At 47.4% G+C, this 72,089-nt stretch overlaps 2 protein-coding genes across 2 annotated transcripts; one reads left to right on the top strand and one right to left on the bottom strand.

Moving 5' to 3' along the window:
* The first annotated feature begins 29,883 nt into the window (after positions 1–29,883).
* On the top strand, positions 29,884–33,428 carry LOC123182628 (O-methyltransferase ZRP4). Its single transcript, XM_044595261.1, has 2 exons — positions 29,884–30,813; positions 32,871–33,428. The coding sequence occupies exons 1-2, from the start codon at positions 29,992–29,994 to the stop codon at positions 33,168–33,170; spliced, it is 1,122 nt and encodes a 373-aa protein (XP_044451196.1). The 5' UTR covers positions 29,884–29,991; the 3' UTR covers positions 33,171–33,428.
* Positions 33,429–35,050: 1,622 nt separating this feature from the next.
* On the bottom strand, positions 35,051–40,456 carry LOC123182627 (auxin response factor 14). Its single transcript, XM_044595259.1, has 10 exons — positions 39,741–40,456; positions 39,577–39,633; positions 38,772–38,957; positions 38,592–38,676; positions 37,857–37,947; positions 37,606–37,770; positions 37,301–37,417; positions 37,153–37,228; positions 36,281–36,446; positions 35,051–36,189 (listed from the first exon to the last, which is right to left on the bottom strand). Exons 1-10 carry the CDS (start codon positions 39,981–39,983, stop codon positions 35,279–35,281), a joined length of 2,097 nt encoding a protein of 698 aa, XP_044451194.1. The 5' UTR covers positions 39,984–40,456; the 3' UTR covers positions 35,051–35,278.
* Positions 40,457–72,089: the final 31,633 nt, after the last annotated feature.

Here is a 72,089-nt window from a genome sequence, read left to right as displayed (position 1 = left end):
TTGAGCTATTCTCCTCCATCTTGTAGTCAAAGTACTGTCAGAGGTCTCATACCTCTCGACACGGGCATGAGTATGAGATACCAATTTCAACTCTTGGAACATCTTATATGCTTCGTGGCGTTCAAAATATTTTTGAAGTCCCGGTTCTAAGCCGTAAAGGATGGTGCACTAAACTATCAAGTAGTCATCATACCGAGCTTGTCAAATGTTCATAACATCTGCATCTGCTCCTGCAATAAGTCCGTCATCTAGCAGTGCATCAAGGACATAATTCTTCTATGCAGCAATGAGGATAATCCTCAGATCACGGACCTAGTTCACATCATTGCTACTATCATCTTTCAACATAGTTTTTCTCTAGGAACATATAAAAAATAAACGGAGAGCTACATCGCGATCTATTGATCTACAACATAGTTATGCAAATACTACCAGGACTAAGTTCATGATAAATGAAAGTTCAATTAATCATATTACTTAAGAATTCCCACTTAGATAGACATCCCTCTAATCATCTAAGTGATCACGTGATCCAAATCAACTAAGCCATGTCCGATCATCACGTGAGATGGAGTAGTTTTCAATGGTGAACATCACTATGTTGATCATATCTACTATATGATTCACGTTCGACCTTTCGGTCTCCAATGTTCCGAGGCCATATCTGCATATGCTAGGCTCGTCAAGTTTAACCCGAGTATTCTGCGTGTGCAAAACTGGCATGCACCCGTTGTATGTGAACGTAGAGCTTATCACACCCGATCATCACGTGGTGTCTCAGCACGAAGAACTGTCGCAACAATGCATACTCAGGGATAACACTTATACCTTGAAACTTTAGTAAGGGATCATCTTATAAAGCTACCGCTGAACTAAGCAATATAAGATGTATAAAAGATAAACATCACATGCAATCAAAATATGTGACATGATATGGCCATCATCATCTTGTGCCTTTGATCTCCATCTCCAAAGTACTGTCATGATCTTCATCGTCACCGGCATGACACTATGATCTCCATCATCTTGATCTCTATCAATGTGTCGTCACATGGTCGTCGCGCCAACTATTGCTTTTGCAACTATTGCTATCACATAGCGATAAAGTAAAGCAATTATATGGTGCTTGCATCATATGCAATAAAGAGACAACCATAAGGCTCCTACCAGTTGCTGATAACTTTAGCAAAACATGATCATCTCATACAACAATTTATATCTCATCACGTCATGACCATATCACATCACAACATGCTCTGCAAAAACAAGTTAGACGTCCTCTACTTTGTTGTTGCAAGTTTTACGTGGCTGCTACGGGCTTAGCAAGAACCGTTCTTACCTACGCATCAAAACCACAATGATTTTTCGTCAAGTATGTGATGTTTTAACCTTCAACATGGACCGGGCGTAGCCACACTCGATTCAACTAAAGTTGGAGAAACTGACACCCGCCGGCCACCTGTGTGCGAAGCACGTCGGTAGAACCAGTCTCGCGTAAGCGTACGCGTAATGTCGGTCCGGGCCGCTTCATCCAACAATACCGCCGAATCAAAGTATGACATGCTGGTAAGCAGTATGACTATTATCGCCCACAACTCTTTGTGTTCTACTCGTGCATATAACATCTACGCATAGACCTGGCTCGGATGCCACTGTTGGGGAACACAGTAATTTCAAAAAAAATCCTACGTACACGCAAGATCATGGTGATGCATAGCAACGAGAGGGGAGAGTGTAGTCCACGTACCCTCGTAGACCGTAAGCGGAAGCGTTATGACAACACGGAGTCGTACGTCTTCACGATCCGACCGATCCTAGTACCGAAAGTATGGCACCTCCGCGATCTGCACACGTTCAGCTCGGTGACGTCCCACGAACTCTCGATCCAGCTGAGTGTCGAGGGAGAGCTTCATCGGCACGACGGCATGATGACGGTGATGATGAAGCTACCGGCGCAGGGCTTCGCCTAAGCACTGCAACGATATGACCGAGGTGGATTATGGTGGAGGGGCACCGCACACAGCTAAGAGATCAATGATCAACTTGTGTGTCTATGGGGTGCCCCCCTCCCCCGTATATAAAGGAGTGGAGGAGGGGGAGGGGCCGGCCCTCCTAGGCGCGCCCCAAGGGGAGTCCCTTTACTCGTTGTTCCCTTTGTCATCGGTATGTTACTTGTCCGAGTTTCGATCGTCGGTATCTCAATACCTAGTTCAATCTCGTTACCGGCAAGTCTCTTTACTCGTTCCGTAATGCATCATCGCGCAACTAACTCATTAGTCACATTGCTTGCAAGGCTTATAGTGATGTGCATTACCGAGAGGGCCCAGAGATACCTCTCCGACAATCGGAGTGACAAATCCTAATCTCGATCTATGCCAACTCAACAAGTACCATCGGAGACACCTATAGAGCACCTTTATAATCACCCAGTTACGTTGTGACATTTGGTAGCACACAAAGTGTTCCTCCGGTATTCGGGAGATGCATAATCTCATAGTCATACACTACAGGAATCAGCTATTTTGCCGTCTTCCACGGCGGACGGCAAAGGCATGAACGGCGGACGGCAAAGGCCTTTGCCGTCAGCCGCGGACGGCAAAAGGCTCCGGCAAAGTAGGCTACAGTAAAGAGCTACTTTGCCGTCTGCTTCCGGGCGGCTGACGACAAAGGGCCTTCGCCGTCTGCAGCGGACGGCAAAGAGAGCAGACGGCAATAATTGCGCTGGCAGTCCGTTAAGTGGCTAACGGCAGGCCTTTGCCGTCCGCCGCTGACGGCAAACTTTCTAGTGTCTTTGCCGTCTGCCACTGTAGGCAAACTTTTTCCACGTAATTCATCAAACTTTTTCCACGCAACACCATCCGATGTGTGTATGATCATCAGATTCCCATCTGCATCTAGTTCGGTTCTTTTGCCCGTTTTGTGCCATGTCATCTGTCTGGCCGTCTCTTCGACCATGAAAAAACGTTGAAGTCTTGGTACGATTGGCATATACCGAAGAACACTAACGGGGATTTTGGTCTGTGTCTTCTCACCCATACCGTTGTCTACCACAACATACCTGGAAGACTTGCAAATGGGACAATAGTTCAAGTCCGCATAGTCAAGCCTAAACAAGACACATCCTTTCTCACAGGCATGTATCTTCTCATAGGGCATCTTCAGTGCACGGAGGATTTTGTCCGACTGGTATAGGTTTGCAGGCATTACATGGCCTTTGGGTAGAAAGCGTCCAAATACTGTCATCATTGCATCGTAGCATTCTCTGCCCAAGTTGAACTGAGCCTTCAGAGCCATTACTTGTGAGATGGCATCCAACTGACAAAGCTCAGTGTGCTCATGGAGCGGACGTTTTGAAGACTCCAACATTTCATTGAAGGCCTTTGCAGATTCCTCCATCTCCTCGTCCGAATCCCGAGCATCATCGAAGTCTTGCACCATGTTTTCCATCCCGGTACCATGCTCGTCGGTGCGACGACGATCCACCTCAGCTCGGTCACGTTGGGCAGACTCACCATGAAATGTCCACATCGTATAATCGGGCGTAAAACCACTCTTCTGCAGGTGTTTGCCCATTTCAGCCTCTGTCCTCTTTTCCCAATTGCCGCACCGTAAACAGGGGCACCAGGTTTTCCTCTGGCCATTTGCAAATGCGGCTTGCACAAACCCCTTGGTTTTTGTGAACCATTCAGTGCTCCATTTGTTCTGACCAGTGTGACCGGTGTACATCCACGCACGATCACTCATCTTGACTTTCAGAGCTACTAGACACACAACAAATATATATATATATATATATATATAATTCACCATGTATATATTCATCAGTTGATCTACTTTGTCAATTTTATTACGTCCATGCAACCTACACTCTAATAGGTAATGATAGGTCCTAATCCCACCCGAGTATGTTTAGATTGGGTTCATTTTCCCATGCTATGCTCCGGATCCTACGCAAAATTTCGGCAGCACCTCCCCGCTGTTCTCCTGATACACGTCTCTGCAATAAACAGAGAGGATGTGTACCCGGAGAACAACAAGGGAGGCACTGACGAAACTTATGCGTCAGATCCGGAGCAAAGCATATGGGAAAACGAACCCAATCTAAACATACTCGGGCTGTCCATGGATAGCGTTGGACAATTCGAAAGAATCAAGGTTATAAATATGCAAATGCATGCATATTTATAACTATGACGCTTTCGAACGGGAGACACATATTGGTTACGCATACTGATGATTCAAGACACATATATAGCTAGCTATCAAGTTTCATCGGCACGAACACCGGAACAGAGCAAATAATTAACGGGGGAGGAGGACATGTCATTTGTGCTCACTCACGAACGAAGGGGCAGAGCTCGTCAAACGCACGGCGAGGTCGTCGACCACCAAACCTCGCAGCGATGAAACAACTGCACATTTAAATCTACCCGATCAACACAATTATATATGATGTTTTCATAACAAAATCGAAAAATATATGACCTAACTAATAATTCACAAATATATGACCCCATCGGCCTCTGCAAGGCCAAAGAACACCTTTTCGGGAGGTGTCGGGGGTCGGGGTGTCGTGTCGGTGTCGGGGTGCCGTGTCGGGGTCGGGGTGCTGTTTCGGGGTCGGGGGGTCGGGGTGTCGTGTCGGGGTCAGGGGGTTAGGGGGTCGGGTGTCGGGGTGGAGTCGGGGTCGGGTGTCGGGGTTGGGGGGTCAGGGGGTCGGGTGTCGGGGTGTCGTGTCGGGGTTGGGGTGTCGGGGTGTGGTGTCGGAGTCGGGGTGTCGGGGTCAGGGGGTCGGGTGTCGGGGTGTCGTGTCGGGGTCGGGGTGTCGTGTCGGGGTCGGGGTGTCGTGTCGGGGTCGGGGTGTCGGGGTGTGGTGTCGGAGTCGGGGTGTCGGGGTCAGGGGGTCAGGGGGTCGGGGTGTCGTGTCGGGGTCGGGGTGTCGTGTCGGTGTCGGGGTCGGGGTGTCGGGGTCAGGGGTCAGGGGGTCGGGGTGTCGGGGTCAAGGGGTCGGGGTGTTTCCTTCTATCCTTCTTCTTCTTTCTTTCTCTTCTTCTTCTTCTTGTTCTTTCCTTTCTTCTTCTTCTTCTTTCATCTTTTTTCTACTTCTTTACTTCTTTTCGTTTCTTCCTTTCTTCTTCTTCTACTTCTTCTACTTCTTTTCTTCTTCTTCTTTTTACATCTTTTTTGTACTTCTTTTCTTTTCTTCCTTTCTTCTTCTTCTACTTCTTTTCTTCTTTTTCTTTTTTCATCTTTTTCTACTTCTTCTCTTTTCTTCTTCTTCTACTTCTTCTACTACTTCTACTTCTTCTCATTCCTTTCTAACACTAACACTAACACAATCTAGCACTAACAAATAAACAGAAAAAAATGAAAAAACAGAAGAAAAAAAGAAGTAGTCCCTCACCGGAGCAATGGGACGGTCGGCGGGGGCGGGGGGGGGCGCCGGGCGGCGGGGGCGGTGCCGGGGGCGGCGCCGGGCGGTGGGGGCACGGCCGGGCGGCGGGGGTGGCGGCGGGTGGCGGGGCGACGGGGCGTCGGGGGCGGTGCCGGGGACGGCGCCGGGCGGCGGGTGGCGGGGCGACGGGGCGTCGGCGGGTGGGGTGGGGGCGGAGGGGTGGGGGGCGACGGGGCGGAGGGGGCGACGGGGCGGCGCCGGGCGGCAGGTGGCGGGGCAACGGGGCGGCGGCGGCGGCGGTGGGGTGGGATGTGGTGGCGGGGCGCGTCGGGGAGGAGAGAGGGAGAGAAGAGAGAGTAACGGGCGGGGGGGGGGTAGGGGCCGTTAGTTAGTCTCCTCTTTGCCGTCCGCCAATCTTTGCCGTCCGCCTTTATGTCTCTTTGCCATCTGCTAAGAGACGGCAAAGAGGTGGGGCGTTAAGTTTTTCTAAACGGGGGGGGGGGGGGGGGGGGGGGCCACCTCTCTCTTTGTCGTCTGCTGGCTGACGGCAAAGAGCCGGCAGATGGCAAAGACCTGTTTTGTCGTCTGCCATTTCTTTGCCGTCTGCTTTTGGGTAGCTGATGGCAAAGAGCTTCTTTGCCGTCAGCTAGCAGACGGCAAAGAGCTGGCAGATGGCAAATTAGCTGATTCCAGTAGTGATAGGAACATGTATAAGTCATGAAGAAAGCAATAGCAATATACTAAACGATCAAGTGCTAAGCTAACGGAATGGGTCAAGTCAATCACATCATTCTGTAATGATGTGATCCCGTTGATCAAATGACAACTCATGTCTATGGCTAGGAAACTTAACCATCTTTGATCCAACGAGCTAGTCAAGTAGAGGCATACTAGTAACACTTTGTTTGTCTATGTATTCACACATGTACTAAGTTTCCGGTTAATACAATTCTAGCATGAATAATAAACATTTATCATGATATAAGGAAATATAAATAACAACTTTATTATTGCCTCTAGGGCATATTTCCTTCGGTCTCCATATTAATTTGTACCTCTTGGTGTTGTGTTCCCGAAAGGAGTGTGTGCTTCTCGGTTAATAAACTATGCTATGATACCCTCATTGTGGGATGTCTAAATTGTTGCCTTCTCTTGAAATACTCAAGAATATAAGTAAAACTGAGCCTTTTGAGACAGAAAGTATGTGTTTACCTTGAGCTTGGCCTGCCCAATCAGTTTTCGGTAGCTCCGCCACTACTGCACGTGTGGCCATGAAGTTTCCTTCAACATGCTTCTTTTGATGCAAACTTTGTGTAGATCCTACCATGTGAGTCGGGCTGATAGTGGGAAAGGTGACATTATGGTATCGCATGCCCTCACCTCTTACTCATCGAGCTCACATCAGATCGCAGATGTCTCGGATGTGTTAAAGTGATTGAGGGGTCAAAATAACTAGTTCTAGTTTTTGGTAGAGCTTGATGGGATTATACACGAGGGCTCGTAATGAAATCGAGTCAATCTATACCAAGAAAATATTTATAAATAAGTATTGATCTTTGCACCACAATTGAGAAGTACACTACATCCATGAAATTCTAAAAACTATATATGAAGCTGAAAGGTATTGGATCTAACTTGCATAACACTTTGTTTCTTTCTCTGATTTCTTTTTTCACTTCTTTTATTTTATTTTATTTTATTCCTAAACACAATGACCAGATCTCAAAGCAACTATGAAGATGAAATTGATGCAAAGTAAACCAAAAAGGTAAGTAGATGAAAGAGCAAGCAAGAAATGCAAACAACAAGTTTCAACACCAAACAAAGGCTCGGGTTTTTTGTTTGGCCTTTGGCGCTCTAGGGCGGGGCGGAAAGTATAAAAAAACTAGATTTAGAGGGTTGGTAGAAAGATAAACAAGGACAACAAATCCTATCGTGTCAATGAATGCTCTGATGCCAAGATGTGATAGGCGTGAGCCTGATGGATGAGTTAATTCCATGTGTGGCCCGATCTTCACGTTGTAGGATCAAATCAGGGAGGGTAACTAGTTGTAATCAGTGGCAACCCGCCAAGGTTGGATGCGAAGAATGTGTTGGGTAAGGAGATCTAAAGCTACAAGAAATTCGACCGAATGTCTGTACAATCCCAAAACCACAAACAAGTACTACTAAACACAAAATAGTCAGAACCATATATCACGAGTTGTGGGAACCATAGGCTCATTCTAAGTAATATGGATGAACTCACAAGAGTGGCAGTGGTAAGGTACACTCAATACCTTGATTGGGGGGCGGGGGTATAACTAGGGATACCCCCACCCACCGGGGGTGAAAGCGGTAAAAAATTACTCGGCATTTGCATGGTTTCCTTGGGGGAGTAAGAAGCCAACTCGGAGTTATTGAAGAGCCTCCTGAATTCTCACAAGGCCTTTAACATCCTGACACCTTTCACCAAAGCGATCATTATGTTTGCTGAACCAACTTCAAATGATACAAGGTTTGTCGGGATGGAAAGCATAATTATGGAGCTTCTGGTGATCTGCCCCCATTGCCACATTTATCTTCCAAAATGTTGGTGAAACACCAAAAGAACATAGGCAATAACTGAAAGCATGTGATTCACTCAGAACTTGCTTCAATGACTTTGTTTCTTTGTGACCTTAGAGATTGTTGTCCTCCTTAAATGATGCACCTGATTCCATGTACGAGCATAAGTTGAAAGCATAGTAATGTCACTGATCTAATAATAGTGACCTAGATAGAGTTCATCTCAAAATGTGTTTGCTTGGTTCACCTTAGTAACTATTTCCAACTAATTTGTGCATCTAGCTGAAATGTGACGTTTGCGTAACCATGTGCATATAAAAAATGTGGATATGTGTCATAGCCCTCATGGTTGTCTGCCTCAGGCTGGAAAGGAGTGAGGTACAACAAACCCTATTAGGTAGAGTTGTAGAGTTACTTGGTTCTACCCATGTATAGGTTGCTTGGTCATTGTAGTTGCTTGCATGTGGGTGCCCTGGATTCATTATAAAATTGTCTTATTGGACATGGCAAAAACTCTAGATTTTAGGTTTTTTATTGTTCGAATTGAATGTGTTGAAGGCCTAAAACTATTCCTAGGTAGATAAAAATATGCAATCCATGTTTGATTAATCTTTTTCCTAGATTGTCCTTATTAGCTTGTTGGAGCTTGAGAGACTACCCCTACTTGACGTGAACTTCACTTGATAACCCATTTCATTAGTGGCACTTCAAAGCATTTGTGTGAAGCCTCCAATATAATGATATTTTAACATTATGGATGGACAATTTAAATGGTTTTACCTTCCAATCCAAAAGCCAATACATAGCATTAGCATACTAGCTCTTTCCGTACTGGGATCACAATACTAGTTCGCAATTAGGAACTCTTTAAGCACAGAAAAGTTCGGCAAATGGATGAGAAAAAGGGTGCGCCAAAAAGAAATGGGCATCGTCGAAACATTTTGTCATTAGGTCTTTACGTGTTACATACAACCAGTGCACCACCAATAGGATCATCCCAAATACGTACATCTTGACCAATATAAAAATAATGAGTTGCGGAGATCCAACAAATCTCACCCGTTCAACTGCATCTATCCAACGGTCTATGTCGCTCTGATGTTTAGCGTTAAACATGTTTGGCACGAAACACATTTATTACCATCAACTAATTAATATAAGTACTAATATCAACTTGAGCATTCCAGCTAATATTCCAGCTATTCTTGACCCCTACAAAGAAAACACTTGGACAATTCATTTTTTGTGTTTCAAAGGTGTATGTCAACTGCCATCCTCTGAACTGGTTACAAAGAATGTTGTGGCTCACCGGATCTAGATCTCCACTAGATCAGATGAATTGTTGTTTAGGTGGTACTTTTCGACGCACATGAGGCTTTTCTACATCATAGATCATATTTTTTACATCATCTATTGTCTCGGTTTCTTCCATCCTGCATTTTATGGGTCAAGGCCGGGGTCAAGGTGCTAAAGGTACTTGTTGGTACTTTGCCATCTCTCTAATGCTGCAATTTGGTCTGGTCCTTTACAGACCATATAGGAATGATGGATCGTATAGGCATAATGGAACAATTGTTGGAGGACCCTGGTGGTGGAGTGCAACAATTATTTTTCCCTATGTTCCATAAATAGAAGCGTCGAGGAAGACGATGTTTTGTTCTATATTTCGAGTGTATTATTTTTTTACTTCTAAAAACTTTGAAAGAAAGCTCAAATGTTCAAAAATTAGATAATCAAAGACATATAAACAACGAAATAAGGAAAAATCAGTTACCAAAATAAGTGATGACCAGCAATCTTCTATTAGCTCATAGGCATTGAACCACTAGTGAGAGGGAACGTACCAAAATTGTATTTTGTTACCGGAATTATTCCATAGTTCATATCAATGGTGAACATTATTCTCACTGCCAGAATTGATCTATATTTCCTCTCAGTGATGTGACTCGTCACAAGCCGTTTGAGCACTGGCCATGCCTAGCAATAACTCGGGCCATTTGACAGATGGTAATACAGTTAGGCATGATAGTTTTTATCCTTCAGATCGAGATGACGTATCATGTACGTAATAGTATCAGCAAAATTAATTATCCCGTAATGTTGAACCACTATTGTGGCATCTATGTCACACCGGCCATCATCTAATAATTTAGTCCCTCCATTTCAAAATAATTGAAGTTCTCGATTCTCCTCAAGTCAAACATGTTCGATTTTATTTGAAACTTGAAGTTCTCCATTTAACCACATGTTATGTGTGGTAAGCAACTTAATATTTGAAATTAAGTTATGATGCTTTACGTCGTTGGATCAAAAATGAAATCCAAAAAAATGTGTTTAATTTTGACCAACTTTATAGAGACGAGTGTATAAATCTACAACACAACATGTAGATAGTAACATAGTTCAAAAATATATATTATAAATAATATTATATGAATAATTTGGTGTTCTAGATGTTAATATAGTTTCCTATAGACTTGGTCAAATTTAGCAAAGTTTGGCCTAGGACAACTTAAAGCTTCAATTATTTTAGAGCGGAGGTTGTACAAGCTTCCTATTAATATATAGCTATAGGTAAATTAATTGGCTGGTTTCGCTGGATAAGCACGACCGCCACTTGCAACTCTAGGTTTTACCTCATTGTAAAGTTAATACAACTGTTGGGTCCCTATGCAGGAGTGTATGTTTTGTAATTTTCCTTTGAGAAAGTCCTAGTGTAAGAGCATCTACATCCGAAAACCCCGACCTAGACGGGCTCCTCATACTGGCCCTAAATGTTTGGGCTGACTGGCACCCCTCATATCCAGCCAAAATCTAGAGCCGGTATGGACAGGCCGGGCGCGTCTGTCATGTTGGACCCGACAGGCAGGACTCACTAAAAATTGCACCCCCCCCCCCACACACACACACACCCACACACACACACTGACCTGCCGGACTAGCCATTTTCCTCTCTTCTCTTCTCCCTAATCCGTGTCGGCCCTCCCCTAGCTCCACCGCCATACGGAGCCTCGGCGCCGCCAGCACTGGCACAACGCATCTCACCTCCACTCTCGCCTCCACGGACACTCTCGTTGGCCCGGACGCTGTCACAGTATGTTTGGCTCCTCTCGAACTGCATCTTCCCCTCTATGTGTTCAATACATTGTCCGACTAGTTTTTATAATTGTTTTGTAGGCAATACAATGGATTCGGATGGTTCGTCAGATGAGGAATATGAACCCACAGAGGTTGATGAATTAATTCAAAAGGAGTTCTTCGGTTCGTCAAATTGTTACGAAAAAGCGGAGATGATATTGATCATGAGCATCGGATAGGAAATGGACCGAGAGGGAGCACATTCTAAGCTTCAAAGCTTCGATCTAAGGGAAAAGAGTTCTGAACTGGGATCGGATCTCCGACCACAGCTGCTTGACAAGGATTACTTTGATGGAGGGAGTGGAGGCACACGATCCCTACTTGAAGCTTGATGCGGCTTGAACTACGTCGGTATTTCCCCAAAGAGGAAGGGATGATGCAGCACAGCTACGGTAGGTATTTACCTCAGTGATGAGACCAAGGTTATCGAACCAGTAGGAGAACCACGCAACACCACGTGAACGGCTCCTGCACACAAAGAACAAATACTTGCAACCCGACGTAAGAGAGGGGTTGTCAATCTCTCACGGGTAAAAAGATAGGTAAAATTGTAGTAGATTGGATAAATTGATCTCGCGGGAACACGAGATAAAATAAATAACAATAAATTGCAGCAAGGTATTTTGTGTTTTTGGATTAATAGATCTAAAAATAAAAGCAAATAAAAATATATCTCGAAGGCAAATAATAAAGAAGAGACCCAGGGGCCGTAGATTTCACTAGTGGCTTCTCTCGAGGAAAATAGTATACGATGGGTAAACAAATTACTGTTGGGCAATTGATAGAACTTCAAATAATCATGACGATATCCAGGCAATGATCATTATATAGGCATCACGTCCAAGATTAGTAGACTAACTCCTTCCTGCATCTACTACTATTACTCCACACATCGACCGCTATCCAGCATGCATCTAGTGTATTAAGTTCATGGAGAAATGGAGTAATGCAATAAGAATGATGACATGATGTAGGCAAGATCTATTTATGTAGAAATAGACCCCATCTTGTTATCGTTAATAGCAATGATACATACATGTCGGTTCCCCTTCTTTCACTGGGATCAAGCACCGTAAGATCGAACCCATCACAAAGCACCTCTTCCCATGGCAAGAAAAAATCGATCTAGTTGGCCTAACTAAACCAAAGATTCAAAGAAGAAATACGAGGCTATAAGTAATCATGCATATAAGAGATCAAACGACTCAAACAACTTTCATGGATAAAAACATAGATCTGATCATAAACTCAAAGTTCATTGGATCCCAACAAACACACTGCAAAAAGTGTTACATCAAATAGAACTCCAAGAGACCATTGTATTGAGAATCAAAAGAGAGAGAGAGAGAGAGAGAGAGAGAGAGAGAGAGAGGAAGCCATCTAGCAACTAACTACGGACCCGTAGGTCTACAATGAACTACTCATGCATCATTGAAGAGGCGCCAATGAGGATGGTGAACCCCTCCGTGATGGTGTCTAGATTGGATCTAGTGGTTCTGGAACTTGCGGCAGTTGGAATTGATTTTTATCGACTCTCCTAGGGTTTCTGGAATATTGGGGTATTTATAGAGCTAAGAGGCGGTGCGGGAGGCAACCGAGGTGGGCACAACCCACCTGGGCACGCCTGGGCCCCTAGGCGCGCCCTGGTGGTTTGTGCTCTCCTGGGAGCCCCCCTCTGGTACTTCTTTGGCCCAACAGGTGACTTCTGGTCCAGACAAAATCTCTAAAAAGTTTCGCTACCTTTGGACTCCGTTTGGTATTGATTTTCTGCGAAGTAAAAACAAGCAAAAAAACAGCAACTAGGCACTGGGCACTGGATTGGGGCTTGGATGCGATTGTCACTGAGACGACTTTGGTCGAGGGGGGGAGGATCCTGGGCAGGTGGCCCCTTGTTCTCCCACTCGGACTGTTGTTTCTCCTCGGGTGATCTCGGCTGCGGCAATGGGAGGGGGTCCCGGGCAGGTGGCCTCGACTCCTTCCTCTCTGGTGGTGACCAAAGTGGCCGCGCCTTCGGCTTCTGTGGGTCCCGGGAGCGCGCCGACGTGCACTGAGTGGCAGGTGCCGCTCCAGGCGACGCCGGACATGAGGCCCGCGTCTCCCTTCTGCCAGAGGGCCGAGTCGGGTGGGGAGTGTGGGCAGGCGGCCCAAGTACTCACCCCACCCAGCGCGCCTTTGGTGGGGCACCCTTCGTTGCGGCCCAGGACGCCGGATGTCAGCTAACATCGACGAGGTCGAGGGGGTCCTCGCTGACGCGTGGTGCTACTCCGCTATCTGTTGGGGTGGGGCTGGATGCCGCACCCCAAACAGGGCTACTCGGGAGGAGATCATCGCTTTTGGAGGGATTCCGAATCCTGTTTCCGAGGGGCGACGGATGAGCTGCCGCCTCCAGGATCAGCCGGAGGTTGATGACATACAGCAGCGGTGCGCTATGCGGGCGGCCAAACTTCATGACATTGAGGTCACTACTGGTATGTCGGTCAACACTTCCAATTCCATTTTGCATTTTACCAATGATGAGATAATTCATAATGCAAATCAGTTAGGAGTTTCACTTGGTAGTAATGCTAGCGAAATTTCAAATTCCGTGAATGATATCCTGGATCTTGAAGTGGAGCGCGCTTTAGAGATGATTCGAAACTTAGCAGTGGTCAAACCCATGAATGATTCTGACATAGATGCGTTGGGAGTCAGGGTTCTCGATAACTTTTGTGCGGATCTTGCACCATCACTTCCTGAGATAGAAGAAGAGGATGATCATGTCGAGGCTGAGGTAGTTAGGTCCACGGAGCCCGGTTGTGCGGACCGGGTGGAGGATCAAAACAAACCTAAACGCAAGTGGAAGCGGAAGATTTATCCCTCTTCGGCGGTACGTAGAAGTGCTAGGATCCGTACCACTAAAAAATTTCATGATGAAATATGAGAGGAATCTTTTGGAATAGCCGAGGTCTGAAATACTTGGCTAAAAGAAGGTTTCTTGCATATGCTTCTATCGAACATAGGTTGGATTTTATCGCCCTCTCAGAAACTGGCAGAGACAATTTCTCTCCCCAGTTTCTAAATACTTTATCGAGAGGTGTCGATTTCGATTGGCACTGCCTACCTCTGAGAGGAAGATCAGGTGGGATCTTACTTGGGGTTAGATGTGAGTCGCTGGAAGTCCGAAGCGTGGTCATGGGAGACTTCGCAGTTAAGTTTTGGGTCAGATCAAAGGTCGGTGGGTTTAATTGGGCATTGGTGGCGGTATATGGTGCCGCGCAACCCGAACTCAAACCAGAGTTTTTGGCAGATCTTGTCTAAATCTGCGGCTCTGAGCAGCTTCCAATCTTGGTTGGGGTGACTTTAACATTATTAGAAGGAGAAAGGATAAGAACAATGTTAAGTTTGGCGGCAGGTGGTCGTTTATGTTCAATACTATCATTGAAAGCTTGGATCTGAGAGAGATAGAGCTTTCGGGTAGAAAATTTACTTGGGCTAATACTTTGCCAAACCTGACGTTTGAGAAACTGGATCGAGTCCTAGCGAGCGTCGAATGGGAGCAGAAATTCCCCTGGTAACAGTCCAAGCGTTATCGCGCGGAATCTCTGACCACACCCCCCTACTGGTTGACTCCGGTGAGGCAACGCATATGGGGAACAAAAATACTTTTTCTTTCGAATTGGCGTGGTTCGAAAGAGAAGGCTTCTTGGATCTGATAGCCAGGGAATGGGCTAAAGATGCAGGAGGTCGGACTTCCGTTGAGCGATGGCGGAATAAGATTAGGCACTTGAGAAGCTTCTTACGTGGGTGGGCTAAACATCTTAGTGGGATTTATAATGATGAAAAGGAAAGGCTCCTTACACTTATTCAGTCCCTAGATTTAAAAGCCGAGTCCACAATTCTAGAAACCACGGAGCTTCATGCTAAAATTGATGCGGAGATGAGATTGAAATGACTTCTCCGTGAAGAGGAATTGAAGTGGGCGCTGCGAGCTAAGGTTCGCAAAGTAGTCCAGGGGGACGCGAACACTCAATTCTGTCACATGATCGCTAATGGCAAGCACAGAAACAAAAGAATCTTTCAGCTGGAGCAAGACGAAGGAACAATTTTAGGACAGGAAAACCTAAAATTATACATAACCGAATACTACAAGCAGTTGTTTGGGCCTCCGGAGGATAATTGTGTATCCCTGGATGAGTCTAGGATTGAGGATGTTCCTCAGCTTGCTGCAGATGAGAATGATATTTTGACTGCCCCATTTTCGGAGAAAGAAGTGCTTGAAGCCATTTCACAGATGAAAAATAATAAGGCTCCAGGGCCGGATGGATTTCCGGCGGAGTTTTATAAAAAGTGCTGGCATATTATTAAGGGGGGTTTGATACCGATGTTCCATGATCTATTCTCTGGACAGCTTCAGTTGTTTCACCTGAATTTTGGACGATAACTCTACTTCCTAAGAAAACAGAGGCTTTGAGAATTGAGCAGTTCAGGCCGATCTGTCTTCTTAACGTTAGTTTCAAAAAAATTACCAAGGTAGGGACTAATAGGCTCACACAGATTGCGCATTCTGTGGTGCAGCATTCCGAAACTACTTTCATGCCGGACAGAAACATCCTAGAAGGGGTTGTGGTCCTTCATGAAACGCTCCATGAAATTCACACGAAAAAACTAGATGGAGTTGTTTTCAAGGTGGATTTCGAGAAAGTGTACGATATAGTCAAATGGCCTTTTCTTCAATAGGCCTTGCGTATGAAAGGTTTTGATCAAGCCTGGCGATGTCAGGTAGAATCTTTGACACAAAAAGGGAGTGTTGGAATTAAAGTGAATGACGACATAGGTCATTATTTCCAGACACATAAGGGCCTGAGACAAGGTGATCCGATGTCTCCTATCTTGTTCAACATTGTAGTCGATATGTTGGCAATTCTAATAGGAAGGGCTAAGGAGGCTGGTCAGGTAGGTGGCCTGGTGCCTCATCTAGTTGATGGAGGTGTGTCTATCCTACAGTACGCCGATGATACTATCATCTTTATGTAGCATGACTTGGCAAAAGCGAGAAACATGAAGCTGGTGTTATGCTTATTTGAACAATTGACCGGGTTAAAGATTAACTTTCATAAAAGCAAATTGTTCTGTTTTGGAAGAGCCAATGAGGAACAAGAGGCTTATAGGCAATTGTTTGGGTGCGAATTGGGGGCTTTACCTTTTACGTATTTAGGTATACCAATTCACCATCGTAAGCTAACAACCAGAGAATGGAAGTGCATCGAGGATCCATTTGAGAAGAAACTGAGCTGCTGGAAGGGCAAGCTCATGTCATACGGAGGCCGATTAATTCTTATTAATTCGGTTCTCACAAGTATGCCTATGTTTCTCTTGTCTTTTTTTGAGGTTCCAGTTGGAGTTAGGAAAAGGCTGGACTTCTATCGATCCCGATTCTTCTGGCAGAGTGATGAACTAAAGAGAAAATACAGACTAGCCAAATGGGACATTATTTGTAGACCAAAAGACCAAGGGGGTCTTGGCATTGAGAATCTTGAAGTGAAGAACAGATGCCTTCTCAGTAAGTGGTTGTATAAGTTATCTGTTGTAACGGAGGCCACTTGAGCGTACACTAGTAGAAAAAGGGCCATTTGTCCCGGTTCATAAGGCCCATCTGTCCCGGTTGTGGAACCGGGACTAAAGGGTCGTTACTAATGCCCTAGGCCTTTAGTCCCGGTTCTAATACCAACCGGGACAGATGGGCCTCCACGTGGCCGCTCCGGCGAGCCCAGGTAGGAGGGCCTTTGGTCTCGGTTGGTAGCACCAACCGGGACCAATAAGCTTCCACGCGTCAGCATTTCAGGGGCTGGTTTTTTTTTTGAAAGGAGGTGGTTTAGGGGTTTTGGGGGTTAATTTAGGTTGTTATAGGTAGCTAATAGAGAGATGTGTCCTCTCTTATCTCCGTGCTACTGCTATACTGCTATTTCTAAACATGACTTAGATTGAAGTGAGGCAACATGTGGTGCATGTCGAAAGTAATACTAATCCTAACTTGATCAAGTTTGGCTTGTACTACTTTCGACATGCACCACATGCATGTTGCCTTCACTTCAATCCAATCCATGTTCATTTCACCCACAGATATATAATAACTCTTCATGCTCGCATCATGCATCATCATAATAACAAGTCCTACTAATCATCATCATACAACTTCTACTCGTTATTAATAACAAGTCATACGATCATCATCCTGATAGTCATCGAACCAACCCTACTTAATTGTTCTTAGCACATGATCATCAGTATTAGGCAGGACCTAAATACCCTATTTAAGGTAAAATAGCATAAAACAATATAGACCCTGACTCTCCATTATGGAGAATGGAGATCATCCTGTCTCCAATTCTTGCGCGGCGCTTCCTTTTGCTTCCAAGAACCTCCTTACGACTGTCCATACATTTTTTCCATTCTCTGATTAGCATGTCTCCACTTCTTTTAGAAATCCGGTATGGACAGTTGAGATTCGTAGGATGACCTGGATATATGTTCAAAACACGAAGGCTGCCATTCTGATACATCAAATGAGGCACACAATCCTCTGGGATTCTCTGTTGAAAAACATAGTAATAACTTCATAGTTAGCAATGATGTACTAGTTTTAGAAGTATGCAAAAGATGCACGGATGTCGTAATAGTAAAAAATCTTACCAGGGTATCTCCATGGTAGTTACCGTAGTTCAACACGTGCACTAGTGGCACGTATTGACCATAATGTTGAGGAGTTTGATTGTAGATATTGTAATTCTCAAGATCAGTACAAAATCCGACCAGATGATTTTTCTCCTGATAAGTTAACTCGGAGCCATCGGTGTAGTGGGTTTTGTCTACCATGTTCCGCACATTGTTTGAACAATCAAAATAAGCTGTCAATGGAAATAAGCTGTCAACTATTTTGAAATAAACAATATAAATTAGTTAATAATTAACTATGTTTGAGAAACTCACATAGCGGTAGAACTGGAGGCGTATCAACAAGGACCCAAATGTCCATATTGTCTTGGTCGATGTCAGGATCACCAAGATCCATGGTGACAAGCATACCCTCATCAAAACCATACATCTTGCAAAATGCTTCCCAATTTTTGCAACCAAAATGGGTTACGCTCTCAGCATTATACAGATTTACTTCAAAATCCACATCATGATGGGTCCTTAGGTGAATTTTCTTCGTTTCAAAATTTTCATGGTCTTCAAAATCCATCCTCTCCAAGACATAGCGTCTTGCATGGCATGGGATAAGCTATACTCGAATTGTAAAAGATGAAAATTACACGTTGAAATAGTTGAAGTCATGCTTAATTACGAAAAAAACACTTGTCGCCGTTGCGTACCGTTTCAACATCGAAGGTCTCCTCGAGCTTAATGCTGAAGCGCCGATCATCGTCCAGGTGAGGCCTGTCGCACAAACCTCGATCGTCGTGGCACCAGCCGCACTCCCCCGGGAGACTTTCGTCGTCCGATGACGACATTTCCTACGTTCATAATTCAAAGATTAAACTTGTACAATTAAATATATGTACTACAAAAACTAAATTAGATCATTATTATTCATCACGGGTTGACTATCGGTTTGTCGAGTCTTTTCTTGAAAACTCTCAGCTCACGTGGTGTATACATTCGACCGTTGATGATGGTCGCTCCTCCATTTGTCCCCGAGTGCATTACACCAAAATGTCTAGCACACGGGAACGAAGGAGAAGCGACCCCCACGACAACAGTCGGGATTCTTCGTCCTCTCATATATATATGGTGGAACTCTCCCTCACTGATTCCTCTCTGACATTTGCGACCGTCGGTGATGGTAGCTCCTCCTTTCGTTCCCGAGTGCATTACACCAAATTGTCTAGCACACGGGAACGAAGGAGAAGCTACCCCCACGACAACAGTCGGGATTCTTCGTCCTCTCATATATGGTGGAGACTCGACAGACTTAAAGTCAACCCGAAATATCGTTTAATTATCTTTCTAAAAGAGGATTTGGCTGGTCTCACCTCGAGGTCGGAGGGGGTCGGTGACGGGGACGACGGCGGGGATGATGGAGGGGCCGGGGGCTCCTAGATTTCTGCGAAAACAAAAACCCTATAAGCTATCAACTAATCATATGCATACGCCTTGCATAGTGCTCTCCAATTTTAGCATTCAAAGTAGGAGTAGTTTTCCAATTTGAGCATTCAATAAGCAAAATCAAATCGCAAAATAAAGTAGTATTCAAATAAGGATGCATTCAATTATAAGCAAAACTACATCATCTCCATGCGTCCGTACATCGTCGAATATTATCACTAATACACCTCGAATACTATCATACATATAGCATCGCCAGTACAGCTAGAACCGTAGCGCCCGACGGGTATCGGCGCGGGCGGTGGACACCCAAAGAGAAGGAACCATCACAGGATCGCTCCAGTGAGATCCCTGAAGAACCTGCCAGGTATTGTCGAACCTGCCCTCCAACGCAACCATGTAGCGACGGACGTGCTCGTCCTCCTCGCTGACACGGTGACGTACCACCTCCGCGGTGTCCGGAAGCCTCGGCACCGTCACTGGCCCACGCGACCGCCACCAAACAAGGATCGGGTCAACGACGGGCTGGCTCCTCACCAACCTACGCCCCCCGGAAGGTAGCACCTCCCAAAACCAGCCCGGCGGAGCCCAGTCCCGGACATGGCCCCTCTGATCAAGCCGGCCTCCTCCGCCGAGTCGACGGCGAGGATGCGGGATAGGCATCATCGACGTCGATGCGGGAATAATTGCTTTAACTAAAAAATAAACTAGTTCTATTAATTTCCTTGCTAAAAATAAACTACTTCTATAGTAAAATAAAGTAGTTTTATTAAATCAACTAGTTCAACTACTAATTAAGCACTTACTATAAATAAAATAAAGTAGTACTTACTAAAAATAAACTACTTCTATATATAGTAAAATAAAGTAGTTTTATTAATTAATCAACTAGTTCAACTAAAAATAAACTAACTTTAAATGCACTAACAGTAGAACTAATAACCTAAAATAAAACTATACAGCCTAAAAATGCTATGAACAAAAAACTATGAAAAAAAGACTATGAACAAAAAACTATGAAAAAAAGACTATGAACAAAAAACTATGAACAAAAAAAATGCTAAAAATGCACTAACGGATCGGGATGGGAAGGGGCTCACTGGGGGCTCGAGGCAGGACGGTGACGAGGACGACGACGAGGCCGGCGACAATGACGGCGACGAGGACGACGGGCTCGTGGGGGAGGGGTTACGCGCGCGCGCGGCGATGCCTCGGGGAGGAGCGGCTCGGGGCGGGGACGGCGACGGCGAGGACGACGTCGACGGCGGGTCAGGGGCGCGGCGACGGCGCCGGGGCAGGGGCTCGAGGCGGCGACGGCGACGACGACGAGGAACGGCCTGGGGGCGTCGGGGGAAATGGGAGCAGTTGGCGAAATTTTCACAAGTGCTACCTTATATAGCAAAACCAATGGTACCGGTTCGTGCCACCAACCGGTACCAATGCCCACCTATGGTCCCGCTTGGTGCCACGAACCGGGACCAAAGGTCTCTTTTCGGCAGCCCAAAGGGCGGGAAACTGAGGCCTATGGTCCCGGTTGGTGCCACCAACCGGGACCATAGGTGGGCATTGGTACCGGTTGGTGCCACGAACCGGTACCAATGCCCACCTATGGTCCCGGTTGGTGGCACGAACCGGGACCATAGGCCTTGTGCTGGCACGGTGCGGTGGGAAGTTTAGTCCCACCTCGCTAGTTGGGAGGGGCTCGGAGTGGTTTATAAGCTTCGCTGCCGCCACCCACTCGAGCTCCTCTCTATTGCAGGCTTTCGGGCCTAATCTCTACTTTGCCATGCCTGTTGGGCCTATTGGGCCTTCTGCGGGCCTGAATCCTGGCCCATTGTAGGGTTTCTAGTCGTATTCAGGCCGTGGATGTCCAGTAGGTGGCATTTTTTCCTTTTTTTCTTTTTATTTTTTTATTTCTACTTAAAACTAAATACTTATAGTTTTTTAGTGATTTCTTTTTGCTTTTAGGTCACAAAAATTATAAACTTTCTGTTAGTGCCATTAGTTTTAAATTTTGAATTTTTTAAATGTATGTGAATCACTAGTTTTATGAATAAATTTACTATAAAAATAAATGCTATTAATGTTTTGAACAAAAAATACTTTGTTAATATAAGTTGCATAAATTTTATATAATTTTAGTTTCAAAACTACTAGAGGTATATATAAGCTTTTTAGTTGATTCCTTTTGCTATTATAGTTTTATAAAAGCTTTTTAGTTGATTCTTTTTGCTATTGAAGAATATTATAGTTTTATTTTAGTTCATCATAACGAATATTTTAATTGATTTTAGTTTTTTAGTTGATCATAACAAATATTATAGTTTTATGCATTTTATTATTTTTCATGCATTTACTGCTTTTTGAGCTATAAGACCCGGAAATTGAAAAGCATTTCAAATGAACTCCGAAAAGGTTGAAAATTGGCATGGTATCATCATTTCACCCACATAGCATGTGCAAGAAAGTTGAGAGGGTTACGGCAAAAACTAGATGCACTTCATGTACAAAACGGACAATCTCTTTCGAAGTATCAGGGTTTCGGACGAAAGCTCATCTGTTACAAAGGGATTTCATTTTTTTTAACTTATTTGAACTCCATAGTTTTTCTGTATTCAAAATGCACCATTCAAAGCCACATCATCAATTTTCAACCCTTTCTGGCTTCATTTGTTATTTTCCATGCATTTACTGATTATTTTGAGCTATAAGACCATGAAATTGAAAAGCACTACAAATGAACTCTGAAAAGGTTGAAAGTTGGCATGGTATCATCATTTCACCCACATAGCATGCCCGGTATCAGGATTTCATACGGACATGGATGCACTTCGTGTACAAAACGGACAATCTGTTTCGAAGTATCAGGATTTCATACGGAAACTCGTCTGTTACAACAGGCATTTCAAATGAACTACGGAAAGGTTGAGAGTTGGCATGGTATCATCATAATAGTTGTGGAGAGAAAGTCTTCACTTTTTCGCTTGTGTGCTTTGCTTATTGCGCCGTAACCATGGATAATCTTCATCGTTTATCAGGATGCTTGGGTCAGCCTTGACTTTGAAGGGAGGAATTTCATGAAACTTTTCATAATCTTCAGACATGTCTGTCTTGCCCTCCACTCCCACTATGTCCCTTTTTCCTGAAAGAACTATGTGGCGCTTTGACTCATCATATGATGTATTCGCTTCCTTATCTTTTCTTTTTCTCGGTTTGGTAGACATGTCTTCACATAGATAACCTGTGCCACATCATTGGCTAGGACGAACGGTTCGTCAGTGTACCCAAGATTGTTCAGATCCACTGTTGTCATTCCGTACTGTGGGTCTACCTGTACCCCGCCTCCTGACAGATTGACCCATTTGCACTTAAACAAAGGGACCTTAAAATCATGTCCGTAGTCAAGTTCCCATATGTCCATTATGTAACCATAATATGTGTCCTTTCCCCTCTCGGTTGCTGCATCAAAGCGGACACCGCTGTTTTGGTTGGTGCTCTTTTGATCTTGGGCGATCGTGTAAAATGTATTCCCATTTATCTCGTATCCTTTGTAAGTCAATACAGTCGAAGATGGTCCCCTGGACAACGAGTACAGCTCATCACAAACAGTGGTGTCACCTCTGAGACGTGTTTCCAACCAACTGCTGAAAGTCCTGATGTGTTCACATGTAATCCAGTCGTCACACTGCTCCGGGTGTTTGGAGCGCAGACTGTTCTTGTGTTCATCGACATACGGGGTCACCAAGGTAGAGTTCTGTAGAACTGTGTAGTGTGCTTGAGACCAAGAATGCCCGTCCCTGCATATTATTGAGTCCGCTCCTAGCGTGCCTTTTCCAGTCAGTCTCCCATCATACCGCGATTTAGGGAGACCTATCTTCTTAAGGCCAGGAATGAAGTCAACACAAAACCCAATGACATCCTCTGTTTGATGGCCCATGGAGATGCTTCCTTCTGGCCTAGCACGGTTACGGACATATTTCTTTAGGACTCCCATGAACCTCTCAAAGGGGAACATATTGTGTAGAAATACGGGGCCCAGAATGACAATCTCGTCGACTAGATGAACTAGGACGTGCGTCATGATATTGAAGAAGGATGGTGGGAACACCAGCTCGAAACTGACAAGACATTGCGCCACATCACTCCTTAGCCTTGGTATGATTTCTGGATCGATCACCTTCTGAGAGATTGCATTGAGGAATGCACATAGCTTCACAATGGCTAATCGGACGTTTTCCGGTAGAAGCCCCCTCAATGCAACCGGAAGCAGTTGCGTCATAATCACGTGGCAGTCATGAGACTTTAGGTTCTGGAACTTTTTCTCTGGAATATTTATTATTCCCTTTATATTCGACGAGAAGCCAGTCGGGACCTTCATACTGAGCAGGCATTCAAAAAAGATTTCCTTCTCTTCTTTGGTAAGAGCGTAGCTGGCAGGACCTTCGTACTGCTTTGGAGGCATGCCGTCTTTTTCGTGCAAACGTTGCAGGTCCTCCCTTGCCTCAGGTGTATCTTTTGTCTTCCCATACACGCCCAAGAAGCCTAACAGGTTCACGCAAAGGTTCTTCGTCACGTGCATCACGTCGATTGAAGAGCGTACCTCTAGCTCTTTCCAGTAGGGTAGGTCCCAAAATATAGATTTCTTCTTCCACATGGGTGCGCGTCCCTCAGCGTCATTCGGAACAGCTAGTCCGCCGGGACCCTTTCCAAATATTACGTGTAAATTAGAGACCATAGCAAGTACGTGATCACCGGTACGCATGGCGGGCTTCTTCCGGTGATCTGCCTCGCCTTTGAAATGCTTGCCTTTCTTTCGACATTGATGGTTGGTCGGGAGAAATCGACGATGGCCCAGGTACACATTCTTCCTGCATCTGTCCAGGTATATACTTTCGGTGTCAGCTAAACAGTGCGTGCATGCGTGGTATCCCTTGTTTGTCTGTCCTGAAAGGTTACTGAGAGCGGGCCAATCATTGATGGTCACGAACAGCAACGCCTTTAGGTCAAATTCTTCCCCCATGTGCTCATCCCACGCACGTACACCTGTTCCATTCCACAGCTGTAAGAGTTCTTCAACTAATGGCCTTAGGTACACATCAATGTCGTTGCCGGGTTGCTTAGGGCCTTGGATGAGAATTGGCATCATAATGAACTTCCGCTTCATGCACATCCAAGGAGGAAGGTTATACATACATAGAGTCACGGGCCAGGTGCTGTGATTGCTGCTCTGCTCCCCGAAAGGATTAATGCCATCCGCGCTTAAAGCAAACCATACGTTCCTTGGGTCACTTGCAAACTCAGCCCAGAACTTTCTCTCGATTTTTCTCCACTGCGACCCGTCAGCGGGTGCTCTCAACTTCCCGTCTTTCTTACGGTCCTCACTGTGCCATCGCATCAACTTGGCATGCTCTTTGTTTCTGAACAGTCGTTTCAACCGTGGTATTATAGGAGCATACCACATCACCTTCGCAGGAACCCTCTTCCTGCGGGGCTCGCCCTCAACATCACCAGGGTCATCTCGTCTGATCTTATACCGCAATGCACCGCATACCGGGCATGCGTTCAAATCCTTGTACGCACCGCGGTAGAGGATGCAGTCATTAGGGCATGCATGTATCTTCTCCACCTCCAATCCTAGAGGGCATACGACCTTCTTTGCTGCGTACGTACTGTCGGGCAATTCGTTATCCTTTGGAAGCTTCTTCTTCAATATTTTCAGTAGCTTCTCAAATCCTTTGTCAGGCACAGCATTCTCTGCCTTCCACTGCAGCAATTCCAGTACGGTACCGAGCTTTGTGTTGCCATCTTCGCAATTGGGGTACAACCCTTTTTTGTGATCCTCTAACATGCGATCGAACTTCAGCTTCTCCTTTTCACTTTCGCACTTTTCCCTTGCATCAACAATGACCCGGCGGAGATCATCATCGGGCACATCGTCTGGTTCCTCTGGATCTTCAGCTTCCTCTTGATCTTCAGCTTCCCCCGTTGCAGCATCACCGTATTCAGGGGGCACATAGTTGTCATCGTCCTCTTCTTCTTCGCTGTCTTCCATCATAACCCCTATTTCTCCGTGCTTCGTCCAAACATTATAGTGTGGCATGAAACCCTTATAAAGCAGGTGGGTGTGAAGGATTTTCTTGTCAGAGTAAGACCTCGTATTCCCACAATTAGGGCATGGACAACACATAAAACCATTCTGCTTGTTTGCCTCAGCCACTTCGAGAAAATTATGCACGCCCTTAATGTACTCAGAGGTGTGTCTGTCACCGTACATCCATTGCCGGTTCATCTGCGTGCATTATATATAATTATGTGTGTCAAAAGTAAGAAAATTAGACAAGTATCTATCTAAAGTAAGATTTTTTTTCTTTCAGAAAGAAGATAAGAACAAGAGGCTCACCACGGTGGTGCCGGCGACGAGATCGGCGCGGACGATCGACGGCGGTGAAGACGAGGACGGGGCGTGACGGACCGCTAAATCTAGACAAATCTCGGAAAAAATGGAGCTCGGAGGTCGAGCTTCGAGAGGAGAAAGCTTAACTAGTGTGGCTCGGGCATTTCATCGAACACCTCACATGCATAAGAGGTGAGCTAGAGCACCCAAATGCCCTTCCTCGCCGGCCAGCAAAAAACAGAGCACTGTGGAGTGCTCTGCTCACCGGCGATGGGGTATATATAGGCAACTCATTTGTCCCGGTTCGTGGCTGGAACTAGGACTAAAGGCCTTCCTTCTGTCCCGGTTCATGACACGAACCGGGACCAATGGTTGTGGGCCAGGAGCGAGGCCCATTGGTCTCGGTTCGTGCCAAGAGCCGGGACAAATGGGCCTAGACGAACCGGGACCAATGCCCACGAGGCCCCGGCCGGCCCCCTGGGCTCACGAACCGGGACAAATGCCTCCATTGGTCCCGGTTCGTGGCAGAACCGGGACTAATGGGCTGGCCAGGCCCGAACGAAAGCCCCTTTTTCTACTAGTGGTAGATTCTCCGTAGTAAGTACCTTCACTCCAAAACTTTGTCCCAGGTAACAGTGAGGCCGACGGATTCGCCTTTCTGGAAAGGACTGATGAGAGTTAAATCGGTTTTTTTCAATAGGACAAAGTTTATAGTCGGAAATGGTACCACCACGAGATTCTGGGAGGATACGTGGCTAGGGGAAACACCCCTAGCGCTTCAATATCCGTCCATGTATCGCATTGTTCAACGACGGGACGATTTCGTTGCATCAGTGCTTCGTCCATCCCTCTCCATATTCACTTCAGGAGGACGCTTGCCGGAAACCGTTGGGAAATCTGGATCCATCTTGTGAGTAGACTGATGGAGGTTCAGCTTTCTCAACAGCCCGATCAGTTGCGCTGGAAGCTTACTAGGAATGGAGAGTTTTTGGTTAAATCCATGTATATGGATGTTATCAATCTAACTCTATTCATAGTTCCAAACATGTTTGGAAAGTCAATGTTCCTCTGGAAATTAAAGTGTTTATGTGGTTTGTGCATAAACAAGTCATTTTAACTGAGGACAACCTGGTAAAATGCAACTGGACAGGACCTACAAGATGTAGTTTTTGTAATATGGATGAATCCATCAAACACCTCTTTCTTGACTGCCCGTTAGCAAAAAAATTATGGCGGTAGGTTCACATAGCGTTTAACATTACTCCTCCGAATTCTGTTAGCACGTTATTTGGGACGTGGCTTAACGGGATAGATCCCGAAACAGCGAGACACATTCGCGTAGGAGTATGTGCTTTATTGTGGGCAGTTTGGAATTGCAGAAATGATTTGATTTTTAACAGAACAACAAATATTCATTTTTTGCAGGTTATCTTCCGAGCCACTGCGTTGATCCGTATGTGGTCGCTACTCACTCCGACGGAGGCCATGGAGCGTTTGGTTACTGGATCTATCCGGTGGGAGATGGTAGCTCGGGCTATTTTCAACCGGTTTGGATGGCGGTCATGTAATAGGATAGGCAATTAGTTTTCCTATCTTTCTTTTGCCAGCCTGTTGTGGCATCATGTCTGCTTACTTTGTTTTGCTTTTTGTGAGCTTTTTTTCCTTTTGTTCAGAATGTAAGACCTTTGTTGAACCTATTTGCTTATATATATATATATATATATATATATATAAGTTGGTCGTATGCATCTTTTTTATGCAGAGGCCGGGGAGTCCCACTTTTGGAAAAAAAAAAAAAGCGGGGCAAATGTGTGGGTATCCAACATAAATTGACGACGATCAGTCGCGCAACTTGAAGCTCTCTGTGCAGTGACCAGATAAGATCCAGTGCATCTCCTTTGATCTGGCATTGATTGATTGATTCCCCACGGGCCACGGCTGCTACTTGCGCAATCGCTCTGTGGCTACTCGTACTGTGACGAATCAGTGGTGCGAAAGGTCTCTACGTAAGCAGCCAGTAGACAGTCCGACCGGTCGACCAGTTAGCTATTCATCTGTATACAACAAGTTGGCAACCAATGAATGTACAGATGTGGATCGAGCAGCAGGGAGAAAATCAAGTGACAGATGAGCTAGAACATATATTTAACTCAGCACGAGTATAGTGAGGTTTTTAGTTTATTTGCTTTAATTCGGAGTAGCTAGCGAACTTCTACTAGTAGAAAGGGCGGCATGCATATGGGTGTATCTAATTACTTTTAACTTGTCGGACAGTGTACCAAATCCATATTAAGAAAGGCGCATGTTTATCTCGAGTAGCTAGAGAACACTAACCTAGCTATCTTTCCCGCAAAAAAGTGTTGAGAAAAAAAAAACTACTCCTTCATATCCATTTTAATTAACGCATCTTAGTACAACTCTGTAGCCATCTTGAGGAAGCTAGAGGAGCATGAGAGGTGGGTGATATTGCCTGGAAATAGTAAGTTGACTTGTATTGATACCATTTCTCACCTCAAAACGATCCACATTGTTCATCCATCTTGTTTTGGCTGTCCCAGCCAACCCCGGCAGGTTTCATCGCGGGTGATCTCCCCGCAGCTCCCACGCATCTGAATCTGTCAACCTCTGACTCCGCTCCATCGATGTTGCCGCGTCATTCCCCGCTCCGTGACGATCCTGGCTCGGCCTCGTAGGTGTCCCCACGCCTCGCTGCGGAGCTTCGCCATGGTCGACAGATCAAAATTTTTTAGGCAATAGATAAATAGCAAAAATGCTGGAGTAAACACCGAAGAGACAACCCCCGTCTCCATCCTCCCACAGTCATCGCCTCCTCCCTTCCCCTCGCTACCGCTAGAGACCAGTAGAACCCTGAAACTCGTCGATGATGGCGGCGATGGGGTGGTCTCTACTCCGGTAGCCTTCGGCGACAAAATGCGATCTATGGGCGATGAGTTGAGGCAGCGGGTATGCATGTGCAATGGTGGCGATGGTACTCGACTGGGGCGGGGCTCTCTCAAGACGTGGCGTCGGTGCCCGCGATCCCATTTGCAGGTACGCGAGCAACATCGGACGGCTTCAACGTCTCAACGAGGAGGTTCTCCGCTCGGGCATGTGGAGTCCCAACGGACTGGAGGGTATTGGACCTTTAGATCTGGCAGCAGCGATGAGTACGTTTTGTTGACTGATTATGCCACCACGGGGCAGGACGGTGGAGCCTGAGGATGGCGCGAGACTATCGGAGCATTCCGAAATGCGATTTTGGTCGTGTAGGTGACATTCCTCCCTCATCAATCTTTGTCGCATGTGCAATGACCACCTTCGTTGTTCGGACCCTTTGGTGGTGACCTGCTTATACTGCGGCTCGAATACCTGGTTATGCGGGCATGTTCTTCACCGTGGCATCTAAAGTCAAGATTGTGCTACGCATGTAGCTGCTGGGATTGCGGAAAGTGGTGGCAACATCATATGATGACTTTGGTTTGATGGTGCTTCTCGAGTAACCGGTCTCAAGCTTTGGAGTGAAAGCCTTAAGTCTGACCCTAGTTGCTTATATCTGGCTATAGTGGCATTTTTGTGTCGTTGCCTTCTTGAAGACATTGCTTGGATTTGCTTTGACTTCATCTCTAATGTGAGGCCTAGGATCTAACCTTTGGTGGTTGGATCCCGCGACGACTGTGCTTGAGCGTTGTTCTCGTCCCGGAGGTGTTGCTGCTGGAGAACCTTTGTTGTTGTTCTCGTGATGTTAAGATATGGTTGGTGTCGATGATCGTTGTTGTAGTTCATCGATCGCTTCAGAGTTTTTTCTTTCTACTCCGCATAGGCATAGATTCGGTTTTGTATGACTTTGCTTTTTGCCGATGTGATTTCTTATGTTTGTGTTGATGTTAGATGTGTGCATCCTAATCATGAAGTGATCAGGTATGTGCTAATTGTGTTTGTATCTTTTGATACTTCATTTGGAATAAATAAAAACCACCTTTATCGGAATAAAAATGCATCGACTCGTCCCCAAAAGTTGGGATGAAATGAACTGCATCTTCTTGAAGTGTGCAACGATTTCCTGTTAATATTTGCAAAATAGGTTGACACCGCTACCAAATCTTACTCTTGGAAGAATGTTTGTTAGTTCGAACTTCGAGGTAGCTTCTCTTGCATTTCGCAAGCATCACATTTTGCCCAGCTAAAAAATAAGTATCACATTTTGCAACAAAGAATTATTAAAATGGGAAATGTAGTCATGTACCCACTCTCATGGGCACGCATCTTCCTACCTCAGATGCTGCGTCAGTTTGTACAAATGTCGTACCGCTCATTTTGTATCTTTGTGCACCACGAACGGCACGTCGATCTCTATATAAGGAAGCAACGATTTGGTTCTCCATGTAGATTCATCCACCAAGCCAAACCTAGGGAAGCACAAGCACACTGCACCATGGCGCTCACCGTCAAGAGCACCGACGACCACGCCCTGCTCAACGCCGAGCACGAGCTCTGGGCGACCACGTTCTCCTACATCAAGTCCATGGCGCTCAAGTCCGCCCTCGACCTCCGCCTCGCCGACGCCATCCACCACCACGGCGGCGGCGCCACCCTCCCCCAGATAGCCGCCAGGGTCACGGTGCACCCGTCCAAGATCCCCTGCCTGCGCCGCCTCATGCGCACGCTCACCGTCTCGGGCGTCTTCAGCGTAGTCCAGCAGCAGGACGTCGTCGTCCCGGCTGCCTCCGTGAGCAACGGCACCTGCAACGGCGGCGTCGCCGCCGAGCCCTTGTACGCCCTCACGCCGGTGTCCCGCCTCCTCGTCGGCTCGCGGAACCTGGTCTCGATCATCACCATGCTCCTCAGCCCCAACTTCGTCACCTCATTCCTGGGGATCGGCGCGTGGTTCGAGCACTCGCTGCCGGACCCGTGCCTCTTCACGCAGGCGCACGGCGAGGCCCTGTGGACGATGGCCGACCGCGACGCCACCTTCGACGCGCTCATCAACGACGCGATGGTCTCCGACAGCAGCTTCATCATGGACATCGCCATCAGGGAGTGCGGCGAGGTCCTCCAGGGGATAGGCTCCCTGATGGACGTCGGGGGCGGCCTCGGCGCCGCGGCCCAGGCCATCTCCGGGGCGTTCCCAAGTCTGGAATGCACCGTGATGGACCTCGACCACGTCGTCGCCAAGGCTCCGGCTGGCACCGACGTGAACTACGTCGTCGGCGACATGTTCGAGAGCGTTCCGCCGGCAGACGCTGTCTTTCTCAAGGTACGTACGTAGTACTGGTACGTAGCTCTAGCAAACTTCTTTCTCTTCGTCTTCGTACATGCATGCGCAGTGCGTACGCCCTTCATCAACATGCTGTAAACAAGGCGACAGGTTAAAATCAGGGGCCAAGGGGGGCAGGAAGGGTCCGTAGCTGTCCTGTAACAGTCCGTACGTGTAGCATTTTTGGTTTGATGTGTCTAGATCTGAAGTTAAAAGGTGAGGACATGCACAGTCACACACAGACACACGACCCTGAAAATTGTACTCCCTCTGTTCTTAAATATAAATCTTTATAGAGATTTGCTATAAACCACATACAGATGTATATAGATGCATTTTAGAGTCTAGATTTACTCATTTTATTTCGTATGTAGTTTATAGTGAAATCTCTACAAGAATGGAGGGAGTATGTTTATACAGATCGACCTAATAGATCATGTGTAAGCTACGACTACCGGACATAGCAATATAGCAGTGTCCTGTCCTTAAATTTCCAGCATGTGTAGGCAGGATGCAGAGACACGAGCACTCGGTAAAGAATTTGTCGAGTTCATTTCATCGAGGGCAAAGCCGACCTCCCCTATCATGTTTTTTATGTGTATAGCATGTACATCCTTCGGCATATAATGCATTTGTACGACAAAACCATACAAGCATTTTACAAATTGTCAATGAAGGCACACACGTTAGTTTTATAACTCTCGATTTATGTCCATTAGGAGAGAACCTCCCGGGTCGCTCCCGAGCGACTCCGGAGGCGCCGCCACCGCCACCCAACAAGCCCAACCTAGCCACCCAATCCCCTCGCCACCGCTGGAGGAGGTGGCGGACGGCGGCCGCGAGGCCACCCCTGCTGGTCCCTCTCTCCCTAGATCGAGCCTCTCCTCCAACCCCCACTCCACCTCCGCCCATGAGCGGCCGACCAGGTCCAAGCGTTGGTGGATGCTCCATCGAGTCGCCTTGCTACTGCCTTGATCAGCCGGCGGCGCTTTGGAGGCTTTCCCTCGACCTGGATGTCAGATCCGGCGGACAGCCGTCTGCTCCGCATGCATGCCGGTCTCAGGCTCGGATCTGGCGCGACAGGAGACACCTTCTCTGCTTCTTGTGTGCGTCTTCAGATGCATCAGTGGAGAGTTGGGCGATGTGCGGGACCTCCGTATGCGGCCCGGTCTCTAGCCAGATTCGATCAGATTTGGCGTCGGGACCTTGGTGCCCGCATGACTCTCTGCTGGATGTGGATGACGCGGTGAGGTTCTGGCCTTCCGCACAGACGGTCGCCGGACAGCGGCGCTACGGTCCACTCCTTGGTGGTGGTGATTCAGATCCGATCAGCCGGATGGTGGTGACTGCAAAGTACTGCAGCGATTTCCTACGGCTTCATGACGGCGATGATCATCGAAAGGTCGAGAGGGGTCATCACTCCTGATCTGATGAATGACTTCAGCGGTGAGATTCAAATTATACACAATGGCTTGACGCAGAGGGACGGTTGCGCAGTGGCGGCGGTCACATCGCATGTAGCTGCTGGGATTGTGGAAAAGTGGCGGCGACAACACATGAGCGACTTCGATGATGGTGCTATTCGAGCACCCAGTCTTGAGCTCTGGGGAGAAAGCATAGGTCAGACCCGAGTGGTTATACCTGGCAACGGCGACGTTTTTCTTACGTCGTTACCTTGTTGAAGGCATTGCTTGGATAGGCTCGGACTGATTCTTCAGGGTGAAAACCTAGATTCTGGCCTTATGGTTGGATCCGGTGACGGCGGTGCCTGCGTGTCGCTCCCTTTTTGAAGGCGTTGATGTTGAAGAATCTCGTTGTCCATGTGGTGCCAAGAGATGGTTGGTGCGGATATGGTCATGTTTGTAGTTTGTCGATCGCAGATCTGTTTGCTTTGGGGGTTTTTTACTCGCCTTCACATAGCTTTGGTCTTGTATGACTTTGCTTGTTGTCGGTGTTTTTTCGCGTGTGTGAGTCGGTGTAGGCTGTGTGCATCCTAGCTATGCAGAGGTCGGATGTGTGCTCATTGCGTTATGTATCTTCTTGATACTCCATTTCAGTGGGTACTACATGACTGGGGACACGAGGACTGTGTCAAGATACTGAAGAACTGCAAGAAATCTATTCCTCCGAGAGAGAAAGGAGGAAAGGTAATAATCATCGACATAGTGATCGGAGCCGGACCGTCACATGTAAAGCACCGGGAGCTGCAATCCATGTTTGATCTCTACATGATGATTGTCGATGGCATTGAGCGAGATGAGCAAGAGTGGGAAAAGATCTTCCTCGAAGCTGGGTTTAGTGGCTACAAGGTAATACATGTTCTAGGGTTCAGGTCAATCATCGAGGTCTACCCATAAAAGTGGTTTTTTGAGTATGTCTGCAGACATGCATGCTCATGAAAATGGAACAAGGGTTTGGCTGACTAGACCCAAATTTGGGGTAAAAGTATGGTTATATGTTTCATGTAGCTGTTAATATCATGGACGGAAGCCCTAAAATACTCAATCTCCCTGGTTTATAGGGCGAGTGTTCTTATGTCCTCTATTAGATCAAAAAAAGTATGTGTTGTATTTCACGAAAAGCATATAATTGAATTCATATTTAAACGAGTTTCATATTTTCATGGCATAAAACTCATATTTTGTTGGTCAAGTACACAAGTCTGTGGACCTAATTGTCAAATAGATTCGAAACGGTGAGCTTAAATTGTCAAATAAACACGTATTGTAAATCCGGATGGAGGTAGTACATGTTTCTGAAAAAGAAGGGACTTTTCATCGCTGCAAAATGTATCTATGCACAATTATTGTGGCAATGTATTGCGTTTCCAAAAGTCGTTTAGCTGTTATGTTCGATTTCAAGAACGCGCGAGGAAAAAAAAGAAGACATGGAAGAGAACACATGGGTGCCGCCTCCCGCGGTGGGAGGAGGCTTCGCCGCCACTCGATCTCCCTCCTCTGGTAACCTCCTCCACAGCAGAGAGCAGATCCGGAACCCTCTCACCATCCTCTCTCCATCCCATCCCGACCCACGCGTCGCCCCCGCTCGGGCAACTCGGGTGGTGCTGCAACCCTAGCTGTCGGGGGCATCACCTCCTTCCTCCCCTCCCTCCGTCGCCGCCGGGCTAAACCCGGGTGCCGGCGGCGGTGGCGGAGCCCTCCCTCTCTCCCACGGCATGGGGATGGTGCGGGGCCCCTCGACATGAGGAGGTGCGGCCGTTAGGGTCCTGGGGCGCGATGGGTGGCCCTACTTCGGGCGGCGGCGACGAGCCATCTGAGCTCGAATCGGCGACGATGATGTGGAGGGCCTGGTGGACGACTCGGCTACATGTGTGGTTTGGCCTCCAATCAGATCTGATCTGGCCGGTATGGCCTGCTCGCGCGGCAGCGGAGATCGGTGGCGGTCCCGTGACACGATGCTGGACGGAGGTTCGTCGAGCAGATTCGGTGAAAACCTTGCTCTCAGCTAGTTGCCAAGGCCGGCGATGGTGGCGCTCTTCTGTGTCATCTGCTTGAAGGCATTGTCGTGTGTCATCTGCTTGAAGGCATTGTCGTGGAGAAGCTCCATACCTCTATCCGCTACCTTTAGGGGAAATACTAGATCAGTCTATTGGATGACGGCGACGCTCTTGTGTCGTTTCCCCCTTGGGGTGTCATTCTTGAAGGTGTGCATTGGCTCGAGGAACCAGTGGACGGTTTCAGCGGTGGAGCGGTGTTTCATGTGACACATCAATGACGTAGAGTCTCGGAGGCATGGCATTGCAGGGTCTCGGCGATAGATGGGTGAGGATGGACGCGCGTATGGAGGTGGCGTTGTCTGATGTCGTGGTGGCGCCCACGACAAGCCTAACAAGGTCGATACGTCGATACCTGCTCTGAAGTTGGATAGTGGAAGACGATGACAACGGCCTCTGCAGCGTGCGCATAAGGTGCCTGCTGAGAGTGCGTTGGACCGATGTGTGCCCCAGACCCGGCAATTGCAGCTTGGGAGGACTGCGGTTTTAAATGTTGAGCTTTCATGTGAGGTCTGGGCAGGCGGCCTGGACAATACTAACCCCTTAATCAACCTCAGATGTTGCCAAAATGATTCAGACCTATTGATGTATTACTTTGTAAAATCTAAATGGATAATAAAAATAGATGTATGCATCGCCCTGATACAGAGGCTAGAGTCATCCTCCTTTTCAATGAAAAATGAAGAACACAGCAAGTAGCATCAGGTTCCACGCTCACGTAGATGTTCAGAAGGTGACGATTCATAAGCAGCAGCATGCAGCATCAGGTTTGCCGGAAGAAAAAGAAAAGGCATCAAGATCCACGCAAGTGAATGCCAAGTACTAGAAGATTCTAGAGTAGAATTTAAGAGTAGCCTAGGTGAGGGATTACAGATGGCGTCTGTCTTCAACCAACGGAAATCGAATTATCCGATACTGCAAGTCTACAACGCACCCAGCTGAGCAGCACCATCACATTCCCAGGGGAGCAGCGACGATGGCATGCAGCGCAGCAGGGGCAGGGTGGCCGCGCCCAAACAAGTCGAGCACCCGCGGGTCGGCGCACTCCACCGCCTCATCAGCCGCGTCCCCTTCCTTGGCAGCACCCTCACCTGCTCCTCCCAGCACCTTCTGATCAGTCAGGGAGAACCCAAACAGCCTGCAACTGCTCCGCCCGACGACGTCTCCGGCAGCCGCCGACCTGGGCCTGCCACCGTCAGCACTCGCCGGAGTCGAAGCCATGATCCATTCTTCGAACCGGCGGCACCCCGTCCCCGTCACGCTTGGCGTCCGGCGCTGTGCGCACGGCCAGGCCTCCTCCGTCTCCCTCACCATCTCTATGCCGGGAGGACACTGGCCGCCATACGCGCCTCTGTAGCCGCTGGTTCTGCCTTCCAAGTCGAACTGCGGGACCGTCGCCTGGTTGAACATCAGGACGGAGGAGGGAGAGGACACTTTCGCCGCCGCCGACGACGGCGTGAACTGCCCGAGAGCATACCCTTGAGCTGCAGGCGACAGTCCACCCGGCGCAGCTGACCGTTGCGCGTAGCCGAACGGGCCGTGCTGCGCGCGGGCGTCAAAAGCACTTCCTTGGGAGTAGAAGCGAAGTGCTCGAGACATTTCTTGACCTTGCAAGACCTCTGGGAACCCGAGGGATTCGCCGAAGCCTGAGGAATGGTAGGGAAACTCCGCCGGGCTCTGCTGCGGCATGTAGCTCCCCGCATTTGCAGAGAACCGCTGGTGATCCGGAGGGCGAAACTTTGCGACGTCTGGTGACCGGGAGCGCGCGGCGCCCTGAGCCCTAGAGCCCATCAACAATTCTTGACCTTGCAAGACCCTGTGGAAGCTTCCTGTTTCCACCGGGTCCGGAAAATCATTTCCATCTGCAAGTTCGATCGCAGGGTTAATTAAAAAATGACACGATTGAGCTAACATGTATCAAAACAGATGTCTGAGCCATGCTGCAGGACCTACCAGTAACTGGAGCATCCAAATTGCCTTGAGGAAAGTACAATTTGGCTCGCTTCGAACTGGATGCTGACAGACAATCATTAACTTGAATTGAACCACCAATTCTCTCGATCTCCCACGGAGAAACCCTGCGTTGGTGGTTGCAATGGTTACCATCATCCCATCTTACCTGTAAAACATGAAAACAAAGCAACACTTCACTTCAGCAGAAATTTGAGGGCCACAACTTACTATGTAGTACAAGTTAAATGTACCTGTGGTTATACTTTACAAACAGGAAGTTCCTAAAAGTGATGGATATTTTCTGTTTTCAGGTCAATGATGTTATGACTTTCAATCAGAACTCAGATATGGATCTGATCATTAGCAATGGCAACCCATCACCTAAGTTGAGTTTTGAAAAGTATTTTACTTTGATGGAGGAAAATTCAAAGTCTTAGACCAAAAAAATGACGAAAGTGTTGTAGTTCATTGTAAATACAAGATCCGGCTTTTGAGAGCTGATATGGTTAATATTTTCTCTAATATTTCATTCAGCTTAGCTTCTACCAGCCTATCATAACGCTTTCCAAGTTATGCACCCTATACCCAATCATTTTGTTCACTATGATATAACTACCTGCTCCAAGTACACTATTGCAAATTCAGAAAGTGCACTCAGTCGATTTTAGAAAGAGAACTACCTGGTCTCTGAAATACTGAAAAATCAATAGTGAGAGAAGCTCATTTCACTAAGAGTTGGAATTCCGCACGGTCTTTATTTCAGGAGAAACAGTGGCAACTACTTCTAGAACATGACAGTCAATGAACATAGAAATGAGGAGCCTACAAGCCAGAGTTGAGAACCATAACTAGTATCTTAGTTACATGTATACCTGTAGGCATCTCCATTTTGATCCAGGCCATCTTATGGGGTCTACTTCACTAATACCTGAAATCAATCCAGTAGACCTGCAGAACAAAAATGAAAATTCAACGACTGATGTACAAAAATGCAATTTTCAGTGAGCTAAAAGGACAGACCTCTCATTTGCATCATCACTGTCATTGGAATCTTTAAACCTCATTCCAATGGAAAACGGATGGTTCAAGCTCTTAGAGAACCTCCAATATGGCACAATAAATTCTGATGCGCCACTCCTGCGGAAGGATGACAAACTGGAATTATTTAGGTCACTAGCTGTTTTATAATACTTAAAAGGCGTAGTAAAGCACAAGACTGAGGCACCATGAAGACAAAAGGACCATCAAATTGCAAAGACAGAATATATGCATAGCCCAAGTGAATAATAAGAATTTCCTAACTTAATGTGCATTGACAGACAAACCTTGGGTCGAAACAAACATGGAAAATACTTCTATTTTCCAAGGAACTGGCAACAGCAGATAGTGTGTGCAGCTTTGATTCATTACTGTTGACAGCTCTAAAAAGGGCTTCATTTCTAAGCTGAACTGCTCTCCGTACACCCAATCTTAGCTCACCATCATCGCCTCTGCAAAAAAAAAAGAATGTCTATGGCACTGAAAAGAATGTAGAAAACATACAAAGCATTAATTCATTAAATTGCCAGATGCTTACCGAAGAAATAAGACTGCATCCCCGGAGACAAGTTTTTTCTTGTTGACAAACGAACTCCAGCCTGTTGTTAGAAGATGCCTACGAGGTTGACCTGGAATTCCAGAAAGTATTTACCGCGCATCACAATTGCGAACCAAGTGAGAGAAGGTGAAATAAACATATTGAATAATGCTAGTAAAATGGGTAGTAAGTTACTGAAGATGACGTTTAACACTTAAACCATTGCCCAAGAACTTCAGGGGTATTAAGTAGGTCAAAACAAGCACAAACTCACCAAACGCGACTAGAAATCTAATCACACTAGGATCTCTGATAAAATAAAACCAAAGCTAGCTCACCTCTCACCTATCATGAGAAATGACAACAAGAGCGTACTAACAGAAACTTAATTTAGGTCGGACATAAGTTCACTTTCATAATTTAAGTCAGCAATCAAGAAAGGGGAGACAAATTACCATCTTCATACTACAAAGTACTAACAGAAACTTGATGACACCCCTTTTATAAAATTGAATTGCCCACCTTACTCATCTAATGACTTGAATTCCAAATACAACCACAGCGATCAAGCTAACCGATTTCATAACCAGATTTGATACCCTAAATTCGGCCTTTACCAAGCACATGCAGCAAGCATATCAGTTTTTTTTTTTACTTTCCACACAAAGCATGAAGGTATATGGATATCGCAACAGCAACAACAAAATCTCCAAGTAAACATGACATGTTACGCACCTCTATAAATATGGCGAAACCTCCACTGTGTGCCATGCAAGTCCTTGGCAACGAGCTCTTGAGAAGGCCTGACCTGCTTGTAGTCCTACAAAGAATTGCAGAGATTGAAGTGGTGAGATCAGCAACAAAAGTGACTATATCAATGTGCAGGTTTGGAATTATTTTTTCCAAGCGCCTCACCAAAGGTGCGAAACAGTCCTCGGCTGCCCGGCGAGGAACAGAGAAACCTCCATGCGTGCTCGTATCGGAGGCAGTGAGGGTCTTGCAGAACATGTGAGGCATACGGGGCTTCTTCTCTCCGTCACCACCGGCCATCTCGTCCTCCCCCTCTTCGGATGCAGACTCACGGACGTTTTGTCTGAACATCTGAAGCACAGAAGGGGAACACTTACACAGAGCAATGAATGGCATTTTACCTTATTTGCAAGTTCGCAAGGATACTGCTCCATTGCAAGCAAAATCGTACTGTAATAACTATGTGGCATCTGTAATCAAGCTTACGGTTATGGCAGGACCGGTGTATTCATGCTCTCATGTACTATGATTTCTTTTGGAGGAAAACAAGTGTACCTTCTCCAAGGTCATAATAAAAGACTCACATCCAGAAACAAAAGAGGAAGAGGAATTCAGCAACGATTTAATACAGTAGCAACTGATGCCAGAGTGAGCTGGAACGCTTAAAACACCAAACACGCACACAGCTGTAAAGAAACAAGGATGCATGGGAGCCTGGGAGGTGATGTTCATGTTTCAGGCTCCAACATTTCACTGCCGAAAACAACGATGCATGAGATATAATGTTCATCTTTCAGGCTCCAACATTTGACTGTCCGAAGCCATATTGCTGATGCCAACTCTCTGCGCTCCGACGAACCAAATGCATATGGAACGGGGGAGGAAGCGACTGACGTAGAACAGCCCAGATCCCCAAATGGAAATGGGAGCGACTGGCAGCAAGATACTGAAGCAGGACAGGAGCACTGACCTCGGCGTCCGCCAGCAGCGCGAGGCGCGCGTACACCTCGTCCGTCGCCGCATCCGCCTGCAAGCGCGCCACGAAAATCACGCCATCGATCGATCAGGAGACCTCGTTTCAGAAGAAGAAGAAGAAGCGGAACGGCCGGGCGCGAGGATGGCAAGGGGACTCACGCAAAGCTCGACGCCGACGACGCGGCACGCCACGTGGGGCGGCACGCGCGGCGCCCCGGCCGGCGCCGGGGCCGGGGCCTCCCCGCCGCCCGCCGCGAGGTGCGCCTGCGGCAGGTACACGACGGCGCTCCCGCGCCTGGGCAGCGCCACCCCGGGCCCAGCGCACGCGTGCCACAGCTCCCCGCACACGCCGACAGCCGCCGCCTCCCCGTCCTCCTCCACGCTGTTCAGGTCGATCCCCATCGGTCGGTCCGTCGCTCTCCCCCCAGAGCTAGCTAGCTAGACCAACCTCCGCCGCGTTAATGCTGTCGCAGCGCAGTGGATGGCGGCGCAGAGGAGCGAGTTTATGGTGCTAGCGGCGGCAGCGGCAGCGGCAGAAGCAAACAATGAATGCGCACCCCGCGAAGGCGAACGCGTCGCGCTCTAGCCATGTCGCTCCGCCCGTCCCATCTAGGAGTACTACTAAGGCAGGGAGTAGGCCAACTGGCCCCCGCCCCCACCGTGGTCTCCCCCGGCTGGCTGCGGCGGTCGCTGTTCCGCCCTGCTCGCTCGCTCACTGTAGCGCCAGGCCTGTGCCGTGCCGCGCCGCGGCGCCTTTATGGCGATGGGGGCCTCGAAAGGCGCCCGGGCTTGGCTCGCCCGCTGGCTTTTTCCGGCGGTCTTTGTTTGGTTGCCCCGCGTCGGGTTCCGCGCTTGGATGGTCTCGGCCGGGTCCGGTCGGGTGGTGGCTGCCGTTCCACTGTTCCCGAACAGCAAGAGAGAGACTGGCCTCGGGGCGGGCGTCGGGGCAAAGAAAGCAAAGCTAGGAGGAAATGAGATGCGGCAAAGGTTGCTTTCGTGGGGGTGCGCTGCTTGTCTATTTGCGCCTGCGCTGTGCGTGGCTTTTCTCAGGGTGTGGGGAGAGGCCCGGCAGTGTCGCTGTCACGTGCTGCCGCAAATGTGCATGGGTGCGCTGCTTTGAGCGTGGGACGTACTCCTAGTACGTGGTAATTTTTTAAAGGGCCGGTCGTCGCAACGCGATTGGAACTGAGCAAAGGGCGAAAGGGCGTTCCTGCCGCTAATAAAGGAATGCATTCTCTCTTTACTGAGAAAAGCAATCAGTTCAGTTCAAGGAAAAGTGTGATCAAACTAAAAAAATTGGAGTGGAGTACGTAGGTTAAACGACAAGTGTGAAAACACATGCCTTCACAAGAGTCAAGACGACCAAAGTCATTTTTTACGTGGAAAAACCGTCACACGGAATGTAACGGCACGGCAAGTCAGCAACACAACAGCAAGCAAACGGGTCCGCTGCCGCGGTCCGTCCGTCGACGGCCGATCTTGATGACGCGGGGACCCGCCACTGGTCCCCGGCGGCAGCCCGTGGTCGTGTGGCGCGGCGTGACGGACCAGATAATGAAGCGGCGCGACAAGAGAGCCCGGGAATACAGCCGAGCGCGGCCTCCCGAGATTCCCCGCCCACTTTTTCCTCGCTCCCCCACCCACTCCTTTCATCTCTCTCTCTCTCTATCCCCAGCGGTCCAGGCAGACCGTGGAAAAAGATCGCGCGAAGCAGGGGAAATCAATCAACGACGAGGCGACGTGCACAGCAGTCGGGGCAGGCGTCAGCACTCACCACATAGGGCCCGTCACGTCCCACGGGTCCCTCCCGCCTTTAACTCTGCAGCACGGCGCGGCCAGCGGCTCAGCCGGGCGCCCGAGCGGTCGTCCGCCGGTCTCCACCCCACCCGTCGCTCGTGCCACCCTCCCCTCCCCCGCTCGCCGAAAGCCGCCGCTGCATGCCGTGCGGCCGAGCGGCGATGCGGCGTGTCATCTGCCATTGTGTGCCCATGCGCGCGTGAGGCGTGGGCGCTTGCTTTCTCGTGCTGGCGCGTCGGGTGACAGGACGCGGGGGGGAGCAGAGCGGAGCGGGGAGAGGGAGGGAGGGCTCGGCTTTCCCGGGGGGCGTGTCGACCGCGTACTCGCGCGCTGTGCTCTGACACTCTGACGCACGCCGCTGCCTCTGACTCGCTGGCCGCTCTGGGGGTTCACGTGCCCGGCCGGAAAGACGAGGGACGACTGCCCAGCCCCAGGCTTTGCTGGCTCATCGGATGCCGCGGCTGTTCACCGGTCAATGCGACAGTGCTTGGATACTGGTGGCAGTCGCTGCTGGCCGGGCCGGTGATGCGACGCTGGTCATGAAGAGTGGTAGGGTCCGGCGTCTCCGTGGCGGTGAGTGGCCCTCGTGGTCTCGGCCGAGTTTTGATAAGCGAGGCGACCGGGGCATCTACGGCCAACAACAGTGTGTGCCACGAACCGGACCCTCTTGTACAAGTTTTAAAACGGACATTGTATTCGATACAGAAGCCGACCATTCGATCATACTCGCACACATTCCAAACCAAATGTAAACAAAACTGACGAATTTCATGCAAACCGGATCATTTTTATTTAAACTGGATCAAATTCATTGCATATTATAAATATTTCAACAGAACAAAAACCGTGACGGAGTCCGTGTCCCATGTCTTGTTTTCACGTGTCCGGCATACTCACCGATCGTGATCTCTAGAAAGTGCAGCAGCGGGAGAGGAAGAATAGGAGTGGTCTTCCTCCCTTGAATCCGCCGTGTCAACAGCGCCACACATGGATAGGCCGGCCTCGTCGTCGTGGCGGCAAGGCGTAAACCGCGGTGGCAGTGCGGCCTTCTTCGGCCACCTCCGCGTCTGTCTCCGTGAACAGGGCGTCCCTCTTCACACGTAGGACACGCAACTACCACGCTCGCGGCGGATGGAAGCTCGGATCCTCTGCGACCATGTTTGGGAACGTAGCATGCAATTTCCAAAAATTTCGTACGCTCACGCAAGGTCTATCTAGGAGATGCATAGCAACGAGAGGGGGAGAGTGTGTTCACGTACCCTCGTAGACCGAAAGCGGAAGCGTTCGACAACGCAGTTGATGTAGTCGAACTTCTTCTCGTTCCAACTGATCAAGCACCAAACGTACGGCACCTCCGAGTTCTGCACACGTTCAGCTCGATGACGTCCCTCGAACTCTTGATCCAGCAAAGTGTCGAGGGAGAGTTCCGTCAGCACGACGGCGTGGTGACGGTGATGGTGAAGTAATCAGCGCACGGCTTCGTCTAAGCATTACGTGAATATGACCAGAAGCGTAAACTATGGATGGGGGTGCCGCACACGACTAACAATGGTTGGTGTGTGTTCTAGGCGCCCCTTCCTCACGTATATAAAGGTTGGAGGGGAGGACAGGCAGCCAAGGGGGTGCCCCAAGTAGGAGGAATCCTACTTGGGGTCCTCCCAATTCAGCCTCCCCCTTTCCTATTCCTATTCAGAGTAGGAAGGGAAGAGGGGGACGGGGGAATCCTATTCCCTTTTTTCTTTCCTTCTCCAATTTGGCCAGCCCATATGGGGGGCGCACCAGCCCCTTTGTGGCTGGTGTGTTTCCCCTCTTGGCCCATAAGGCCCATATCTTTGCCGGGGGTGTCCGGAACCCCTTCCGGGGACCCGATAAGTACCCGGTGCATCCCGAAACACTTCCGGTGTCTGAATTGTTGGGGAACGTAGTAATTTCAAAAAAATTCTACGCACACGCAGGATCATGGTGATGCATATCAACGAGAGGGGAGAGTGTTGTCCACGTACCCTCGTAGACCGAAAGCGGAAGCGTTAGCACAACGCGGTTGATGTAGTCGTACGTCTTCACGATCCGACTGATCCAAGTACCGAACGTACGGCACCTCTGAGTTCAGCACACGTTTAGCTCGATGACGTCCCGTGAACTCCGATCCAGCAGAGCTTCACGGGAGAGTTCCGTCAGCACGACGGCGTGATGACGGTGATGATGTTGCTACCGACACAGGGCTTCGCCTAAGCACCGCTACGATATGACCGAGGTGGAATATGGTGGAGGGGGGCACCGCACATGGCTGGAATAGATCAATAGATCAACTTGTGTGTCCAGAGGTGCCCTCCTACCCCCGTATATAAAGGAGCAAGGGGGAGGCGGCCGACCAGGAGGAGGGCGCGCCAAGGGGGGAGTCCTACTCCCACCGGGAGTAGGACTCCTCCTTTTCCTTGTTGGAATAGGAGAGGGAAGGAAGGGAGAGAGGAGGAGAAGGAAAAAGGGGGGCGCCGCCCCCTCCTTGTCCAATTCGGACTAGAGGGGGAGGGGGCGCGCGGCCGCCCTGGCCGCCCCTCCTCTTCTCCCACTAAGGCCCATGAGGCCGAATTAACTCCCCGGGGGGTTCCGGTAACCCCCCGGCACTCCGGTTTTCTCTGAAACCACTCGGAACACTTCCGATGTCCGAATATAGTCATCCAATATATCGATCTTTACGTCTCGACCATTTCGAGACTCCTCGTCATGTCCGTGATCATATCCGGGACTCCGAACTACCTTCGGTACATCAAAACACAAAAACTCATAATACCGATCGTCACCAAACTTTAAGCGTGCGGACCCTACGGGTTCAACAACTATGTAGACATGACCGAGACACGTCTCCGGTCAATAACCAATAACGGAACCTGGATGCTCATATTGGCTCCTACATATTCTACGAAGATCTTTATCGGTCAAACCGCATAACAACATACGTTGTTCCCTTTGTCATCGGTATGTTACTTGCCCGAGATTCGATCGTCGGTATCTCAATACCTAGTTCAATCTCGGTACCGGCAAGTCTATTTACTCGTTCCGTAATGCATCATCCCGCAACTAACTCATTAGTCACATTGCTTGCAAGGCTTATAGTGGGCCCAGAGATACCTCTCCGACAATCGGAGTGACAAATCCTAATCTTGATTCATGCCAACCCAACAAACACCTTCGGAAACACCTGTAGAGCATCTTTATAATCACCCATTTACGTTGTGACGTTTGATTGCACACAAAGTGTTCCTCCGGATATTCGGGAGTTACATAATCTCATAGTCATAGGAACATGTATAAGTCATGAAGAAAGCAATAGCAACATAGTAAACGATCAAGTGCTAAGCTAACGGAATGGATCAAGTCAATCACATCATTCTCTAATGATGTGATCCCGTTAATCAAATGACAACTCATGTCTATGGCTAGGAAACTTAACCATCTTTGATTCAACGAACTAGTCAAGTAGAGGCATACTAGTGACACTCTGTTTGTCTATGTATTCACACATGTACTAAGTTTCCGGTTAATACAATTCTAGCATGAATAATAAACATTTATCATGGAATAAGGAAATAAATAATAACTTTATTATTCCCTCTAGGGCATATTTCCTTCATGAATACCATCGTCCTATATATCAAGCTTTACCTCTCGACCATTTCGAAACTCCTTGTTATGTCCGTGATCACATCCGGGACTCCGAACAACATTCGTCACCAAATCACATAACTCATATAATACAAAATCGTCATCGAACGTTAAGCGTGCGGACCCTACGGGTTCGAGAACTATGTAGACATGACCGAGACAACTCTCTGATTAATAACCAATAGCGGAACCTGGATGCTCATATTGGTTCCTACATATTCTATAAAGATCTTTATCGGTTGAACCGTTATGACAACATACGTTATTCCCTTTGTCATCGGTATGTTACTTGCCCGAGATTCGATCGTCGGTATCTTCATACCTAGTTCAATCTCGTTACCGGCAAGTCTCTTTACTCGTTCCGTAATACATCATCCCGCAACTAACTCATTAGTCACATTGCTTGCAAGGCTTATTATGATGTGCATTACCGAGAGGGCCTAGAGATACCTCTCCGGTACTCGGAGTGACAAATCCTAATCTCGATCCATGCCAACCCAACAAACACCTTCGGAGATACCTGTAGAGCATCTTTATAATCACCCAATACGTTGTGATGTTTGATAGCACACAAGGCATTCCTCCGGTATCCGGGAGTTGCATGATTTCATAGTCAAAGGAATATGTATATGACATGAAGAAAGCTATAGCAATAAAACTGAACGATCATTATGCTAAGCTAACGAATATGTCTTGTCCATCACATCATTCTCCTAATGATGTGATCCCGTTCATCAAATGACAACACATGTCTATGGTTAGGAAACTTAACCATCTTTGATTAAGGAGCTAGTCTAGTAGAGGCTTACTAGAGACACAGTGTTTTGTCTATGTATCCACACATGTATTAAGTTTCCGGTTAATACAATTCTATCATGAATAATAAACATTTATCATGACATAAGAAAAATATAAAATAACAACTTTATTATTGCCTCTAGGGCATATTTCCTTCAGTCTCCCACTTGCACTAGACTCAATAATCTAGTTCACATCGCCATGTGATTTAACACCAATAGTTCACATCACCATGTGATTAACACCCATAGTTCACATCGCCATGTGACCAACACCCAAAGGGTTTACTAGAGTCAATAATCTAGTTCACATTGCCATGTGATTAACACCCAAAGAGTACTAAGGTGTGATTATGTTTTGCTTGTGAGAGAAGTTTAGTCAACGGGTCTGCCACATTCAGATCCGTATGTATTTTGCAAATTTCTATGTCTACAAGGCTCTGCATGGAGCTACTCTAGCTAATTTCTCCCACTTTCAATACGTATCTAGATTGATACTTAGAGTCATCTAGATCAGTGTCAAAGCTTGCATAGACGTAACTCTTTACGACGAACTCTTTATCACCTCCATAACCGAGAAACATTTCCTTAGTCCTCTAAGGATAACTTTGACCGCTGTCCAGTGATCCACTCCTGGATCACTATTGTACCCCTTTGCCAAACTCATGACAAGGTACACAATAGATCTGGTATACAACATAGCATACTTTATAGAACCTATGGCTGAGGCATAGGGAATGACTTTCATTCTCTTTCTATTTTCTGCCGTGGTCGGGTTTTGAGTCTTACTCAACTTTACACCTTGCAACACAGACAAGAACCCTTTCTTTGACTGATCTATTTTGAACTTCTTCAAAATTTTGCCAAGGTATATACTTTGTGAAAGTCCTATTAAGCGTCTCGATCAATCCCTATAGATCTTGATGCCCAATATAAAAGCAGCTTCACCGAGGTCTTTCATTGAAAAACTCTTATTCAAGTATCTTTTTATGCTATCTAGAAATTCTATATCATTTCCAATCAACAATATGTCATCCACATATAATATTAGAAATGTTACAGAGCTCCCACTCACTTTCTTGTAAATACAGACTTCTCCAAAAGTCTGTATAAAACCATATGCTTTGATCACCTCATCAAAGCGTATATTCCAATTCCGAGATGCTTGCACCAGTCCATAAATGGATCGCTGGAGCTTGCACACTTTGGTAGCACCTTTAGGATCAACAAAACCCTCTGGTTGCATCATATACAACTCTTCTTTAAGAAATCCATTAAGGAATGCAGTTTTGTGGTCCATTTGCCAGATTTCATAATCATAAAATGCGACAATTGCTAACATGATTCGGACAGACTTAAGCATCGCTACGAGTGAGAAAATCTCATCGTATTCAACACCTTGAACACCTTGAACATGCCTTAGCCGTCGTGGCTCTGTCAAATGAAGTTCCCACTCGTCTGGCGGATGTGCTAAGGCGGCTTGCCGTGCTACCTCAATGATTCTAGGAATTGAGACGAGCTTCTGCAAGAGCCGGAGCCATAGCCGCTTTAAGCCGGGCCAAGGCGAGGCTACCGGAGCTAGACCCGGCCGACATCGCCCTTGGGTATCCCAGCTTGAAGGAGGACGGCACCCCATTTAACTAGAAGGATTTCGCCGCTTGCGTGAAGGACATATGCCCTGTGGCCACTCTGATCGGTAATGACACGGATCTTACCAAATACCAACCGGGTTATGACGCCGAGAATCAGAGAATTCCAACACCACATTATGAAGCAACCAGTCTGATCCCTCCAACTCGTAAGCATACCTTCGCCCCTGAAGTTGATCCGGCCGGGTTAATTGATGATGAAGCTGAATTTGAAGCCTTGAGTGGCATTGACTGGAAATAATCAACATTCCAGGACAGGGAAACAGCCGGAGGAGTGGAAAGGGATGAACCGGAAGCCTCAGCCCAACAACACCTTTGATCCCTCAGGCGGCTCATATTTATGTCTTGATAAAAAACAATGCTTCACTATTTGGACTCGGGGAGTCATGTAATAGAGTAGGAAAACACTTATTTTTGTCGTGCCATCGCGCACTTGTGTGGCGCTCAACAATGTTTAAGCCGCCCTCTTATATTCCCCCGGGTTATGCTTGATCCTCTGCTTTCCTTACGTTTAAAGAGCTGCTTGAAATTGTCCTGCATATAAAACAAATCACAAGTCCCTTGGCGGCTTACCGCATGGAGGGTCATATATCTGTGATCCTGCGATTACACTGCCGATTTATGTGACCCAAAAGAAAAAATGAGGGTGAGAACCCAACTCTGTAATATGATGTTTATTATGTGCGATCAACTTTATTGATCAAGGTTAAGTCGGTGGAATAGAAACCACCCTTGACACTTTAGACATGATCAAAAGAACTTCAAATAAAATCCAAAAAAATGTTTGAAAAAGAGACTTCAAAAATTTGGAGGCTTCTGATTCGAATACGACCAGAAAACCGTCCCAAAGGGGTTAAGCTAAGATTCGAATATGATCATATAGCCCCCAGTGGCTTTGGCATTGCCGATCAAGAGGGTACCGACAGCTATGTACTCTTTGGTTCGAATACGACCTATGTTTGAATAGGAAGCCCCCAAATGACCTTGAGAGTTGTTTAACGACGCTGATTCGAATACGATCCACGTCGGTTTCCAAAGGGGGTTGAGCTATGATTCAAATATGACCAAGAAACTCCCCAGTGAGCTCGACAGTGTGCCGATCAAAAGGGTATCGACAGCTATGTTCTCTTTGGTTCGAATACGACCTATGTTTGAACAGGAAGCCCCCTAGTGATCATAATGTTTAATGGCTAGATTCGAATACGATCGTATGCCGGATCAGCCCCCAAGTGATCATGTGATATTATAATGAAAATAACAATGACACATTTACCTTTGAGGGAAAAAAAGGACAGAGGTCCTGCTTTATTATTTATCATAATATATACATTGTCACGGAAGTATGTACATTATGAGAGCCGGTGGCTCAAGTGTAATAAGGCCGAAGATGAGCGATATTCCACGGCCGGCGGGTCTCCTCCTCTGACTTACGTGAATCTTTGTGCTCTCGAACATCGATGAGGTAGTATGACCCATTGTGCAAGTTCTTGCTGACAACAAAGGGCCCTTCCCAAGGTGGGGATAACTTGTGTGCATCTGTTTGATCCTGGATGAGCCGAAGCACCAAGTCACCTTCCTGAAAGGTTCTGGACTTAACCCGGCGGCTATGATAGCGGCGCAGGTCTTGTTGGTAAATCACCGAGCGAGCTGCTGCTACGTCACGCTGTTCGTCCAACAAGTCAAGAGCATCCTGACGCGCTTGTTCATTGTCCGCAACACGAGGCGAGTCATGACGGATGTCGCTAGGGAGAACCGCCTCGGCTCCGTAAACCATGAAGAAAGGCGTATAACCCGTAGACCTATTAGGAGTAGTATTGATGCTCCATATCACAGAGGGTAATTCCTCCACCCAACAACCCGGCGTCCGCTGCAAAGGGACCAAATGCCGGGGCTTGATGCCTTTCAAGATTTCCTGATTGGCTCTCTCAGCTTGACCATTGGATTGGGGGTGAGCCACGGATGAAACATCAAGTCGAATATGCTCTCGTTGACAAAATTCTTCCATGGCGCCTTTAGACAGATTGGTACCATTGTCAGTTATAATGCTGTGTGGAAAACCAAAGCGAAATATCACCTTTTTCATGAACTGAACCGCCGTGGCTGCATCACACTTACTAACTGGCTCTGCCTCAACCCACTTTGTGAACTTGTCAACCACCACCAAGAGGTGGGTCTTCTTATCCTTGGACCTTTTGAAAGGTCCAACCATATCAAGCCCCCAGACTGCAAACGGCCAAGTGATTGGAATCATCCTCAACTCTTGAGCCGGCATGTGAGCACGTCTTGAGAACTTCTGACAACTGTCACATTTACTGACTAAGTCCTCTGCATCAGCATGAGCCGTCAGCCAATAAAAACCATGACGAAAAGCTTTGGCCACAAGGGATTTTGAGCCGGCATGATGGCCACAATCCCCCTCGTTAATCTCACGTAAAATTTCTTGACCTTCCTCAGGGGAAACACAACGCTGAAAAGCCCCAGTGACACTGCGATGAAGCAACTCGCCATTGGCAATTATCATTGACTTAGACCGCCGGGTTATTTGTCTGGCCAAAGTTTCATCCTCAGGCAATTCTCCCCGGGTCATGTAAGCCAAGTATGGCACTGTACAATCTGGGATAACATGAAGAGCCGCCACCAACTGTGCTTCTGGGTCCGGAACAGCCAAGTCTTCCTCTGTAGGTAACTTGACAGAAGGGTTATGCAGAATATCCAAGAAAGTATTAGGCGGCACCGGCTTTCGCTGAGAGCCCAACCGGCTTAAGGCATCAGCCGCCTCGTTCTTTCTGCGGTCAATGTGCTCTACTTGGTAACCCTGAAAATGCCCGGCAATGGCATCAACTTCACGGCGATAAGCCGCCATGAGGGGGTCCTTGGAATCCCACTTGCCTGATACTTGTTGAGCCACCAAATCTGAGTCGCCAAAGCACCTTACCCGGCTTAAGCTCATCTCCTTAGCCATCCGAAGACCATGGAGCAAGGCCTCATACTCAGCTGCATTGTTAGTACAGGGAAACATCAACCGTAGCACATAAAGAAATTTGTCACCTCGAGGGGAAGCTAACACGACTCCAGCCCCCGAGCCCTCCAATTGCCTGGACCTGTCGAAGTGAATAGTCGAGTATGTGTTATCCGGTTTCTCTTCAGGCATCTGCAGCTCTGTCCAATCGTTGATGAAATCCACCAATGCTTGCGATTTGATAGCCGTGCGTGGCACATACTTTAGACCATGAGGCCCAAGTTCAATGGCCCACTTAGCGACTCTTCCTGTGGCTTCTCTGTTTGGGATGATATCTCCTAAAGGAGCAGAACTAACCACAGTGATAGGGTGGCCCTGGAAATATTGCTTAAGCTTCCGGCTTGCCATGAATACCCCATAAACAAGCTTCTGCCAATGTGGATACCGTTGCTTGGACTCAATAAGTACTTCGCTGACGTAGTAAACCGGCCGCTGAACCGGATGTTCCTTACCCGCCTCCTTGCGCTCCACCACGATGGCCACACTGACGGCTCATGTGTTAGCGGCTACATACAATAATAAGGGCTCCTTATCAATAGGAGCAGCAAGAACTGGCAGTTCAGCTAACTGTCTTTTCAAATCCTCAAAGGCGGCGTTGGCAGCATCACTCCAGACAAAGTCATCTGTTTTCTTCATCATCTGATACAGCGGTATGGCCTTTTCGCCCAACTTAAAGCAGCGATCCGGCCCGCCAGACGCTGGACGTCATTTATGCACGCCGGCTTAGCCAGAGAGGTGATTGCCTTGATCTTCTCCGGGTTAGCTTCAATGCCTCTTTGAGAAACCAGAAAACCCGAAAGCTTGCCTGCAGGAACACCAAAAACACACTTGGCCGGGTTAAGCATCATCTTGTAAACCCGGAGATTACCAAAGGTTTCCCTCAGATCGTCTATCAAGGTCTCCTTCTCTCTGGACTTTACCACAATATCATCCACATAGGCATGAACGTTGCGCCCAATCTGATTATGAAGACAATTCTATACGCAGCGCTGGTAAGTCACCTGGGCGCTCTTGAGCCCAAAAGGCATAGACACATAACAGAAGGCTCCAAAGGGAGTAATGAACGCCGTCTTCTCTTGGTCCTTAACTGCCATTTTGATCTGATGGTAACCAGAGTAAGCATCCAAAAAACTCAAACGCTCACAACCTGCCGTAGCATCAATAATTTGATCAATACGGGGGAGAGCAAAAGGATCAGCCGGGCAAGCCTTGTTTAAATCCGTATAATCCACACACATACGCCAGCTGTCGTTCTTCTTGAGCACGAGCACCGGGTTAGCTAGCCATTCTGGATGAAAGACTTCGACGATGAACCCGGCCGCCAAGAGCCGGGCTACTTCCTCACTAATGGCTTTCCGCCTCTCCTCATTAAACCGCCGGAGAAATTGCTTGATTGGCTTAAATTTTGGATCAATATTAAGAGTGTGCTCAGCGAGTTCTCTCGGTACACCCGGCATGTCAGAAGGTTTCCATGCAAAGATGTCCCGGTTCTCACGGATGAACTCGATGAGCGCGCTTTCCTATTTAGGATCCAGATTGGCACTGATGCTGAACTGCTTAGATGAGTCGCCTGGAACAAAGTCAATAAGCTTAGTCTCATCGGCCGACTTAAATTTCATTACCGGCTCATGCTCCGTGGTCGGCTTTTTCAAAGACATCATATCTGCCGAGTCAACATTATCCTTGTAAAACTTTAATTCCTCTGTCGCACAAACAGATTCAGCGTAAGCAGCGTCACCTTCCTCGTACTCCAAAGCTATCTTTCGGCTGCCATGAACCGTAATGGTCCCGTTGTGACCCGGCATCTTGAGCTGCAAATATACGTAACACGGCCGTGCATGAACTTGGCGTAAGCCGGCCGCCCAAATAGAGCATGGTACGGGCTTCTGATCTTGACCACCTCAAAAGTCATTTTTTCCGCCCTGGAGTTGTACTCATCTCCAAAGGCTACTTCCAGCTCGATCTTACCAACTGGATACGCTGACTTACCGGGCACCACGCCATGGAAAATAGTATTGGACTGGTTGAGGTTTTTATCAGTTAATCCCATACGACGGAAGGTCTCATAATAGAGGATGTTGATGCTACTACCTCCGTCCATGAGTACCTTAGTGAGTTTATACCCACCAACCTGAGGAGCCACCACCAAGGCCAGGTGACCCGGATTATCAACCCGGGGAGGGTGATCTTCCCTACTCCATACAATCGGCTGCTCAGACAATTGCAAGTAACGTGGAACTGCCGGCTCAACAGCGTTCACAGCCCTCATATGAAGCTTCTGGTCTCGCTTGCACAAACTGGTAGTAAACACATGATACTGTCCACTATTGAGCTGCTTTGGATGGGTCTGGTATCCCCCCTGCTGCTACTGCTGATTACCCTGGCCAGATTGCTGGTTAAAACCACCTTGATTACCTTGAGAATTCTGAAAATTGGAATTTGAACCGCCGCCCGGGCCATGAAAGCCGCCGCTACCTGAGCCGCCGCCCTGCCCATTGTTACCGTCGAACATGTTGGAATTCTTGAAAGCTTTCATGATCGCGCAGTCTTTCCATAGATGAGTGGCCGGCTTCTCCCTAGAGCCATGCCTTGGACAGGGCTCATTTAACAATTGCTCAAGCGTCGGGCCTGACCCGCCAGACCGGGGAGGTGGTCTCCCCTTACGTCGGTGATTGTTACCCTGCGCGTTGGTGTTAGCCACAAACTCCATACCATCATCAGCCTTACGTTTATTACCTCCTTGACTCGCCGGGTTATGCTGAGGGCCCTTGCCGTTGCCATTCTTCTTTCCCTTCCCTGTCTTTTCATCATCAGACGCGGGATCCTTGGTACTATCAGAGTCGGCGTACTTGACCAGAGCCGCCATCAGCGTACCCATATCGTTGCAATCGCGCTTGAGCCGCCCGAGCTTCATCTTCAGGGGCGCAAAACGACAATTTTGCTCCAACATTAAGACTGCAGAGCCGGCATCCATCTTATCAGACGAATGTATTATTTCCTTGACCCGGCGTACCCAATGGGTTGTGGATTCGCCTTCTTGCTGCTTGCAGCTAGTCAAATCCACAATTGAAATAGATTGCTTACATGTATCTTTGAAGTTTTGGATGAACCGGACTTTCAGCTCTGCCCATGACCCGATGGAATTAGGTGGCAGTCCCTTCAACCAACTGCGGGCAGTCCCATCCAACATCATGGTGAAGTATTTGGCCATCGCCGCTTCACTGACCTCCAGCAACTCCATAGCCATCTCGTAGCTTTCAATCCATGCTCCGGGCTGTAAATCAGCCGTGTAATTAGTTACCTTCCTAGGTCCTTTGAAATCTTTGGGCAGACGTTCGTTACGGAGAGCCGGCACCAGACAAGGGACACCTCCGGTCCTCGTAGCTACGCCTGCCTCCATAGAAGCCGTTGGGTAAACCGGAAAAGGCTGGTAAGCTGTCAGCTGAGCCGCGTGCTCAGCCTCCTGACGTGCTCTGTCTTGATCTACCGCGTTAAAGGATCCATTATGCGTCGGGCCATGCCCACCTGGCAAGTCACGGCTCCGGACGTTGCTTGAGCCGGCCGCTGAAACCATGTGTCTACTATAACTTGGGCTCCGGTTTGGACGAGGGGTTGAATGAATCCTGTCCCGGCTATATGAATATGCCTCCTGTTGTGCCAAAGCCGTCTGAAGAAGTTCTCTGACCCTGCGGGTTTCGACCGCCGTTGGAGAATCGCCCTTGACCGGGAGAGCCGCCAGTCGTGCCGCTGCAGCGATCATGTTTTCCAATGGATTAGAATAATGACCCGGTGGTATTGGTACGTATCGAGGTGGGGCAGTATTCACACGGGAAGGCCCCATCACTTGCGGCTGAACCAGCGTTCCAACCCCGGGTGCCGTGATTTCTGGCGGGTTACTAGGCCCTGCACCGGGCGTGTTGAAGAGGTTTCGAGGATCATAAACCGGAGGGAGCCGAGATTGAGCCTTCTGATGCCTCCTTCTCATGACCTCATTGGATGCATTCTGATCCATTGTGAGCCAGAAAGACTGCACCTGGATCAGCTGAGTCTGGGCGTCCAGAGCCGCCCGTTCTGCAGCCATCCTGATTCCTTCCGCTGCCAGATCTTCCTTGGCCTGCGCTATATCCAGCTTTAACTATGCCACTTCTGCATCATGTTGAGCTTGATCCGCTGGGACGACCGTGGCGGTTAACAGGGCAGTCATCTTATCCGTGAGATCCATCAGCACCTGAGCCGGCGAGTGCACAGGGCCTCCTGCCCCAGCGGCGGAGTTTTGAACAGGTTGCGTGCCGGCCATGAAGATTCCAACCTGGCTTGGCGGCTCAAAAGGGTCCGGAATACTGTCGCCATCGGTACAACCCCCGAGCCTGCCGTCTTGAAGTTGATACAACGAGTCCGTCTGTAGCGACCAAACCTCAAACAGTCTGTGCTGCTGTGCACCAGTGTCATCCCTGGATCAGTAATGCTGACACGCACAGTACTAATGGAGGATTTATAACAGAGTAGCAATCACACACTTATTACATCGAATATCTCAAAAGAGAATAAGTATGATAAATATGGCTTAAGGCCATCTAAATACGATAACAGCGGAAGGCTTGGAAGATAAGTGAGTCCATCAACTCCAACAGCATCACTGAGTATAAGACCACGACCTAAGGCACCTTACTCGTCGTCTGAAAAGTCTGCAACATGAAACGTTGCAGCCCGAAAACGGGTCAGCACATGGAATATGCTGGCAATGTAACACATAGAGAATAATGAACATAATAATGCTATACTACATGCATATATGGCCGGTGGAAAGCTCTATGGTTACAGTTTTGCGAAAAGCCAATTTTTCCCTACTGCAAAGGAATAAATTTTATTTAACTATCATGGTGGTTGTGAAACATTGAGATGGTTGACAGCATCTCAATCCCAATTAAGTATCATCATTAACCCAACAAGATTAATTAAAGTAACATGATGAGATTCACATGATAATCCAAGTACTAGATACTCAAGTTGTCCATAACCGGGGACACGGCTAACCATGATTAGTTTATACACTCTGCAGAGGTTTGTGCACTTTTCCCACAAGACTCGATCGCCTCCGCTTGGTTCTCGCACTACATGATGTTTGAGAAACGGATGACCGAGACACAGTCTTTCAGAAGTGTTTGCACCTTACGATGTGATAGACAGTACCACCTACATCCCCTACATCTGCTAGTCTACCACTGTAAGAGTTCACACAACTTAATCAATTATGCTAGAGCCCATAATAGCTTGCGGCTGCACACGGAAGTTTCTAGCATGAATAATCTCATGATCCCTTTGAACCTGGGTGACGATCCAAAAGAAAAACAGGCAATCCTGGAATACCCAGGTACCTCAATCCACCCAGATGTGAGTTTTAGTTGCCACCTTAAGTAAAACATTAATTAACAATCTCACATCTGTCATGAATATCTCTCAAACCCAATCCACGTCTACAAGCATAGCATAGCAATATAATAGCAAACGTAGAAGTAACTCCCAAGGGTTTGATAATAAAACAGGTAATAGGTACTACCTCAGCTACTTCCCAATACCCACAATTTAATTAGATCCTAATCATGCAATGTTTGAGGATTGGTCTAATGCAATAAAAACTGGGTATGGAAAGGTATGATCAAAGTGTTACTTGCCTTGCTGATGATCCACATACTGGCCTACGGTGCGTCCTCCTTGGCGTAGGTTGCGAAACTCACGCTTCTTCATAGCCATAGCTCCTGCTGAAACATGGGTTGTACGGAAAGCTTGCTGAAACTGGTCCCATGTGACAGTGTCAATAGGGTGTGTGGCTGTGTAATTCTCCCACCATGATGCTGCGAGTCCATCAAGCTGATGTGCGGCAAAACGCACTCTTTCCGCATCTGTGCATCCTGCAGTGGCCAACTCCGTTCCAACTTTGCGGAGCTAATCATCTGCAACAATCGGCTCGGTGCTACTGGAAAACACCAGCGGATTTAGCCTCAGGAAACGGGCTAAGTGATCAACAGGTGGTGGTGGTGGGTTGTTGTTGTTGTTGCCTTGGTTCTGTACTAGCACTTGCATCAGGGCATTCTGTTACTGAATCAACTGAGTGATCTCTGGTGGGAAAACAAATCCGGTGTCGCGTCTCGAAGGCATCTGATAGGTTTAGAAAAGATGAGAATTTAGAATAGAATGGGGTCTAGAGAGAAAACACTACCCATATGCTCATGAGTCAAACACAATCAATAACACTCAATCAATCCAAACAAGGCATACAATCGATCTAACTAGCGTTACAAAAGTGCTTGAACTATAAAAAAAATGGGGGAAAACTACTACTGATATGGTGGTCTACTAGAAATTCTGATCAGTTGAAGACTCCATGATATCTGTGTTGGGGAACGTAGTAATTTCAAAAAATTTCCTACGCACACGCAAGATCATGGTGATGCATAGCAACGAGAGGGGAGAGTGTTGTCCACGTACCCTCATAGACCGACAGCGGAAGCGTTATCACAACGCGGTTGATGTAGTCGTACGTCTTCACGATCCGACCGATCAAGTACCGAACGCACGGCACCTCCGAGTCCTACACACGTTCAGCTCGATGACGTCCCTTGAACTGCGATCCAGCCGAGTGTTGAGGGAGAGTTTCGTCAGCACGACGGCGTGGTGACGATGATGATGTTCTACCGACGCAGGGCTTCGCCTAAGCTCCGCAATGATATTATCGAGGTGTAATTTGGTGGAGGGGGGCACCGCACACGGCTAAAAGATCTCAAGGATCAATTGTTGTGTCTCTGGGGTGCCCCCCTGCCCCCGTATATAAAGGAGCAAGGGAGGAGGAGGCCGGCCCTAGGAGGGGGCGCACCAAGTGTGGAGTCCTACTAGGACTCCCTAGTCCTAGTAGGATTCCACCTCCCATATGGAATAAGAAAAGAGGAAGGGAAAAACAGAAGGAAGGAAGGGGGCGCCCCCCTTCCCTAGTCCAATTCGGACCAGACCAAGGAGAGGGGTGCGGCCACCCTTGAGGCCCATTTTCTTATTTCCCGTATGGCCCAATAAGGCCCAATACGTATTCCCGTAACTCTCCGGTACTCCGAAAAATACCCGAATCACTCGGAACCTTTCCGAAGTCCGAATATAGTCGTCCAATATATCAATTTTTACGTCTCGACCATTTCGAGACTCCTCGTCATGTCCCCGATCTCATCCGGGACTCCAAACTCCTTCGGTACATCAACATACATAAACTCATAATAAAACTGTCATCGTAACTTTAAGCGTGCGGACCCTACGGGTTCGAGAACTATGTAGACATGACCGAGACACGTCTCCGGTCAATAACCAATAGCGGGACCTGGATGCCCATATTGGCTCCCACATATTCTACGAAGATCTTTATCGGTCAGACCGCATAACAACATACGTTGTTCCCTTTGTCATCAGTATGTTACTTGCCCGAGATTCGATCGTCGGTATCTCGATACCTAGTTCAATCTCGTTACCGGCAAGTCTCTTTACTCGTTCCGTAACACATCATCCCACAACTAACTTATTAGTCACAATGCTTGCAAGGCTTATAGTGATGTGCATTACCGAGTGGGCCCAGAGATACCTCTCCGACAATCGGAGTGACAAATCCTAATCCCGAAATACGCCAACCCAACAAGTACCTTTGGAGACACCTGTAGAGCACCTTTATAATCACCCATTTACGTTGTGACGTTTGGTAGCACACAAAGTGTTCCTCCGGTAAACGGGAGTTGCATAATCTCATAGTCAGAGGAACATGTATAAGTCATGAAGAAAGCAATAGCAACATACTAAACGATCGGGTGCTAAGCTAACGGAATGGGTCAAGTCAATCACGTCATTCTCCTAATGAGGTGATCTCGTTAATCAAATGACAACTTATGTCTATGGCTAGGAAACATAACCATCTTTGATTAACGAGCTAGTCAAGTAGAGGCATACTAGTGACACTCTGTTTGTCTATGTATTCACACATGTATTATGTTTCCGGTTAATACAATTCTAGCATGAATAATAAACATTTATCATGATATAAGGAAATAAATAATAACTTTATTATTGCCTTTAGGGCATATTTCCTTCAATCTGCTCCAGCTTCATCAACAAAGTCATCTTCACTGGGGTCCGAGTCGGTGTCGTCGATGATGATGTAGTTATCCGGGCAAGTGCATTCATCACCTTCAGCTTTTGGTACTGGATTTCCCATGAATACTCCAATCTTCTTCTCCAGGTCATCATTCTTCCCTACTAGTGCGACGATTTGCTCCAAATAATCCTCACGTGTAGCCTTGAGTTCTTCCTCCAGCTCCTTGATCTTCATCAATGCCTTCTTCAGATCTATCTTGTCTGAGCACATCTGGTTCTCCTGGCGACGAATGTGTTGGTTTTGCTCCTGGATGAAAGCTGCAATTGATCCATCCTTCTTGGTGCTGATCATTTCCCATTGCTCGTCTCGGTGTCCACAAATCTGATAAATAGTATCCTTAAGCTCCCTGTGGTAGACTTCTCCAATGCGTCCCATAGCGATGTGGGCTGCCATGCTCTTACCTAAAGTCTAGGTTGGTGCTTCAAAAGACAACTTTATAGGCTCAGTGACTGGCGCAATCGTCCTTCCTGGAACTTGAACTTGAATCTTCCAGCTCTCCTCTTCAGGTAATGTGGCGTTGTAGGTTCCGGTGATGCTTGGTATTCCTATGTTCAAATACTTAGTGACTTCCTTCAAGTGACGTCCAAAAGGCGTATCTCCATCTGGTTGCATGAACTTGCTCCTTGCATCCGCCATTCCTAAAAGAGTAGAAAGTGGAGAGGGGTCAGAAATGAGAAGAGAGAAGTGTTCTAGGGTTTAAGCTTAGTGGTCGTGTCCTACAGTCAGCGTGTGCTCTGATACCACCTTTGTAGCGACCAGACCTCAAACAGTCTGTGCTGCTGTGCACCAGTGTCATCCCTGGATCAGTAATGCTGACACGCACAGTACAAATGGAGGATTTATAATAGAGTAGCAATCACACACTTATTACATCGAATATCTCAAAAGAGAATAAGTATGATAAATATGGCTTAAGGCCATCTAAATACGATAACAGCGGAAGGCTTGGAAGATAAGTGAGTCCATCAACTCCAACGGCATCACTGAGTATAAGACCACGACCTAAGGCACCTTACTCGTCGTCTGAAAAGTCTGCAACATGAAACGTTGCAGCCCGAAAATGGGTCAGCACATGGAATATGCTGGCAATGTAACACTTGCGGCTGAACCAGCGTTCCAACCCCGGGTGCCGTGATTTCTGGCGGGTTACTAGGCCCTGCACCGGGCGTGTTGAAGAGGTTTCGAGGATCATAAACCGGAGGGAGTCGAGATTGAGCCTTCTGATGCCTCCTTCTCATGACCTCATTGGATGCATTCTGATCCATTGTGAGCCGGAAAGACTGCGCCTGGATCAGCTGAGTCTGGGCGTCCAGAGCCGCCCGTTCTGCAACCATCCTGATTCCTTCCGCTGCCAGATCTTCCTTGGCCTGCGCTATATCCAGCTTTAACTATGCCACTTCTGCATCATGTTGAGCTTGATCCGTTGGGACGACCGTGGCGGTTAACAGGGCAGTCATCTTATCCGTGAGATCCATCAGCACCTGAGCCGGCGAGTGCACAGGGCCTCCTGCCCCAGCGGCGGAGTTTTGAACAGGTTGCATGCCGGCCATGAAGATTCCAACCCGGCTTGGCGGCTCAAAAGGGTCCGGAATACTGTCGCCATCGGTACAACCCCCGAGCCTGCCGTCTTGAAGTTGATACAACGAGTCCGTCTGTAGCGACCAGACCTCAAACAGTCTGTGCTGCTGTGCACCAGTGTCATCCCTGGATCAGTAATGCTGACACGCACAGTACTAATGGAGGATTTATAACAGAGTAGCAATCACACACTTATTACATCGAATATCTCAAAAGAGAATAAGTATGATAAATATGGCTTAAGGCCATCTAAATACGATAACAGCGGAAGGCTTGGAAGATAAGTGAGTCCATCAACTCCAACGGCATCACTGAGTATAAGACCACGACCTAAGGCACCTTACTCGTCATCTGAAAAGTCTGCAACATGAAACGTTGCAGCCCGAAAACGGGTCAGCACATGGAATATGCTGGCAATGTAACACATAGAGAATAATGAACATAATAATGCTATACTACATGCATATATGGCCGGTGGAAAGCTCTATGGTTACAGTTTTGCGACAAGCCAATTTTTCCCTACTGCAAAGGAATAAATTTTATTTAACTATCATGGTGGTTGTGAAACATTGAGATGGTTGACAGCATCTCAATCCCAATTAAGTATCATCATTAACCCAACAAGATTAATTAAAGTAACATGATGAGATTCACATGATAATCCAAGTACTAGATACTCAAGTTGTCCATAACCGGGGACACGGCTAACCATGATTAGTTTATACACTCTGCAGAGGTTTGTGCACTTTTCCCACAAGACTCGATCGCCTCCGCTTGGTTCTCGCACTACATGATGTTGAGAAACGGATGACCGAGACACAGTCTTTCAGAAGTGTTTGCACCTTACGATGTGATAGACCGTACCACCTACATCCCCTACATCTGCTAGTCTACCACTGTAAGAGTTCCACAACTTAATCAACTATGCTAGAGCCCATAATAGCTTGCGGCTGCACACGGAAGTTTCTAGCATGAATAATCTCATGATCCCTTTGAACCTGGGTGGCGGTCCAAAAGAAAAACAGGCAATCCTGGAATACCCAGGTACCTCAATCCACCCAGATGTGAGTTTTAGTTGCCACCTTAAGTAAACCATTAATTAACAATCTCACATCTGTCATGAATATCTCTCAAACCCAATCCACGTCTACAAGCATAACATAGCAATATAATAGCAAACGTAGAAGTAACTCCCAAGGGTTTGATAATAAAACAGGTAATAGGTACTACCTCAGCTACTTCCCAATACCCACAATTTAATTAGATCCTAATCATGCAATGTTTGAGGATTGGTCTAATGCAATAAAAACTGGGTATGGAAAGGTATGATCAAAGTGTTACTTGCCTTGCTGATGATCCACGAAACCTAGAGATTCGAAGTAACAGGCGGCGCACTCCGGGTACTCTATCGCAAACAAACAAGCAAACAATAAGTACTCATCTAATGCACAAGTAAAACTCAAATAAAAGATCCAACCAGAAAGTTCAACTTAAAAACTCCGGTTTGCAAAAAGAATCAAATCGAACGAAGCAACGAAAGTCAAACGGCGAAGAAAACAAGCTTCGTTTACTAATCTGGATCTAGGTCAAATTTTACAGTAGTAAAAACTTGTTTGAGTAGGTTAAACAGAAAGAGAATTTCGAGACGAAACTCTAGGCGCTTGAATCGCCTGATTCCGATAAACGACCGAAAAGTTAAACGAAAACGAAGATCTGATCAGGAATCGAGATCTGGAAAAATCGCGGAAAATCGATGAAAAAGAAAACTAACGAACAGTTAAACGAACGGACGTTCGTTAACAGCGAAAATCCGACGAACACGTTCGTTAAAACGAACGGGTCGGTGAACGTTCACTAAATAATAAAACCGAAAAAAATAAACCGATCTGAAAAAAACGAAAACTAGGGTTTAGAAAAAATGAACGGTTTTTTTAGAAAACCGGCAAGGCGGCGGCGGCTCGGCTACCTCGTCAGGATGGGCTCCGGCAGGGTCGGGCGGGGCTCCGGCGGGGCTCGGCGAGGGCGGCGGGGCTCGGGCGGGGCTCGGGGCGGCGAGGGGCGGCGTCGGCGGCGGCGTACGGCGTCGGGCTCCGGCGGCGGCGGCTTGGGGCGGGGGCGGGGTGAGAGGGAGGGGCGGCGGCGGGGTATATAAGAGGGAGGGGGCTGCCTTGGAGGAGGGGGCGAGGCGGCGTCGGCAAGCGGGACTCGGGCGGCGGCGGCCGTGCTCGCCTCGGTCTCCACGAGGGAGACGGGCGCGGGATGGGCCGGCCTGGCTCGGTTGGGCCTCGGCCTGGTCGGGCGCGGGGATTTTTTTTAAATATTCCGCCGAATCTAAAAAAATCGCAGAAAAATAAATAAAAATCAAAAAATGATAAAACAAATTTTCCCCGTCTAATTAAAATAATTAGAACAAGGTGAACATTTTTTTGACCCAAAGATGCATTTTTGAAAACGTGCAATTTTTTTTAATGCAAGTAAAATTGCAAATAAAATCTGAATAAAGTCCAATATATGATTTTAATATTTTTCCTCCAATATTTCAATTATTTTGGAGAAGTCATATTTTCTCCTCTCATTTATTTTAATATGAAATATTTTTCGGAGAGAAAAATAATTAAAACAAAAAATCCTCGTTTTATTATTTGATAAAAATCAAATATGAAAAACCGGGAAAATCCCCAACTCTCTCCGAGGGTCCTTGAGTTGCTTAGGATTTATCGAGGATTTGCCAAAATGCAATAAAATATGCTATGCAATGATGATCTAATGTATAACATTCCAAATTGAAAATTTGGGATGTTACACCGTCTCACCTGTGGACGATTCACCATCAGAGCAGATGGCCGTCTCATCGCCAGATCTAGATCCTTCAGAGAGTCCTCCGTGGATGCATCCCACGAAAGCACGCTTTAGGGCAGGCAGAGTCCGGGCGGTCTCGCACGCTGAGCCATCTCGATGAGGTCGGTGCAGATGTCCGGCTCAGGGCCCGACTCGCCGATCTTGCCAATGAAAACGTGGATTCCGCCAAAGGGGACCCGGTACCCGTACTCGATTGAGCCGGCATTGGGGCCCCAGCCTGCGTCGTCGATGTAGAGCTTGCCGCGACGACTCTTGGTCATCCGGCCCACAACGTATCCCTTGAGCCCTTCGAAGCTGCCCTTCCAGAACTCAAATACGCCGTGCGCTGGCCCCATGGTGGGCGCCAACTGTCGTGGAATAGTCACGGCAGATGTCCTCGTGAAGGACTTAGTCGTGGAGCCATCGCAACTAGGAAGCTTAAAGGGGTTAAAGCGGGACAAAGGACACGAGGGTTATACTGGTTCGGCCCCTTACGGTGAAGGTAAAAGCCTACTCCAGTTGAGGTGGAATTACTAGGGCTTCGATGACCAGGGAGCGAATCCGCTATGCCTGGCTACCGATTTTATGTTACCTGCCCTAAGCCGCCGGCGGGTCGTCCCCTTATATACACGGGTTCACGCCCCGCGGCCTACAGAGTCCCGGCCGGCTCATAAACAGTGTCCGGCTCGGTGACTAGTTAATCTTGCCTTACAACACAAGTCATGCCATTACGGCGGTTTATCACTACGGGCCTTAAGTCGCCTACGGGCTTAGGCCCTTTATTGAACCGCCATCTTCAAGCTTGATATTGGGTTTCATATGATGAATTGCCATAGCGTAACCCGACCCCTCCTGGGCGGGTTACACTGGTAGTTATATCCCCAACACCTTTTGTGACAAGTCGAGCTTTGTAGATAGTACCACTACCATCAGTGCCCGTCTTCCTCTTGAAGATCCATTTATTCTCAATGACTTACTACTCATTGGGCAAGTCCACCAAAGTCCATACTTTGTTCTCATACATGGATCCTATCTCAGATTTCATGGCCTCAAGCCATTTATCGGAATCTGGGCTCATCATCGCTTCTTCATAGTTCGTAGGTTCGTCATGGTCTAGTAACATGACTTCCAGAACAGGATTACCGTACCACTCAGGTGCGGAACATGCTCTGGTTGACCTACGAGGTTCGGTAGTAATATGATCGGAAGTTCAATGATCATTATCATTAGCTTCCTCTCTAGTTGGTGTAGACATCATTGGAACTGATTTATGTGATGAGCTATTTTCCAATTCGAGAGAAGGTACAATTATCTCATTAAGTTCTACTTTCCTCCCACTCACTCTTTCGAGAGAAACTCCTTCTCTAGAGAGGATCCATTCTTAGCAACAAAGATCTTGCCTTCGGATCTGTGATAGAAGTTGTACCCAACAGTTTCTTTTGGGTATCCTATGAAGACGCACTTTTCCGATTTGAGTTCGAATTTATCAGGCTGAAGCTTTTTCACATAAGCATCGCAACCCCAAACTTTAAGAAACGACAGCTTAGGTTTCTTGGCAAACCACAGTTCATACGGTGTCGTCTCAACGAATTTAGATGGTACCACTACTGGAATCAGCTAATTTGCCATCTGCCAGCTCTTTGCCGTCTGCTAGCTGACGGCAAAGAAGCTCTTTGCCATCAGCTACCCAAAAGTAGACGGCAAAGAAATGGCAGACGACAAAACAGGTCTTTGCCATCTGCGAGCTCTTTGCCGTCCGCTGGCAGACGGCAAAGAGAGAGGTGCCCCCCACCCCCGCCCGTTTGGAAAAAAACTTAACGCCCCACCTCTTTGCCGTCTGCTAGAAAACGACAAAGAGACAAAAAGGCGGACGGCAAAGATTGGCGGACGGCAAAGAGGAGAGTACCTAACGGCCCGTACCCCCCCGCCCATTACTCTCTGTTCTCTCCCTCTCTCTCCTCCCCGACGCGCCCCGCCACCACATCCCACCCCACCGCCGCCCCGCCCCCCGCCGCCCGCCGCCGCCCCGCCACCTGCCTCCCGGCGCCGCCCCGTCGCCCCCTCCGCCCCGTCGCCCCCCACCCGCCGCCCGGCGCCGCCCCGTCGCCCCCTCCGCCCCGTCGCCCCCACCCCTCCGCCCCGTCGCCCCCTCCGCCCCGTCGCCCCCACCCCTCCGCCCGGCCAGCGCCACCCCGCCGCCCCTCCGTCGGCCAGCGCCCCTCCGTCGGCGAGCAACCCCACCGCCCGGCGCCCCTGGGCCCTGCCAGCGTGCCACAGGCCTCCCACCCCTGCCGCAGGTGAGCCCCACCCCTCTTCTCCTTTTTTTCTTCTATTTTTTCTGTTTTTTTAGTTTAGATTACTTTTAGTTTAGTTTTAGATTTAGTTTAGTTTAGATTACTTTTAGTTTGGTTTTATATTTAGTTTAGTTTAGATTACTTTTAGTTTGGCCTTAGGTTTAGTTTAGTTTTAGGTTTATGTTCAGTAATGAAAAAAACTAAGAATAATTAGAAGAAGAGGAGGAGAAGAAGAATAGCTAGGTTTAGGTGTAGTTTTTTCCTGTTTTGTTTTAGGTTACTTAGTGCTAGGTTTAAGAAGAGGAAAAATGAGATGAAGAAGAAGAAGAAGATGAAGAAGAGGAGGAGGAGGAGGAGAAGAAAGAAGAAGAAGAAGAAGAAGAAGAAGAAGAAGGAGAAGAAGAAAGAGGAGAGGAGGAGGAGGAGAAAGCTAGAGGAGAGGAGGAGAAGAAGAAGACCACCGACACCCCGGCCCCGACCACCGACACCCCGACCCCGACCCCGACCACCGACACCCCGACACCTGACACCCCGACCACCGACACCCCGACCTCGACGACCGACACCCCCACCCCGACGCAACACCCCGACACGACACCCCGACACCGACACGACACCCCGAGACGACACCCCGGCACGACACCCCGACACGACACGACACCCCGACACGACACGACACCCCGACCCCGACACGACACCCCGACACCGACACCCTGACACCACACCCACCCTTACCCCTTCACCGACACGGCACCCCGACCTCGACCCAACTCCGTCATAGTGTCTGCCGGCCCAACTCCGTCCTTGGAGTTCTTTGCCGGCAAAACTTCCCGGGGTTTGTCACGTTGCCTGGTGAGGGTCGGCTTCCAGAGCTTGGATTGAGCTGGGAGCACTACGTGGCTGCCCCGGCCCCGCCGGATGAGATTATCGACGGTGTCGTGTGCGACACGAGGGCAGACATGGTGATCAGAAAGTTCTGGGTAATTTCTCCTTTACACATTTAAAAATCTTGAACTAGCTAGTTATTAATTGTACTAATCAATATTGTCTCATTTGATTGCAGACATTCTACAGGTGTGAGGAGGGATATGAGGAGGACGCGGCACATGTTATCGAGAACGTCTGCAAGCGCCTACTACAGAACTTACGGCACGAGGCTCGGGTGCAGGCTGTTCGAGACTACTACGCCTTGCGTGGTATCAAGAAGACCAAGCCGGCGTGCCGCGATAAGTTCCTGAGTAAGGAGCAGTACATGAAGGTAATTCTTAAGGCCTTCTACTTAAGTTCCTTCATTTAGTAATTCTTAGCCGTAGCGCTCAAGTTTCTATTTGCTAACTTAGGCACCTCCGAGATGGTGTGCGGATCGGATGGATTGTTGGGAGGTGCTGGTCAATGAGTGGTGCTCAAAAGAATGGCTAGCCCTCCACAACGAGGCCAAGGACAAACGTGCCCAAATGGAAGGTGTGCCACACCATCAAGGCAGCTCCAACTTATATCAGTTCGGGCGCAACTGGGTATGTGGTTTGCTTCATGATTCATGCAATTCATTCATCATGCTAGCTTGAGCCCTTTAATTACTAATTTACATTGTTTCTCTCTTTCAGGCATGCCACAATAAGGTGGATAAGGTGCCAGAGGTGTACGACCTGTATGCCATGGCCCACACTGCCTCTTTCAAGAAAGTCAAGGCTTTCTCTCAGTCTGACCTCGATGATGCAAACAACTTCACCAACATCTCCTCCCACAACAAGCTCGTGAGATATAGAGATGAGGGGAAGGCGAGGAAAGGGGAGGACTTTAACCCGAGCCAGGGTCCCATTGATCCAGAGCTGGTGATGATATCTGGTGGCGGGAGGTCCCATGGCTCCATAGCCATTGGAGATGGACTTATCCGTTGTCCTAGCACTCTCCCGGAGATCAAGGCGCGCCAGTCGAGCTCCGCTCCTGAGATAAGGCCTCGTGAACGGCCAGTGCAACTCGCCATCAAGGTTAGTGATACGTACTCAGTTATCTTTCTCCATTACATTGTGTGCGCTTCCATCAATGATTACAAATGGTCATGTGAGTGGTGTTGCAGGCTGCTATACAGAGTGAGAGAGATAGAACGGAGAAACTTCTGGCGGAGGCGGCGGAGAGGCAGCGGGAGTTGGAGGAGAGGACGACAAAGATGATGGAGGAGGAGAGGGCACGAAATGACATGCAGGCAAGGGCCATGTACGAGCTCCTTGTGGTAAGTTTCTTCTGCAGATTAGCCAAAACATTCATGTAGTGTTTGTCTCATTACTAACTAGTATGACTGAGTCGTCAAAACCAAATGTGCAGTCTGTGTGCGAGAAGACCGGTCAGACCGCTCCGCCGATGCCAGTGATTGCTCTTGGGACCACGGTGAGTTTAATTTGAATGGACATTACTTGCTAGTCTTAACATTTGAGTGTCATCATGCTAACAAGACATTGGAAATGATCTTTGGTGCAGCGTAACTCCAGACAAGCATCGCACGATCCTTCTCCAGCTACCGACACGAGCCAGCCCGCTCCTACACCTCCTGGATCTTGGTAAGTTTATCTAGTGTTTTGCTTAACACATGCATAAAGACCTAGACTTAGCTTTATTTCCTCCAATGCTTACCATAATGACCTAGACTTAGCTTCTTCTCCTCCAAAATGACTTAATAAGCTTACTGACCTCCAAAACCATCCATTTTACCTAAGTTAGCTCTAAAACGATCTGTACTTAGCTTACTTATGTCAAAAATTGCATAATTAGCTTAGTTAGCTCATAAACGATCCATTTTACCTAAGTTAGCTCTAAAATGACCCATTTTACCTAGGTTAGCTTATAAATGATCCAGTTCATCCAAGTTAGCTCAAAAATGACCCATTTTACCTAGATTAGCTCCTAAATGATCCATTTTACCTACGTTAGCTTTAAAATGACCCATTTCACCTAGGTTAACTCCAAAATGACCCATCTTACCTAGGTTATCTCATAAACGATCCATTTCAACTAATTTAGCTCATAAACGATCCATTTCACCAAGTTAGCTAAAAAACGATCCATTTCACCTAAATTAGCTCTTAAATGATCCATTTCACCTAAAGTTAGCTCAAAAAGATCCATTTCAACTAAATTAGCTCATAAATGATCCATTTCACCTAAGTTAGCTAAAAAACGATCCATTTCAACTAAGTTAGCTCATAAATGATCCATTTCACCTAAGTTAGCTAAAAAACGATCCATTTCACCTTAGTTACCTAAAAAACGATCCATTTGACCTTAGTTAGCTCATAAACGACCCATTTCAACTAAGTTAGCTCATAAATGATCCATTTCACCTTAGCTAGCTCATAAACGACCCATTTCAACTTAGTTAGCTCATATATGATCCATTTCACGTAAGTTAGCTCATAAATGACATACTCTTCTTGTTCTAGTCTTCTTCTTGTTCTACTCTTCTTGTTCTAGTCTTCTTCTTGTTCTACTCTTCTTGTTCTAGTCTTCTTATTCTAGTCACCTATTTCTAACTTTCTTATTTTGCCATTTTGCATATTTCATTATGTGCTGGATGGAGTGCTTGTTCTACTCTTCTTGTTCTAGTCTTCTTATTCTAGTCACCTTAGCTATGGAGTGCTTGTTTATGTCTGGATGGAACTTGTTTATGTATGAATTGATGGATGGAACTTGCTTATGTAATATGTATGGATGGAACTTGCTTATGTATGAATGTATGGAACTTATGTGCTGGATATATGTGATATGAATGCCTGTGAAATATATCTATATATGTCATATATATTTGCTGTGAAAATTGTTGGATTTAATAAAAAAACAGAAAAAGAGCCAATATGCAGGCTCTTTGCCGTCTGCCACCGACGGCAACGGGCTCTTTGCCGTCTGTCGCGGACGGCAAAGAAGCCACGTGGCATCCAGCTGTGCTTTCTGGGAGCTGACCCATTTGGTCAGTTTGCCTACAGTGGCAGACGGCAAAGGCCTGCCATGTACTGACGTGTAGATGACATCATAAGGCGAACGGCAAAGACACTAGAAAGTTTGCCGTCTGCCGCGGACGGCAAAGACACTAGAAAGTTTGCCGTCTGCCGCGGACGGCAAAGGCCTGCCATTAGCCACTTAACGGACTGACAGCGCAATTATTGCCGTCCGCTCTTTTTGCCGTCCGCGGCAGACGGCAAAGGGCCTTTGCCGTCAGCCGCCAGGAAGCAGACGGCAAAGTAGCTGTTTACCGTAGCCTACTTTGCCGGAGCCTTTTGCCGTCCGCGGCTGACGGCAAAGGCCTTTGCCGTCCGCCGTTCATGCCTTTGCCGTCCGCCGTGGCAGACGGCAAAATAGCTGATTCCTATAGTGTACCCTATTTAAAGTGAATGCAGCTATCTCTAATGCATAACCCCAAAACGATAGTGGTAAATCGGTAAGAGACATCATAGATCGCACCATATCTAATAAAGTATGGTTACGACGTCCGGACAGACAATTACGCTGTGGTTTTCCAGGTGGCGTGAGTTGTGAAACTATTACACATTGTTTTAAATGAAGGCCCAACTCGTAACTCAAATATTCGCCTCCGCGATCAGATCGGAGAAACTTTATTTTCTTGTTACGATGATTCTCCACTTCACTCTGAAATTCTTTGAACTTTTCAAATGTTTCAGACTTGTGTTTCATCAAGTAGATATACCCATATCTGCTCAAATCATCTGTGAAGGTCAGAAAATAACGATACCCGCCGCGAGCCTCAACACTCATCGGACCGCATACATCAGTATGTATTATTTCCAATAAGTAAGTGATAACCCACAAGTATAGGGGATCGCAACAGTTTTCGAGGGTAGAGTATTCAACCCAAATTTATTGATTCGACACAAGGGGAGCCAAAGAATATTCTCAAGTATTAGCAGCTGAGTTGTCAATTCAACCACACCTGGATAACTTAATATCTGCAGCAAAGTATTTAGTAGCAAAGTAGTATGGAAGTAATGGTAACAGTGGCAAAGATAACAGTAGCAGTTTTGTAGTAATTGTAACAATGGCAACGGTAAAGTAACTAAGCAAGTATCAATATGTGAAAAGCTCGTAGGCATTAGATCGGTGATGGAGAATTATGCCGGATGCGGTTCATCATGTAACAGTCATACATTAAGGTGACACAGTACTAGCTCCAATTCATCAATGTAATGTAGGCATGTATTCCGAATATAGTCATACGTGCTTATGGCAAAGAACTTGCATGACATCTTTTGTCCTACCCTCCCGTGGCAGCGGGGTCCTAATGGAAACTAAGGGATATTAAGGCCTCCTTTTATTAGAGTACCGGACAGAAGCATTAACACATAGTGAATACATGAACTCCTCAAACTACGGTCATCACCGGGAGTGGTCCCGATTATTATCACTTCGGGGTTGCCGGATCATAACACATAGTAGGTGACTATAGACTTGCAAGATAGGATCAAGAACTCACATATATTCCTGAAAACATAATAGGTCCAGATCTGAAATCATGGCACTCGGGCCCTAGTGACAAGCATTAAGCATAGCAAAGTCATAGCAACATCAATCTCAGAACATACTAGATACTAGGGATCAAACCCTAACAAAACTAACTCGATTACATGATAGATCTCATCCAACCCATCACCGTCCAGCAAGCCTACGATGGAATTACTCACGCACGGTGGTGAGCATCATGAAATTAGTGATGGATGTAACAGCCCGGATTTTGGCCCTTTTCTTTTTCTTTTGATTTATTGGTTTTTGCTCTGTTTTTCTTTTTGGAGTGGTTCTGTGGCCTTGCCACCTGGGAAATCATCCTCATTTCCCCTCGCAAGTGGCTCATCATTCTCAAAACCTTGCCAAGATCATGTCATTTCACTGCTTGACCAAACCCTAAAATCTTTTTCTAGGGAATATTCCTTTTTTCTATTAAAGGAATAACCATGTCTGCCCTAGGTTGTGAAGCAACCTTTATTTCCATCACTCCTAAAGTTCCCAAATAATTCTCATAAATTGTTTGGGTCATATCTTTCTCAAATATAGCAAAATATTTCATTTGTCATGTTTATCATCATGCCCAAATAATTCAATTCCTATTCAGCCCCAAATGGAACATTGTGAAGCAAGTGCTATTTTCCTTTTCCCAATTGACCTCAAACTCCTTGGACACCTTTTCCTGTCCATATCATTGCCACATGCCAAAATTCAACCTCATTTGCCTAGTAATTATTTAATGATGATTTGCCAAAGTTTCTACCCAGAAAGAAGCTTTGTGAAGGAGGTGCAAGCTAGGCATATCGAAATGAGTTGCCATTTTGCATGATCCCTCATATCATCATATCATAGCCCTCCACCAAAGTAGAGCTCATGTCATGCCTCCATGTGAGCTCATCTTCAATTCTTTGATTCTGCCCAAAATTTCAGTTTGTGAAGCAAGTATATTTATTCTTGCTCCATTGTGGATGCCAATTTTTCTAGTCCTTCTATTATCCATATAACCTACCTCCACCCATTTTGGGCATGGTTCATCAAGCCATTATTCCTTTAGAATTTTTGCAAGTTTCTGGTCAGCAAGGATGTTTGTGAAGTAAGTACCATTTTGGTGAATCCAATTGGTATGAAACTTATACAACATCTTTGTATGATCAAATCATGAAGCCTTGCCAAATTTGAGCTCAAGTGG

Source organism: Triticum aestivum, chromosome 1D, assembly GCF_018294505.1.
Source record: "Triticum aestivum cultivar Chinese Spring chromosome 1D, IWGSC CS RefSeq v2.1, whole genome shotgun sequence".
In the NCBI taxonomy this organism is placed as follows: domain Eukaryota; kingdom Viridiplantae; phylum Streptophyta; class Magnoliopsida; order Poales; family Poaceae; genus Triticum; species Triticum aestivum.
Note: the sequence above shows the minus strand (reverse complement) of the source record. Positions and strands in the feature narration are given on the sequence as shown.

Bases quoted from the DNA above. Each gene is read 5' to 3' on its own strand.
- LOC123182628 (XM_044595261.1), top strand. From the start codon at position 29,992: ATGGCGCTCACCGTCAAGAGCACCGACGACCACGCCCTGCTCAACGCC. The intron at 30,814-32,870 runs GTACGTACGTAG...ACTCCATTTCAG, and splicing joins CAGACGCTGTCTTTCTCAAG to TGGGTACTACATGACTGGGG.
- LOC123182627 (XM_044595259.1), bottom strand. From the start codon at position 39,983: ATGGGGATCGACCTGAACAGCGTGGAGGAGGACGGGGAGGCGGCGGCT. The intron at 37,948-38,591 runs GTGCGTAACATG...CTGGAATTCCAG, and splicing joins GTTTCGCCATATTTATAGAG to GTCAACCTCGTAGGCATCTT. The intron at 37,771-37,856 runs GTAAGCATCTGG...TTTTTTTTGCAG, and splicing joins GATGCAGTCTTATTTCTTCG to AGGCGATGATGGTGAGCTAA.